Here is a 72,089-nt window from a genome sequence, read left to right on the forward strand (position 1 = left end):
GATATTCAAATTTTTTGACATGTACCTGTAGCTTCCATTGTTTTGATGCTTGTAATTCAGGAAAATAAACGACTCACATTGGGTACAACACAATCAGCTAGAAAGGTTTACGATTTGACTTAAATGCCTTATTTGTGGGTTTCTGCACTTTTACTGGATAATGTCAAGTACTGCAGGCATAACTTCTCTCAGCTGTATTAGTCAGAGTGCAATGGTTGAAAAATGAGGAGGAAACACATCAGCAGTTGAAGAAGACCTTTGGAAAAGTACATTAAAGTTTAAACAGTGTGTCAGTGAGTGTATAATAAAAATACTGATGTGGTGATGAGGGACTTGTAGAAGAAACGATCCGGGCTTGTTCAGACAAATCAGACACGACTGGTGTTTCACATTTTTCTTCTCTCAGTTTTCATTGTGCAGGTAGTTGAGAATGACTTGTGCTTGGAGGTCTGAGTTATGTAATGTTTTTATTGGTATTTCTTGGAGAAGACCATTTTACAACAGATTTAATAATAATTCAGAGCTCTAAAGAGAGAGGGAAAGAGCCAGAGTATCATTCTACCATTTACTGTTGCCATCAGCTGCTTATATTGTCAACAGACAAACTCCTAATCACCATAGGAAAACAAAAAGAAAACAAGAAAGAAAATCCAACATTTTTGATTTTTTAGTAAATAACATCCAGGGTTGCATCATTCAATTATTTCAGAAACAAAAAGGGAGAACAGTTTTCAGGTTTACATGTTTTAACATTTTCTTGGTAAAAGGAGGGAGTGAAATAATTCAGGAGTGAAGAGGGGAAAAGATGCGTTGAGATGTTTCCACTGGGAGAGAAAAATAAAGGTCAGCTGACTATCTTCTGAACTTCAGTTTCCGAGGAAGCTTTACAAAAAGTCAACACTGAAAGGAGGGCAGAGACAGGGATGGACTGGGGAGGGGTGTGTGTTGGGGTGGAGAGAGGGGGCAGGGAGGCTACAGCCTCCACAACCCCCTCCCCCCAAAAAAACAAAAAACAAAAAAAACCCTGCTTTTTCATTCTTCCTTTCTTTCGGAGTGCAGAGTTTTATTATATATACATATGAATATATAGATAACACAGCTGACAAAGGCATGTGTAAATCTATACATTTCCATTACATAGATAGTTATTATGGAAGGAGAGACACAGACTTTCTGTTTGTCGCTTGTCCAGGAAGTGAAACTTGTTGGTCCTGGTCGCCAACGCTTCTGCAGCTCTGCACTTGGCAGAGAACACTCAGAAACCTACAAACACACAGACAGAAACACAGGCAGCATCATTACCAGAGTGTTCACAAGTGGTGGAGATACAGAGAAGCTGAGTCAACAGCTACAGCAGCAGGAGAGTGTCTAAAGGCAGGTGGTAAGCAGTACGGAGGAAACATGGTTACATTGTAGAAAAGGAATGGCTGCTTGAAAAGGTGCAGTCTGTTAGAAACGAATATTCAGCAAACTTAATGAAGTGTACTTTGGTGTGATGATTTTCTCTCACCAGCCTCCATTTTCACTGAGGCCAAGTTCTTGAACACACAAGGAACAATGGTCCCTAGTAGGGCTGGGTGATATATATCGATAAAAAAGATATATCGATATATTTTTAAATGCAATATGGAATTAGACCATATCGCATATATCGATATAGTTCAATTATTTTCTCTTGTAATATATTAATGCTGCCCTTACTAGGGTTTGTCATATTTAGTTCTTTACTAATGTTCGTTGTACTTCTTTCATATAAATATATTTACTTCAGAAAAAGATTGGCCTATTTTATTTCATCGGCTATTTTTATTCAAGATATTTTTTTTATTTAAATTGGCACTTTATGGAGCTTTGATTTTTTTTTTTTTTTTTTAAAAAGGTGCTCCTATTATACAGTATTTATGTTCACGTAAAAAAAGGTTTCAATAAAACTACTTGTGACATGTCATATTTGACTTTGACTGAACTTTTGCCCTCACTTGCGATAAAAAATATTGGGATATATACCGTATATTAATATTCAGCCTAAATATACCAGGATAACGCTTTTGCTCCATATCGCCCAGCCCTAGATCAGAGCTTTCCATGAGCCAATCAGTCAACTACTCACTCAAGTGAAACCAGCTACTGTAGTAGGCCGTTTTCATTTCAATTCTAATAAAATAGTTTGATTAACAAGTTGTGATTCACTCCAGAATGAAGATTTCACCCCTCACCTTCACTTCAAAACAATGGCAGCATGACAGAAAAACGTGCCTATCCGTCTGTGTTTGCATGTGGCAGTCAGCGATGGATTTTCGAAACAGGCCGCTTAGAATTGATCCTACCACACTGTTGCATATACCGTTTGGTAGCAACGATTAAAACTATGTGTTAATCCCAGAAAGCCAAAACTTTGTACACGGCTAGTATCAATACACACTTGGGTTGCTAGGTTGTTTTGTTTTTTTTGTTTAACACTGTCTGTGCATCTGCAGCCTCAACCGGAGAATAAAACTGAAAAAAAAATACATCACAGGCACACGACAAGTTCATGAACATCACTGTAAACAAGAAGCGAGTCAGTATGAATTACTTCCTGTTGCTAAACACATGTACATTTTTAAAAAAGAGCACATTGAAGTTTTAACAAAATCCACCACAGAATGTACAAGACTGTAAAAATATGAAGCCTTCATTAAAACCTACAAGAAGCCTTCATTTTCCTTTACAATAATTCCCTAAATGTTTACAATCAGGTAGACAAACTCATTATTTTAAGACGAGCGATTAAGATCAGTGTATATGATGAAATAGAGGCATTAGAATGTATGAGGCGCCACCAAATTTGGGCTTTTTTATTTTTATTTTTTAAATGGTAAAAGTTTTCTCCTGGGCCCCTAGCTGGCAGGCTTCTCCATGTTCGAGTGTTAAGCTCTGATTATAGGAGTGCGACACATCAAAGGAAGGAAAATTAAACATTCACAGAGTGATAATACGCGCTATAAAGGCCATTTGCATGAATACAGGTGTGTCTTGATATTTTGGCCTTCACTTGGGTGTGCCTTGGGCACAAAGGTGAAAACCACTGGTGTATACCACTAGGGCTGGACGATAAATCGAAATAAAATATATTTTGATACATTTTTAAATGCGATATGGAATTAAACCATATATATATATACACATATATATATATATCTTTGGTTTAATTAATATATATATTTTTCTTTTATATATAAAATGCTGCCCTTACTAGGGTTCGTCATATTTAGTGATTTTGTAATGGTCGTTATTTTTTTCTCATATAAATATATTTATTTCAGAAAAAGATTGGCCTATTTTATTTCAGTCTATTTTTTTTTCTATTTTATGGAGCTTTGATTTAAAAAAAAAAAGAAAGAAAAGGTACTCCTGTTTTAGAGTATTTATGTTGACTTAAATAAACGGTTTCAATAAAACTACTTATGACACATCATATTTTTCTTTGACTGAACATTTGTTCTCACTTTGCAATAAAAATATTGGGATATATATCGTATATCAATATTCAGCATAAATATATCGGGATATGACTTTTGCTCCATATCACCAAGCCCTATATACCACTTGTATGTGGCATCTATTGTTGACCTGCTCCCCATGAAAATCCATTGACCATTGAAAATGATCTCTATAAAATGGGGTAATAGACTAAGAGATTAAAAGAGATTGATGCCATTTTGCCATTATTGTTCTCTATGAAGTTTGCTGGAGTAACTTAAAATATACCCTTTTAAATGCTGCTCTGCTCTTCAGCAACCAATGATATAGTAACTAAGATGAAAACACTGTAGTGGTTACAATATTTAAAAAATGCCACGCGTGATGATGGCACACAGCACGCAAGCCAACCTTGTTCAACCCTAGTTGGGAAGAGGGTTGTTAGACGAGGGTGAAGAACACAATCCATTTTGGTTGATGGCAAATTATTTTATTCACCAAAAAGTGTTCTACACATCCCTGCATACATTAAGCCTCTGAATAAAACACTCCTATATTGGCCTATGGTTTCAAACCTATTATTTTGTCTTTATATAAATAAAAATAGATTTGTTAAATTGGTAGGACTCATGCCAATCATTCCCCTCTAGAGTGTTGGAACAGAGTCTGCCTGCTTTACAACCTGATGACCCTGAAATTCCTATAAGCCTCGGGGATTTCCAATAAGTATGCAACACCTGGCATTGCAAATGTTAACTGACTGAGTAGTCAGGAGCTAAAAACACACAAGAGCAAAGGCTTGCTTATATACAAAGTTACAAGTGTGTATTCAACCTCAAAATGAGCTCTCTTAAGGATCTGGCCCAGTGAGCCGGCTCTAATCTGCCTTTAAAAAGGTGAATTCACTTTATCTGTGAAATAAATAAATAACATTTTAGTTTTAATCAAGCTTTTGAAAGATTTCTAAAATATGTATGTTTTCTTGTTTTTATGACAGGTGGTCTAATAAATTTGTTAAGCACTGTATGTACCAACAACTCAAGTCAACTTTGTGAGCGTAATGCACCTCAAAGGTTAACCCAACCAGCAAAGTCAACCAGAAACAGGACAACTGACTGTTGACGTCTTTGAGACCAACCATGACCTGTTCCCCCTCAAGTAAACATCAACCTGAATGTGATCACCTCTGCACTCAAATATGCATGGCCTGTTATGTCTGTTATAAGCAATCATAAGATTATGTTAATCATGTTGTCATATTACTTATTACTCTTGCAATTCAAGTTGAATTTAGTGTGCTACCTGTACGTGGGGCTGGGGGATATATCAAAAGATATATCGATATATTTTACAATTTGATATGGAATTAGACCATATCGCATATATCAATACAGTTAAAAATAAAAAAATGTTATATATAAATGCTGCCCTTACTAGGGTTTGTCATATTTAGTTCTTTTGGAATGGTCGTTATTCTTTTCTAACATAAATATTTATTTCAGAAAATTTTAATTTTTTTCTATTTTATTTCAAAGGCTATTTTTATTCAAGATATATATTTTATTTAAATGTGCACTTTATGGAGCTCTGATTTAAAAAAAAAAAAAAAAAGGTTCTCCTGTTACAGTCTTTATGTTCACTTAAATAAACCGTTTCAATAAAGCTATTTGTGACATGTCATATTTCACTTTGACTGAACATTTGCTCTCACTTGAGATAAAATATCGGGATATATATCGTATAGCAATATTCAGCCTAAATATATCGGGATATGACTTTTGCTCCATATTGCCCAGCCCTACCTGTACGTAGCGTTCTGTGCGTGTCATTATGTTTTTGTTCTGAGGTTGCATGGATGAGGAGACACTGTACCTGACCATCTTTAGCTAGAGCTGTCCCCTGTCCCCCTCAACTCTCAGCCCCAGCCTCACAGTCACCATATTATGTTCAAGTCCCAAACATGTTCACTGTTATGGTAAGTTGCTAACCACAGATGTAGTTCATCTAAAAAATAACATATTAGCATATAATTAGGCCTGTTTAAAGTTCTCAAACTTTTGGGCGTTGGTAACATTTAGTCCTGGTGATTTGCAGCAAATGTAATATTTGCTAATATTTGAGTAATGCTACCATAATGTGGCTCATGTGTCTTCGGCAAACATTAATTCATTTGGCCAAGTAATTACCACTACAATAACATATCTCAGCTGAAATTAGCTCTGCAGGTAGTTTTTTTTAGCTGTTGTGTGTAATGACACACCTGCAGTCTGGAGAAATTGAAAATAAATGTTTATAACCATTTGAAATTTTTGTAGATGCTAAATGATACTCAACTTTGAATTAATTAAATGCTGTAGTTTGTACAGTAAAAATGCATTCATGATATCAAATACAATGCAAGTCTAAAAGCTGGTGGAGGCAGAAATATTGGATATCATTAGGCAGAAATTCCATAATACGTTTTCATTTCACTATAATTGAAGTGGTGTAAACTGTGCTGTACATTTTCTTAAAAAGGGTCCTGGTAAAGGAAAAAAAAAGGCTATGCCTTCTAAAGCAGGAGATATAGCTGGGTACAATGAAAGACCATTTATTTAACCTCCTTCTTGACAACAAATCACAACATAGTTTGTACCAATAGATTTCTGATCTTCAAGTTTCATATGATACCAGTCTGTTTTCCTGAAGCTCCAAAGCTGAGCCCATTATAGCATCTGAAAGAAAAAGCTGGAAAAAAGCTTGTAACGATTGGGTTAGGCTAGCATTCTGCTAAACCTAACTCATTCCTGAGTAATTACATTTGGTTTCAGAAGAGGTTATAAGAATGGGGAATAATATGTCTAATTTTAACATCAATTTTTAAGTCAAAGATCAGTTTTATGACTTTAACGATGTATGTGAGGAATAGCAGTGTTTGGGTTACCTTTAAGGAAAAAAAATGTTTGCCACAAATGCCATATTTGCTCTGTTACTGTATCCTGACAGTACTGCCCTACAAAGCCAAAAGGCAGTTACTTCATTTTTGTTTTTGTTTTTTCATTTAAAAAAATTCTTTTGTTACATTTAAGACAGAAAACAAGGGTTGTTTTAACAGTAACTGTGGTATTCTTTTCGTTTTGCTGAGCCGGAGTTAATGCGTTCAGGTTACTGCGTTTCACCTCTGTATTATAGTCTAGCAAGTGACACTAACACAAGGGGAAAAAGGATGGTGGAGATGGCTTTGAAACACCAATACGCTGACACAGTTAATAACCATTAGATAATGTAAGTAAGATCGCCAAAGTTAGCCCATAGAGCTAGCTCGGCATATCTAATTAGCAAGTGAATTAACAACAAACGATGACAGAGCTTCTCCCTGGGGCAAACAGAATTGGACAGCAAATATTGAAGGTAGCCATAGTTAGCCATAGTTGGCTAGCCAATGTAGTGAAAGTCATGATGCCAATGACAGCACGTGTGTGACAGGCTAGCCAGTCAGCGGCACCCTGATCTAAACACGGAAACCCAGCGGTGACGGACAGACACGCACTCAAAGCATCAAAGTAATAAGCACAAAGCACAGTAAACATGGAATTTAACGCCTACGTTCTTTTCAAAACCGAATCCTGTTAAATCCATTTCATTTTGGATAAGCAGATGCGCTTTCCAGGCTGTTTTGCAAGTTGAATGAATCCAAAATGTGCGGGTTTCCACATGAATTCCTAGGTCCCAGCAGAGTTGGTCTTTTGCCTATATCCACAGTAGGTGCACTCAAGTAGACGGCTACCCTCACATTCCCAAATGCCTCTGCAACATGTCAAAACTTTTGCTTTGCATTAGGTGATAGGCCTATGTGTCTATGTTTTACCAATCACATCAAATACTCCATCCAGTTGTGTTACAGCATTCAGTTTCTGAACCCAAACTGGCCACAACTTTATTTGGGAGGAGTAACTTATTGAAATTAAATTATTCAACTGTTTACTCATTTGCAATACATTGTTCATTTTTATTTACTTAATTCAGGGTCACTTTACTGCATTTAAGTACGTATTTAGCTCTTTACTCTGAAACATCCATAAACATGGAATAATTAAATTTTTAAAAAGGACTTCACAAGAACATCATAATATTAATAATGTCACAGTAAAAAGGGAATTGTTATATCATTATCAGAACAAGGAATTTTATAATCTTCGCCATTATACTGCTTTTTAATGGTAACCAAAAATTAAAATATAAGTTACTGCCTTTTGCTTTGGTATGACACTACAATTCATTTTTCTCAGTTACTGAGTTTTGACTTTGTAGCACAGAGTAGTAGAAAAAGACAGATCATTTGTGAAAAAACTTATGTTCCTCTTCCTTCTCCCAGTGCTCCTAGAGAAACAACAAATCCACTAGTAAACAAACATTTGGTTGGTTATAAACATGAGAAACTGAACATGATAATGGAATTTGCAGTCTCCCATCCATGCAAAACCAAGGGTCAATTACTTAGTATTTTGTTTTAAAAGTCGCCTGGTAGCTTGTTATTTTATTATTAAATCAAATTATTAATAAAATAAACAAGATTTTTTTGTTCCCTGGACAAACATCCAGTCAGTTAATTCATTATCCTCAGGCACATACGTCCACTTCTGCAGGCTGGACAGTTACTTTACACAAACAATGAAATAAAGATTGTTAATCTAAAAGAGTATATCAGAGTGTACTGTCATACTGTAATATTATATTACATTACTTCAACAAAAAGGTTGAAAGATTGATTGGAAGATAAGACATTTTTGGTCAACCACAATAACAAAACCAACATTTTTTTTAGAAAACATAGCAAAATCTCACAAAACAGAAAATACAGCTGGAATTGTGAAATATTAAAAGTATGCTGTGTATATCAGTGGAGAACAGTCCCTCTGCTGCAATTTTAAGTTATTTAAAATAACAGGCTTTCTATGGTACTGAGTTTAGTTAGTTGGTCAGCTGGTCTTGTTTGTCAGTGACTCTCTAAACTGATCTGGTACCAAGTATCCACATTAACAACAATAGGGGTTGGCACATTACGTTATTTTCATGGCTGATACCAATATCAATAACTAATAATCAAAGAGACTGACAACCAACATATGGAACCGATATTCATCAAGTAACTTGGTTTAAATGTCTTTTAGCATATGTTCAATGAAATGCCGCAAAAGAACTTCTCAACATTTACACAAGACAAAAAGCCATTGGTCTTTCCATGCTGACGCCTTCTTCTCATGTCTGTCTGGTGTTGGTTGAGTGTTAAACTCATAAACTTTACTTTTAGGTCTAATTCACAATGCCCTAAAAAGGACATCCCTGTTCAGCGTTTCCCCCAGCGAGACTGCTTTTTAATCCGTTATTTATTTAAATACTTTTAATTTGTCACACATTTCAAAATGGGTTCTTAAATTTAACACTTACAGGAGTCTTTAAAGTTTCTTTAGATGTCTATCATTAGTTTCACATGACTCCAAGAACAGGAGCAAATGCCAGGAATTGATTCAACAACATAACTGGTGTGTCAACTACATAACAAATTAATCAGAGCACACCAGCAACATTTTAAAATGTCCAGCGCATCTCACTTCATATAATACACGGGGAGCAATTAAACACCAGTTTTAACCAAAATTATCTTGTCTAGCTTGGCTAAAAACAGATAAACACAGAATGTTGTTTACTACAAAGCCTTTTTTCTGACAACATTATCTTCGTTTCACCTGACCCTCCTCCACTCGGTCCCTGTACCAGTGAGCACTACTATAGTGGTCAGCTGATTAGAATGGGCGTGTCCTTCTGCAGGCATGTTGTCTCAGATGTGTTGTAGTCACGCCAGGACCACGGCCTATGTATTCTGGCTGTTGACAAGATCTGATCACTTTAATGATCCTGATCATAAATTTAGTAGCAGCGATATACAGCTGTTTAACAAATATAGGGGAAAAACAGACTGTTTATTTCTGAAGTTGTTTTAGCATTGTTTAGTTGTTTCCCATGTAAAAGCATTGTGACAGACCTGGCTTAATGTTTGCCACCCAAGATAGTGACATCGCAAGTATGTCCTTGATTTTAGAACTGAGGGACCAATATTCCTCAGGGTGTTGTCTCCAATCAGCCACAGTTGGTCTCCATCTGCTTGACACCATGTGTGGATCATTAATCGGAAGTAAGGGTCAAAGGACAGCTGTACAGATTGTAAAGCCCTCTGAGGCACATTTGTGATTTTTGGCTAGACAAATAAAGCTGAACTGAAAGCATATCACAGTCAAATAGCATGGGAAAATAAATGTTAAGTAAAGGGGGTGGGGGGGAAAGATATATTCAAAATTATCCAGTTTGGAGAGGGAATGTTAATCATGACAGACTGCAGAAGAGGCAGAGGTGTGTAATGATAGCAAGTTGGTCAGCATTAAAATCGTAAGAAAGAGAGCCTGTTGTCCAGCTCTAACAAAGGAACAGAATAGCATGGCAGCAAAGTTAGTAGTCAAATTCCCCAAGGACGTCTTTGCTTCTGCAAGACAGACCAATTGTATCAAATTCTTTTGTCTGAGATTTTCTGTTTTCTGTTCTTTTAGAGTGCCTCCTGAAAAACGTGTAATGCTGTTTGGCTTCATTATTCCAACAGGAATAAAAAGTTGTATTTGCTTTTGATTTCCAATTTTGTGTTTTATTCTTTTTTTTCCCCCCAAAAAGGGGCACTGGGGTGTGGGTTAGGAAATAAAACAATATCTATTAGTCCTAAAGACAATACTGAATGAATATATGAGCAATTGGTGTCTGTAAAAAACGTCGCTTGGCTGTTTGCTACTAACCTTTCATGTTAGGCTTGGGTTTGTCAGTTTGCTTGCCTGTGGGGGTTTGTGCCTGCTGGCCCTGGCCCCCGGAGGAGGCCCCCTGCTGAGCTGCTTTCTGTTTCAGCATGGTCCAGTCAAATGTGTAGTCATACTGGTGGTTCAGAGTCCTAAAATACATAGAAACACATGATCAGCCTTACATTCCCATCAACCAGCTGTTTGCAATAGTTATGGAAGGACAGCAGCATAAGGAAGAAGGAACAAAGTAAAGAAAAGAGTGGTAGGGGGAAAGAAGTGAGAGATTATGGGGCAAGTCAGAAAGGAAGTTCGGATGTTGTGGGAACTGTTAATAAAAACAGAATGCCAAAATTGTGCTACTATTTTTTTGACATTCAGTTGGAAACTATTATATACTATATCCATGAAGCTATATATTATGACATATATCTCAGTGGACAATTGGATTGAATTTGGGGATTTCACCATCTACGGCATCATTAAAAGATTCAGGGAGTCCGGAGAAATCTCTGTAAATTAGAGGCAAGGCCAAAACCTGACAATGGATGCCCATGACCTTCGATCCCTCAGTTGGCACTGCATTAAAAACGGACATGATTGTATCTAGGACATTACCTCATGGGCTAGGGAACACTACAGAAAATGGTTGACAGTAAACAGTTTGCCACTGCATCTACACATGCAAATTAACCTCTTTAAATCTTTGAGGGCGAGTCTTTCACAGGCTGTGGCAGGCTCATCTTCAATGCCACAGTGAAGGTCCTGATACCATATGAAACTATTGGATGTTAATATTTCTGCACACTGCAGTCCATAAACAGTCTTGGAATTGCACAAATTGGACCACTGTAAAGCAGAGACTCTTGTTAATTTAACCAGCCCAATTATATTCATGTTTGATGATGTTAGTCCCATTATTGCCATATCATTGTAGTGGGAGTGTATTTTTAATTTGCCCTCAGTGTATAAAATGAGCTGCTGTGACCTCTAGAAAAACCACAGCCTCATGAAACTTTACAACCACAAACTAGAGACCTGCTCACCTCAACTAGTTTTATTACACATTTATGACTAGGAAAGTTTGACAGACCATATGAGCTGCATCTCTAATTAAGCTTAATGAATATAAATACATAAATTATTATCAGCTTTCAGAAGCTACACACCATTTCTATGTGGCATCTACGGTTGACCTGCTATCTCCACCCAAACATCTAAAGCCCCCCACTAAAGGAATGGTAGGGTGGGAGAGGTTATAAGTAGAGCTATGTGAAGTTTATAGTTATTTCAAAATTCGGTTTACTTTTCTAAAGTTCCGTTCGAATTTTGTCAGTTCTGTCTTCTATGATATAAGCATTGTCATCAGAAAATGTTTCTTATCTTTGGGTGGATAAATACAATTTCAAATATTTAATGAATATCAATTAATTCTTGGTTGTTAAAAGAATAGGTGGTTTAACAGTTGTAAAAAAGCTTCCGTCTCAATTTTTTGGGGAAAAGGTTGCAGGCGTTACATTTACTAGAAACAAAGTTTTAGTTTGAACACAAAAGTATATTGTATTTTACAGTTTTAAATTGAAAATATATAAAAAATTATTTCGCAAATGATAGTGTCACAATTTTTTGGGAAACAGCATTGTAAGAGGGGAAAGGAAAACTGAAAGAAAAGCAGAAGGAAGACCTTATTTCTATAAATCTGTCTCCACTTGATGTAGCTTCATTTTTTCATGTATTCATACAGTAGTGGTAACACGCAATGGCAAAACATGAATTAATTAATATTTCTTATTGATGATGGCAGTCATTATCTAATCCAGCACAAGTAGCATATACAGCCAATACTGACTACATGTCACTTTTGTCACAAGTTGCACAATACACAACCTGAATCAGCAGTGGTGTCAAGACTGGCTGGAATGAACACTGTCTCGTTCTTTTTCATGTGTGGTTACCTGAAAAGGATGCGGAACAGCTGGCGCAGGTACATGTAGTCTGGAGCCTCCTCAAAGCGCAAGCCACGACAGTAGTTCAGGTACATAGCAAACTCTGCTGGGAAACCCTAGAAGCAGAAAGTTGTGTTAATGTGGATTAAAACAACATGGTAACACTATATACGAAGGGATGCACGTAAGAGTGACATAACAGCAGTCATGAACAGAAAGGAGTCTTTTTCAATGTATAAATATGTGGTTATCAAATGTCATTCAGATTAGGCCTGGGACGATAACAAATTTTGCTGGACGATATATTGTCCCACAAATTATTGCCGATAAACGATATTATTGTCAACATGATAATATATCATAATAATGCACACCCTTTCAAATACAATACACTTTTATTTCTCAGTTTTTTACCATTGTAATTGTAATTTTAAGAACGTTTAAATATCCTAAATAAATAAAACAAACATTTTTATTTTTTTTTAAAGGGCAGCATTTATTTTGCGATGTAGCAAACTCCACTTTCTGTGAGCGCACAGCGTTTATATTTACTTTGTCGACCAGTGTTGACTGTCGGGACGAAGGCTCTGCATCTCCAGGTGCAGTTTTTTTCCCCAGCTGGGAAAACTGGGTCGGGTGGTTCTGCTTTAGATGGGCATGCAAGTTTGTTGTGGTGGCTTTTTTTGTTGCCACCACTTTTGAACAAATTCGGCATACAGGCTCGTCCGTGTGTTGATGGGCTCACCTTTTTCATTCAGTTTGAAACCGACATATTCCCACACCGGGGCTGTGGCATTTGGCTTTGCAATCATCTTTTTTCCTCGCGTTGCTCCGCACGAGGCTCACCTGCTGCACTCTGTGTGTAGCCAATGCTAGCGGCCCAGCCTTCCCCACAGAGACAAAGAGACTGGATGACTGACAGGAGGGTTCACTCCGCTCATTCTGCTATGGAACAAAAGCGCCCAGGTGCTGAGATCGAGCACAGAGTGAACCCTCTTGTCACCCAGCCTGCTTGGAGGCAACAGATGAGGGAAACAAACACGCATGCGCATGGCGATATATCGAGGCCGGCAAAATTATTGAGTTCATTTAATTTATCGTGCGATTAATTGATTTATTGATTATCGGCCCAGGCCTAATTCAGATAATGTAATTTTTAATGCAACTTGACAACATTTACAATATTTAAAATATATGTAAAACAAACTGTCATGAACATGCCTCAGCAGAACATATTATCAAATTTAAAGCGGTTCAATGCCACGCCTCCTTTAGTTTTGGGGAAGTGGATTTTTAAAAAAAGAAAGCAGTTCAACAGATGATGCCACATAGAAGTGGTGTATATAATATAAAAGCTGGGAACCTGAAGATTCATTTGAGAAGCAGCTCGGCACTGTGTCAAGTTTCCCTAGTGATAAATCTGCAATATGAATGAATAAATGTATGTATTAATCCATTCATTTAAATGAAAATGTTAAGTGTATATGGGCTTAGATCATGGCGATATGAATATATGAAGACCATTACATCACATATTATATCACATAAAGACACCAAGACCTTGAGAAACACTGATGCAGTTAATCTGCGTCAATAACTTTTGATATTTTGGAGATTTCTGTATTTTTGTCAGTTGGATGGCACGCACTTCAGTTCTGGAAACTGCTGAGGAACAGCCTAATGTCAATTTACCTAGCAACCTTGGGGGGGTTTACACTTCATCAAAATATATCTGTATCCATTAAAATAGCTGGCCACAAATGATTTACTTTGCAAGTTGTGTTAAGGCTTTTTTTTTTTGATTTTATAATCTGCACTACAGTAGGTTTTACAACTTTTTTGCCCATTGTGATAATAATTGGGTTAGGACTCTCATCACCATCAGAAATTCATGGACCTAAATCTTCCACAAAACAAGTAACAACACAATAATGTTAACGCATTTAACTAAATTGTTTCTTTAGAAACGATAATTAGGCCTGCAATGGCATGTTTATGCTTACGTTGTTTTTGTTAATGTCAAATTGTTATACTGACATTTCTAACAATGTCGACAACAGTCAAACATCTGTAAAGAAGAATATCATGGTTAACAGTGTCGGGTCATACTAATGTACCCCCCATCAAAAAAAAGTGTCACTGGTAACTTTTACCAGAGCCCAGGTTTAACATTTTCTAACCTTACAGAGGACCTCAACAGGGGTGGACATCTTCTTCTCCGAGATCTTCTCATACTTCTGCTTCTTTGTGGCCGCCTGACAAACAGAGATTTTTTTTATTAGTGCTTCTTATTAGTACTACATGCTGCCACAGAAAAATCTTTTCATACCCAACATGCATGCCACATCTGAGTTACTATTTCTGCAATATTACATTTATGGTAGCACCACAGCTCATAGGCTGCTGTTGTAGTAGCCTCACATGTCATGAAGACGTCATTTACATCGGGAATAGTGTGTCAACCAAAATGGATCCGCTACAGTTTGCATATCAGCCAAACATAACTGTCGATGATGCCCCCATTTACATGCTGCAGAGGGCATAAACACATTTGGACTCCCCTGATGCATCTGTAAGGATTATATTCTTTGACTTCCCAAGCGCCTTCAATACCATTCAGCCTCAACTGTTAAGGGAAATGATGGAGAAGATGAAGGTGGATCCATCTCTGGTCCTGTGGTACTTGAATTACCTTCCCTCAGACCTCAGTATGTGCGCCTATAGAGCCCTGCCTCAAACACCATACTAAGCAGCACAGAGGCTCCACAAGGAACAGTACTGACTCCTTTCCTGTTCACCATCTACACAGCGGACTCCCAACACAACACCGACAGCTGCTTTTTGCAGAAGTTCTCTGATGAAACCGATGTTGTTGGCCTAATCAAAGGGGCATATAACCACCTCCATCTCAACACAATAAAAAACAAGGAAATAGTTGTGGACTTCAGGAGGGGGAGAAAGAGGACCCAACCAACTCCAAACATCATCAGGTGGACTGAAGTAGAGGTGGAGGACAACCACAGGTACCTTGGTGTGCAGCTTGATAGCAGGCTGGACTGGACGAGCCATACGGAGGCAGTTTACAAAAAGGGACAAAGCAGGCTGCATTTCCTAAGGAGTCTAAGGTCTTTCAACATCTGCCAACCCTTGCTGTGCAGTGTCTGACACAATGGTGGCCAGTGCTCGGTTTTTTGCTGTGGCCTGCTGGGTTGAGGCTGCCGCACAGCAGACAAAAACATCCTGGACAAGCTGATCAGGAAGGCTGGCTCTGTGATCAGGAATGAACAACAGAAGGTCCAGCAGGTGGCAGATGCCAGAACCTTCAACAAACTGGGTACAATCATGACCAACCCCTCACACCCACTCCACGCCCTGAAGGTGATCAATGGCAGCACCTGCATCGGAGACTAATTGAACCAATGTGCAAATCAGAGAGATACAGAAGGTCTTTTATACCAACTGCTATAAGGTTTTATAATGCACAAAAATAACTTTGCACTTATGTCTGTCTTGAAGCTGCTGTGACACTGTAATTTCCTGCAAAGAATTAATAAAGGATCTATCTATCTATCTATCTATCTATCTATCTATCTATCTATCTATCTATCTATCTATCTATCTATGTTACTAATGCATTAAACGGCATTATGTCAAGTGCACATTTTCAGTATCCACGCGCTGGGGTTCACCTTTAGCAAAACTATCTGCTTCTGACCTAGACATTACTATGGCTTACTATATTACTATTTAACTTAACAAGGTTCATTAAGCTCTAAAAACCATGCCAACCTCAACTCCCTGAACCTGAAAAACTAGCAGAATACACCACATACTTTAAAAACACATAAAAAAGGAGAGATTGTAATATGCAAGTGTTCAATAAAATGAACAAAAAAACAAAACAGCAACACAAACAGTAAACAATGTGACAATAGTGATGGATAAAGTAATTTTGTCATACCTTTAATCCCTGCCATGGCAGACTGGTTCTGTTGAAGTACATCAGCACATAGCCTAGTGACTCCATATCATCACGGCGACTGTGAATGACAATGTTGATTGTTGAGTAAACAAGCAACGCATCATAACCTCTGAAATCTTTCTCTGAAAGTCAACTCTTAGAAACCAGTTCCCATGTTTTAAATGCCAAGAGCAAACATTTTAAAGCAGAACTGTTTGGCATGATAAGTCAAAAATGCCCTAATTATTTATTGGTCAACTGGAGTAAGTGTGGACGTGTCATCGTACACATCCTCCATTATCACATGGTTTGTATTAGAGCAGTAGGCAATGCTGGGGGTGTGACCTCGTTCTCCAAATAGGCTATGGCAACTTGAAGCAAATCTTATAGCCTGTATTCATAATATTCAGACATCCATAACTATCTACAGTGTCATCACCTTTCTTATACAGTCCCCTGCAAAATATTGTAACAGCATGGTCAATTCCTTTATTTTTGCTGTACACTGAAAACATTTGGGTTTGACATCAACGGAGAATATGAAACAAGAGATTCAGCTTTTATTTCCAGGTTTTTACATTTAGATCTGTTACACAACTTAGAATATACAGTTAAGCCTGAAATTATTCATACCCCTATCAATTTTAAGGAGTTTTTGACTTCTAATTTATACAGCGACTCTTCACCCAACAAATGGGATAGGTAGATAATATAGGAAGGTCTACAGCCACACACCATTTAATTTTGAATTACTACACAACCAAACACCTTTCAGAGTGTGGTAAAAAGAATCACTATGTCCAAATGTATTCATACCCTCTTGTAATTATGACAAAAAGCCATGAAATGTTACAACAAACTATGTTTACTGAGGCATACATGTGTTAAATAGCTTTGTTAATGTTCCTTGAAAGTTCAAGACCAGTTCTCTGCTCTATGTAAATTGAGTAGCTTTTTAAACGTCAGTAATTTAGGAATAAACACAGCAGCTGTCCTGCCAAAGACCTAAGAGCACAGTGAGGATTTGTAAGTAAGGATAATTGATGCCCAAAATGAAGGAAAAGGATACAGACATAATTGCCAAGCAATTTAAAGTATTGTCAAGAAATTTAACAAAGTTTAACACTGGGTCGGAAGGCAACAGTGTCAACTCGGCTCACCAGAAAGATTCAGCGACAAGTCCAGATTAATCCTAGAATTACTACAGAGGCTCTTCTGGCAGAACTGAACTCAACTGGTGTTGAGCAGACATTTCATCAAGGTGGCCTGACCGGCCAAACTACAAACCAAAGTAATACTAGTAAATGAGGTCTAATTTTGTAGATTTGACTAAAATTGACCAATAATAAAATTGACCAAAAATATGAAAATTATTTATCATTTTTTTGGTCATGAGTTGCCTTAAAAAAAAGTTGGTAATACTTTTTTTTCTACATGTCCTAAAACCAGTCTAACGTCATGGGGTCCTTTTTGACCCCTGAGGAGCATGGGTGTTATACTTTTTTTCAGGAGTAAACAAGGGTTAAGTAGGTAAAATGTATGCTCAGGTTAGGTCTAGAGATCGACTTGGCCCGTCTATAATCTTCCACTTCTTTCCACTGATGAACTCCTTGGTTGTTTTGGCAGTGTGTTTTTGGTTGCTGTCTTGGTGCATGATGACAGATCTCCCCATCCATTTGGTTGCATGGCCATTTAAATCTGCTAACAGAATGTTTCTATGGACATCTCAGTTAATTTTGCTGCTGCCATCATGCGTTACATCATCAATGAAGATCAATGAGCCAGTCCAAAAAGAAGCCATGCAAGCCCAAGCCATGATATTACCTCTACTGGTTTCACAGATGAGCTTGTGTGTTTGGGATCATGACACGATCCTTTCTTTCTCCACACATTAGCCTTTCTATCACTTGGGTAAAGGTTAGTCTGGTCTCATCAGTCCATTAAACTTTGTCTCAGAACTTTTGAGCCTCGTCTCTATACTTCTTTGGGGGAAATTCCAATCTGGCCTTCCTATTCATATTGCTAATGAATGGTTTCCATCTCCTGGTGTATCCTCTGTACTTTTGTTCATGAAGTCTTCTGCCAACGATGGATTGTGATATCTTTACTCGTGCTCTCTGCAGGTTGTTTGTGATGTCACAGACAGTTGTTTCCGGGGGGTTTTCTTCTCAGCTCTCACAATGTTTGTCATCAACTGCTGGTGTTTTTCTTGATCTACTGGTTTGACGTCTGTTGCTAAGTACACCAGTGGTTTCTTTTTTCTTCAGGACATTCCAAAAATGGTTGTACTGGCTATGGCCAATGTTTCTGCAATGGCTCTGATTGATTTTCCATCTTCACTCAGCTTCAAAATTGCTTGCTTTTGTCCTATAGACAGCTCTCTGGTCTTCATGTTGGTTACACCTTTTTCAACTTTAAATGCAGTCTGCACAGACAAAGCCCAAAGCTGAAACTGAGATCGTTATTATTATTGTTTCAATAATCAATGTAATAGGACACACCTGGGCAACAAAAAAAAACTGTCAGTCACATATTACAATAATTTTGCTCGCCTGAAAAATGGGTGAGTTCAAACAAAAGGTGCCATCATTTTAAGGTTTTTTTTTAGCCTTTTTTTTTAAGAAGATCTACATGTTAATACCTGGAAAAAGAAAATTAAATATTGATCTTTTGTCTCGTTCATCTTTTGATGTCAATTCCATATGTTCTCAGTGATTATCAAAAATAAAGGAAATTGCTATGTTATTCCAATAGTTTTGGAGAGGACTGTATAACAACCCTAAAACAGCTCGATAAAAAGCTACCCAAGCAGCCACTGTTCAGACCTTCAATTTGAATGAGCTAAAAACACATGTCTGTTGTCAGCCTATAAACTGGAATATCTTTGAACACAATTTTGTTCCCCCATGTACTGTACAGAACTATATGAAGATGAATGACAATAAAGTCCCTTAACCAAAGGTTCAGCCATGAATTAGTTGCAGCCATCAGCCTTTGGTTTAAAAAGGCAAAAGAATCATGTTTTTACCAAAGGGACGTGCATGTGCATCTGTATTTGAAAACCGCCAATTCTCCCATCAGAGGCCAGATTTTCTGAGGCCTGAGAACAGGGCACGGAGGAGAAGTCTGGTTTTCTCTCAGACCACATGAATTAGAATTAGGCCAGTCATGATATATTTTCCCAGAAAATACCACAATGTCGTTTTAAGATTATTTTGTGCCACTGATATAATCAGGGTTCATAAACTTTAAGTGGTCAAATTCAAGCACTTTTCAAGGACTTTCAAGGTCCGTTTTCAAGCTTTTCCAGTACCTTACAACGGTTGTAAAATGTACTTACATACTAAAATGGGTAATTTCACTTACCAACGGCGATAGTATTGCACTTTTAACAACTAAAATTATTGCTGGAAAGCATAGTCTATTCTCATAAAACATCATACTGGTATGGGAATCTAGGGGTTAGGACCAAAAATAAGCTCACAAAAATCAATCAGCAGCTTTTGGAACCATACATTAAAACAAACTAGGAGGAAAGCCCCACAAAAACTTATGGACACCTCACATCCACTATGAATTAAAAAAAAGTCCTTTAAGTATGAGGATTATGGTGGCATTACTCGAACTGGCAGATCAGTCACACAAGCGCATGCAAGACCCAGGTGGAACTCTTTTAGATAGGCTATTCAATTTATTATCTTTTCCACCAATTATCTATGGTCAGGTGGCTGGTTGTTGGAGGAATACAGTAAGAATTTTTATGCATTTACACGCATTTTTATCCAAAATGGAAGCACTTTTCAAAACTTGAAAATACAACATCAAAATGTAGGCATTTAAGGATTTAAAGCACCTATGCGAACCCTGTATCCTTTTCAAGAGCAATGAACTTTTAATTCAAGAATATTTAACATTGGAATTGAAATGTGGAATGTATTAAAATATCCTAGATAAACTAAGAAAATAAACCACAATCAAAACAATGAATAAAATACTTTGACTGTTAACAAAAATTGCACTGAGATACATTTTTACTATATTATAAATTATATATATATAATATATAAACAGCTGGAATTCGTACTGCCTGTGGAACATTTGCAGCATTACTTCAAATGCTGAAAACACAAAAAAAGCACTAAAAGTCTACTAATCTACCAGGTCCACTGTAAGTGTGGAGTGGCTCCTTTAAGAGGCAGGGCAGTCTGTGTGCCTGTGTATGTGCACGTCTGAGGTGTGTGGACAAGTAAGAAAGAGTGAGCGATAGGGATGTAAAGATACACTCAACTTGCCATTCGATACAAATTTCTCACATTTTCTTTCCTTGCAGACAAAGTTTTTTACTATTTGTGGGATCTTAAAAACAAAGTTCTGGTTCTGTAACTTATTGGTAGTGATTTTAACCACACAGCAGCTTTTAGACATTATTCTGTTGTTTGTCAATTGCAAAATGCTGAACGCTATTATGGACTTCTCCTTCCATGGTATAAAAAACATATATGAAACCCCAACTTTAATTATAGGCTTTCGAGACACATGTTAAAAAAGGAAAATTATTTCCTATAAAAATTGTACTTAAAAAGCAAATTTTAAATGCTTGCACATACCTCTGTTCAATGCCCAGGTGTGCATTGATGGAGGCATAGCGTGCTGTGCCAGTCAGGTTCTTGTCCTCTCTGTAGGGGATGTGCTGTCGTGTTCGGTTGTCTCGGTACTTCTTCGCCAAACCAAAGTCAATAAGGAACAACTGAGAGAGAGGGAGAGAACACGTGGTAGTTATCAATCAGTGAGACCCAACAGGGCAATGATAATCACAAAACTAAACACACAAAATGCTTCATTTAATAACACAGAAACAGTCCAGCTTTAAACAGCTTTAATGTGATAACAGTTGTCTTACACCATAGTAAAACTAGCCATCTTCCAGATGTGTTCTGTCACATCTAACATTGTAAAATAGAATAATGGTAGTACATTGTTGTGTTGTTTCTTTCCAATCATTAAAGAATCTTTGGAGACACGCACACACACGTTCGTGTTCAAATACAAAACAAATTGAAGTTGATATAATTGTTCACACGTTGTCATTGGGCTGTGTGAGCCCTCTCAATCACCATGTTTTATGACTGAAAATTTTAAATTTAAAAAGCGATCAATTGCAGAGGTTATCAAAGATGGTTATGGAATATCCAGTTAGCACTGTGGTGATTCTTTGTATAACTGACTTTGAGGTTACTCAGTTTCACACTCAAATCATCAAGCTGGACTGTTGGTTTTCTACAGTGTACTGGGTGGTTTACTTGTCCAGTTAAGCAGCTGTTAAAACTTTAATGTTGATCAAGTTGGCCCCTTTTTTGGACCTTCTGACAATTACGACACTTATGGGTACACTATATTCTAAATTTGAGAGGTAGTGTTCTGTGGGATACAGTGTTGCAGAGCCAGATTTCTTCCATCAAAATAACAGACTCCTCTGTGTTTCTTAGTGACTCATGTGCGAAAGCACTGTTAACATCCATGGTATACTCAGGGATTATCCACGTGGTTTAACACTTCATGAACAAGCAGCCCGAGACATACTAAACCCAAACCAGCCTCACCATGCATTTGTGCTGAATGCGGATCTAAACATCCAGACACAGTCTATATGTGGGTTTCCAGGTTTAAACACAGCAATCATATAGATTGAGTTACAGCATGTACAGAGGTTCAACAGGGCATCAGATGACAGGCTGATGGGTCTGCATTTGTGTTGTGCTGCGTCAACTTATCCATCCGAGTCAATCCTCAAATCAAACAAGCCTTGTTGTCTCGTGTTAATTCTGTTAACAAAAAAACAAACATAATATTGTGCTGAACGTGCCATATCAAGACTACGTAGACAGCACACAATAAGCACTAGTGTGGTGTGGGTCAACCAACATCCTGTGGCAGGTGTGTGCATACAGGCGAGTCAAAACTCTCAAAAACATTTCATACACCTTTACTCTCACGCATACCAAAACTGACCTGAACATCACTACTGAGCACAGAGAGGACTTTGTACAGCTCCCATTGTTTTATAATAGTTTGAAAGACAGTAGGTCAGTTGTTGACTTGTGTCGGTTCAAAATAAACATGCAAATCAGAACTGGGCTTGGTGCTGCAGTCAATGTTAGTGATTTCACACGGTGTTACATTACTTTACTTATGTTGCTTTTTGAAAAAAACGACAAGCTTTCAGGTACCAGCGCCCACAATAATTAAATAAAAACGAATTTGTAAAATGTCTTTTGGCTGTCTAAAACGGCTGCAATCAGCTCAGTTGGCCATGGTGCAGCAGCACCTGGTGGAATTTTAAAAAAAGCAAAGAATATTCTCCATACAGCAATTCAGTCAGAATTCACTTATAAGTGCAGGATTTAAGGATTTGGTGTCAAGGCACAAAGCAAAAGCGTCTATTTGCATATATTGGGGCATCTTGTTTTTTTTGTTTGTTTTTTTAAGTCTGGTGTAATCGCTAACACTGATGCTGTGGGAAAACTTTATCTCCAAAGTATCCCTGGATGCTTTGATGTATTCCTTAAAATTATACCACTAGACAAGACAGACCACTAGATCCTGCAGTTTCTTCAAGGTTGTATAGTTAATAATTGAACAGCTTCAGGCTGACAAAACATGATGCAAACTAACAAGGTAATTTGACACAGGACTAACACTAGGACTTAAACAAGCAGAGAACATTTACATAATCATAACCCATATCTCGTAATGTCTACCAGAGTCATCACTGTAAAAATCAATGGGTTTCCTGGTGTGAATACTGTCCAAAAACACTTCAGCAGTGCAAGTCTTCCTCCCACCTTCCAGGTTTTATGCTGTTCATGCTGTTGATATTTAAAAGAAACAGCAGTACTTGGTCAGTATAAATTCCATAAGATCTCAACAACTGATACATTTAGTGAATGCTCTTATTATATTACCCTAAATTCAACCAAGATGAAGGTCAGATCTAATATCTGTCATGAAACTGTCCTCATAACTTAAAAGGGGAACACCAACCTTTCTACAACCAATTCTCCATGGCCTAGTGAAGTTCAACCAATATTTGTGAACATGAGCTACTCTATTGAAGCCAGAAATCAGATAAGTAAGTTTTGTGATAAGTTAACTTGTGATGTCACTAAGTATGAGCTGCTCTATAGAGAGTTAAAGTTTTTGGATCTTGGAAAGAGATGTTAAAGTCAATGTTAGTCAATATTTGTTTTCTTACCATCTTAGATCGTAGGAATGACGTGAATTTTGAAGATGTACTAGTGGTTTGTGAATATAAGTGGGGCAGATGATCATGTGTGACATTAAGGTCTTTAACAGAAAGCAGTAAAACCCAATAAAAAGACGACAAAAAATGTACAGCCCTAACAGGTACGGTCAAAAGGAAAACAACCAGAGGTGAAACAGGAGATGCAAATTCCCCTTTACATTATTATAGAAAAACCCTATTGAAAAAGTATGGTGAATATGAAATGGATATTACCTGTCCATGATCACTTTAACTTTTTACGACCAAATGTAACCATACCAGACAATCTAGATTTGCATCTCACACACAATGGGTCTTGAAATTCTGGTTAATTCAGTCCAACTACATTTTTGAAATTTTACATGCACCTCCTCCGCAGTACACCTTAAGTATACCATCATACTGTTCAGTAAATTATCTCTATTTTTTTGGGGAATTTACTCATTCCATATTATGCGAGCTGCTTCAAGGAAATTTTTAGGCCTGTCACGATAATTACTATATCAACTTATTGTTTAATATATAAAATGGACAATATTTTCACCAGTTGCGCTGTTTTTCCATGTCAGTCAGCCTGCTCTCTGTAGGAGGCAGGGCTCACACACAGTGAGGACACTAGCCAGCTGAAGCATAGAGTGTGTTACTCGTAGAAAAGTTTCCCAGACGGCTGCACAATTCCTGAAAGTTTGGTGGAATAAATGGAATTCGTTCCAAAGTCAAGTGTGGTGTAGGAACATTTTGGATTTCAGCCAAATGAGTGAGGAGATCCCAGTAACATTTTCATGCATTGAAAAAATAACAATCCCACCCAGTGTTCTCAGCTGGGAACAAAAAACAGTAATGTAGATGGGAAAATATATCGGCCTAAAAAGTGTTATTGTGACAGGCCTACTTGTAGTTAGATTCAGGCCTTAAACAGAGTTAAGCTTTCAACTTTGGGCTAAGATGTATGTACAGTGATACCAATGGGTACTTAATTTGCACAATTTCAACAACTCATAATGTAACACAGAAAACTTGATAAAACAAGTTTCAGAATCCAGACTTTACAGGTTGAGAAAAATACATTAAAAAAAAAACATAAAGCATATGATATTTACATTAATCTGGAAATAGTCTTCGAATAGTAATTGGGGAAAATATTGGGTTTGTCACACACCTATCTAAAAAAAATAAAAATGTTCTTACTGCTAACCAACTGCCTGCTAAAAGCCATGTGGGGCGAATGGTTATTTAATGGGAGTCATGTCTCCTTATGATACCCATGGTGATATGGTAAATAAAGTCAAGGGAGCTGGTCAAAGATAATTTTTTTTTTTAAATTAAGTCCTAAAAAACTATGACAGTTACTCTGACTTTAATGAAGCAGCTTCATAGTAACTAAGCTTATTCTTGTATCTTAGTAAGTAAAATGACAGGACACACATTTTCCATAGAGGACTGTGTAGTTCGTATGTTAGAGATGCACCGATTGAGCGGCCACTGATCGAAAACAGACAATTTTCGGCTGCTCGGCCATGACTTGCGACCAGCAGATTGGTCACATGTCAGACTTCTATGCTGGTAAAATTTATTTATCCACCTTTGCCACAATAGTTATACATCACACACACAGCAACAGACAGTCATGTCACAGTCACACACACACAACATGTAGGTGGCAGCAAACAACGGCAAAGAGAGTGAAGTCACAGATGCAAAACATGCACATCGCAATACACAGCGGCACAGACAGTGTAGTTAGTTAGACTTAGACACACACACACACACACGTTGCCATACACAGCGACACAGTGAAGTTAGACACACGCATGCACGCACACAGGCACAGACACACATGAACACAACATGTATGTTGTACACTTGACTGTGACTATGAAGTTATAAGCAGGTATAACAATGACATAACAGCTGTGAAAATAGCAGTGAAGTTTGTGAATAGTTAGTATAGTATCTGGTGGTGAATAAATCCTACAACTCCTCAAGAAGCAAGCCAAGTTCCCTTGTCTTTCTGCCACCAGCTGACTTAAATGAAAGGGATTAGCAACGGCTCGAGTCCAGGCTTTCTCTCGGTGGACCAACCTTTATGGTGGACCAGCTATTCTCATTCTAGTGAGGGATAAAGTAGGATATACTTCAAGTCATTTTCAGTTTAATCTTGTTTTGTCCAGTAACCTGAAGCACCTTTATTTTGAGATTTGTTTGAGTGACAGTAAGACAAGGTCCTGTAACTTGGTGCTATTTTATAGAAAATGTAAGTTTTATAATTAATGTTTTATGATGAAAATGTTGGATACACTGTTCAAAGATGTTTGTATATACTTTCAATTACAATTCTTTGAAAGAAAATCATAAAAAGCAAAAAATAGAATTGGCAGGTCAGGCTTTTAAGTAGAAAAATCGCAATCGGTGCATCTCTATTGAGTATAATGTATGAACTTGATTCATTTTACCTGCTTGTAGAGCTTTAAATGACCTAGCACTTTGGGAAATCAAAGATTTACAGATGAATACAGATGAGGTTGCTTTCTGATTAATACACTGAAATACTCTGCCACCGGATATTAGAATGTGAGCAATACCCCTTCAAGACACATATGGCAGGCTAAATTAGGAGTATAAAGAGTGGTTTTAGTGCTCAACATTCTATTGCCGATTTTCTGTTACAATCTGCAGCTCAGCTGTTGCTGTCATGCACATAGTATAATATATACATTTTACATACAATAAAAAATGTGGCATTATATATTTGTCATTATAAAGTTATTACAGAGCTTTCCTGTCCTTTCTTTTAATATGATCTATACTGCTTTTGTATTTAAAAGTATGACTTCTAATTAAACATCAATTCTGGGAGCCACGCTCTGAGTTACCTAGCATGCCATCTAATATTATAAGGATCAAAGATTAAGATGATTCAGATTAAATCCAAATTCATTACTGCCTTAGCTCCGAGATTTCGCTTTAATATTAATTATTATAGTGGGAATCATTGCATTCCACTTAGATGCTTTCACTGCTATCAGGACAAACATGACAAAAAAAAAGAGACAGAAACTGGCTTTTAATGTAGGCAAGAAGACATTTGAGCTATGATAAGAGGAACTGGGACCCCTGATTTTAACTACTCCCCTAGGCAATGCTAATGGAAAGTTTGCTTTCCACTCCCACTGCAATTAAGTGCACACTGGGTGGGGGAGTACATTTATTTGGTATTATGAGTGCAAGATGGGTGCTGATAGTCTGATTCACTTTAAACCAGTGTAGTTAGGCATGATTGCAAAGCGACAACTGCTGTTGTGAGGCAGCTGGTGTTGTGGTAAAGGTCACACCTGGTTTAATCCTGAGAAAGATGGGTCCTGAGAAGAGCTAACAGCCAAGCTTCTTTTCCTCTTCCCCACTGACGAGTCTAAACACTAGGGCAGACAGTAGAGGGGCAGGGGTCAAAATCACACAGCCTCTATCCACCTTCAGTCACAATTAGCATGAGTACAACAGGCACTTCTGGTTGCACCCACATGGTTTTCTCCCTTTGATACAACTAACAGTGTCCTGTACAGCTAAGATGGGGACATCCAAGGCAAGCTCTACACAGGCAGAAAAATCCACTTTAGATCTTTGTGGTACAGATATGATCATTCTGGCCATCAGTCTAGAAGAAACCACGTGACTGTGAATTTCTTCTGTCAGGACAACCATAGTAAGATCAACCCTGTACAACAAGCCAAAATTGCTCTGGAAACGTGAAGATGTTAAAACTTCTAAATCATGTCTGACAGTGACAATAAAGGCCAGTGCAGACAGGCAACACCATGGCTCAGCAAAGACCTGGGGGAAGAGAGGAAATTTCAGCAGCAGATGGAAAAGAGCCATGGTTGTCCACCTCTAGCATTAAAATGGAGTATATAGAAAATATATGCTAACAAAGATCACTATAATGGGTCCCTGGAGAGTATAGTTGATATTATCGTGCTCAGGTTGTTCACATGACAACACTAACAATAGGTTGGTACCCCTCTTGTTTACATGAAAAACTGTAATCGTACGCAGCTAAACATACAAAGGAGGTTAAATATGTAAGAGTTGAGGTAGTATTGGAGAAAAATGGGTAATGAGCGAGCTATAAATTGTGTTAGACTATGCTACCACATGTATGACATGAAAATTACATCTGATGTATAGTAGGTAATACACAGACTATGGATATGTACCTCATAAAATGACTACGAAAATTTCCTTAAAAAATTCCTAACTGTCCCTTCAAGGCAAGACTTGCACAGTACCTGTGTTGGTGCCACATTGTCTCCCCTGTATCCAATATATTGCCAGAGTGGACATGCTATCATTTTTAGGCACCATTTCCTCCCTGGCATTTGCACTTATGATTGCCTCCTTCAACCATGCAGAAGTAGTGATGGTACAGCAGCACTAGTCCAATAAATCCTCACTCCAATGCATGCAGACTGTCTGCCGAACAGTGAGGGCTTTGTCTAAATGGCAAATAGTATGGCACTACTGGAGTTTAGACCAAGGATCGATACGACAAACCAACTAAAAACAACTTGCACACAGCAGGAGCTGTATTTATAATTAATAGCAGTAATACTGACACTTCTTAAATCCCAGTGGGGAGTCAATGCAACATTCTACAGTTTAGCTAAACACAAGAACATCTTACAATTATGGCTGTCCAACCATTTCTTTTTAATCGATTCAATCATTCTGATTGATCCATCAATTAATCCTTTGGTAACTGACCCAAAACAACCATCTACCATTAATTTTTCAAACTGTCATTCCAGTAATATAATATTTTTGTATATAATAATACAAGATTTCAATAATTAGCAGTAGACTACGTCCCCTATAAGCCTCTTTCTCACGCTGGAACTGAACGCTCTGCCACCAGGTCGGGGGAGTGAAAGCTCGACTGCACAAAGCAGGTTCTTATGTGTTGGGCCGCACCTATGAAGGTAATAAAATAATAACACAGGGCCTCCATAGTTTGAACCAGCTTCATGACTTCCTTTCGGTTCTTTCACAATAAAATCTAAGCAGAGCACATTTTGCTAAGAAGCAAAAAAAAATTTGTTCACAACTCAAAGTAGATTACAGTGGATATGCAGAGGTAAAAAAAAAATCAAACAATGGAATCAGAGTTCTGACACTGGGGTTCAAATTGGGATTCTTAAGATTGTTTCTACCTTAGGACAGCAGCCAGACTGTTAGTAATAGCCATGTGGCTAATGCTAAAATTAACTAGCTAAAAAGACTTACTACTCCAACTACATGCAGATCAACTTGCATCAGTCTGCAGACTTATTTTGTGAAGTTCTATAAAAACCAGTCCTTCTGTCTCTAAACCTTTGTCATGATTTCCATAGATGCTGCTAAACTGTTTCAGCAGACATACTTTCTCAGTACAGTAACTCAGATTGCTGGTTCTTGGTGACTTCAAACTAAATTGATTGACAAGCGATTCAGATGGTCTAAGTGAGGTGTGATGTCCTTAATCTGTCACAGGTGATTGATGAGTCAAAGAAGACCTAATTTGAATGAAACTTCAAGGCAGATTTAATTATGTACAACAGAAGGGACAAAATTAGTGCTTCTGGAGTTTTTGCACTCTGCATTAGTGACCAGTGTCCTGTTATCTGTGTTAGAAGGGCTGACAATATTTTAACAAACAGGCTTTTATTAGTGACCTTGTTCACAATAGTTCACATCACACCTCTGAAACATCTGTTGTAGAATCGGCTTTGGAATATTTCTTGCTATGGCCTACACTGCGCTGTAGTGGTAAGCACTCTCGCCTCACAGCAAGAGGGTTGCTGTTTGATTCTGGCCTGTGCATCTTCTGTGTGAAGTTAACATTTTGGTGACTCTAAATTGGAGTGAATGAGAGCATGAGCATGGTTGTCTGCCTTTATGTGTCAGCCCTGCGATTGTCCAGCGACATGTCCAGGGTGTACCCCTCCTCTTTCCCAAGGTCAGCTGGGATCGACTCCAGCAAATCCTCTCATCCATTTCGTCTCAGGTAACATTTAATGACAGCTTAATAACCACGCCATCAGAGATTTGCCATGCTTGGAATACAGATTTTATCTGAAGCAGCACTTCAGCTATCAATTGCAGGAAAGCAACTGAGGGGGATAAACTCTCATTTTTTTTTTTAGCCCTGTGCCTCTTTTATTGCAGACCTGATTATATATATTTTTAATATCTCTATTTCTACTGGAGCTATCCCTCAGGTCTGAAAATCTGCATGTTGCCCCACTACAATTTCCAAGTCTTGTTGTTTCACAACAATCTGGGTTTTAAATATCTCTGCTCTGACGGTGGGAAATATCGTGCAGCTCTTTTTGTTGATTTAACAAAGGCATTTGATTCTGTTGATCATGCTTTGCTTAAAATAATACATGATATTCTCGAGAGCCAGAAATACTGCGAACAATAATTTGGACATTATCACTCTGAATAGACACTGTATTTGAAGGGTCTAAATATCTTGTTATTTGGGAGGATCAGAAAATTACATTTAAGTGTCACATTGACACACTTGCCTGTAACCTATGACATACAATTTTATATTTGTACTGGCAGAGCAAATTTTCCTATCAGTTGGAAGCGGAAAATTGAGACCGTCTTTCTGTCTGTTTTGGACTATGGTAATATTATCTACAGACACGCATCTGCCTTCACTCTTAAACCACACTATTGCATATGCCGTTCGATAGCTAACATTAGCTAACAATTGAAGTTAGAGTTAAAGTTTTAATCACACTAAACTATGACCAACTGTTTTGAATAACTTCCTGACGCTAAACGTATGCAGCTTTCAAAATAAGCGCACAGTGTGTTAACAGAATCGACCACAGAATTTACAAGAAGACTGTGTTAAATAAGGTGCCTTAAATAAAATATACAAGAACCCTTATTCTCCTTTAAAATAATTCTTAAAATATGCAACCATTCAGATTAGTGTATATGGTGGAATAGTGGCATTAGAATCTGTGAAAGGGCCACCACATTTGGGCTTTTATGGAGAAAAAATTATCCGGGGGGCATGACCCAGGATGCCCCTAGCCAGCTATTTTTCCACACTGGCCGGCTGCTCCTTGTCCGAGTGGAAAGCATGTTGACAGAAATTAAAAATGACACAGTAGGATAACAAGGATTCTATACGGTACCTCCTGACTGTGAAAAATGTTATGTGATGTGTTTGCTCTCATAGTGCACTAGATTGATGCATTATACTTAGAAATGTACAAAAATTTTTGATGGATGCTGAGCTGAATTAGGCCACTTCCTCTTTTAAATTAGGATACAAAATAGAGAATTCAACAAACACCTTATACCCCTTTCCGACCAGAGCCGGTTCCCGGACAGTGCCCAGTTGCGAACAGTTCTTTGGTTTTCCAATGCCAAAGAACCGGCTCCCGGCCAGGAAAACTGGTTCCACAGCGGCACCAACTCCTTGCTGGTCTTGAACCGCGAACCGCTATGTCAGGAACTGGGGGCGGGGCTATCTGGCCAACAAGACCAACTATGTGGCATTGAGAGAGACCAACTAAAAAGTGCATCATTCATTTATTTGATTTGTTAAACTGCAATGTGATTGATACAGACAAGCTAGCGTGCTAGCATTAGTCCAACGCTGGTTCGCAAGTTGAACCAACTGCGAACCAGTACAGGAACCGGCTCTGGTCAAAACAAAAAGGGTATAAGTAACCCCACCTTCTATCAATACAAAGCTATCCATTGCCAGGAGGAGAACATACAGAATAATCCCCTCAGCCAGCTCGTCCTGAGACTCACCTCCTCAAACAGCACAAGGCCTCAGAATAGCCCTGACACTATCTGGCCATACCAAATTATAGCTAAAGAAAAGCATCTACCACCAAAACTAAAAACACATTTTAATGCCGAGTCTAAACAGACCGTAAACAATGGCAAAATATCTGAGTACTGTGACTAAGGAAGACATTAAGCAGGTTAAGACAGTGATAACAGCCTGGCCATAGAGACAGGCAGTCCTGGCCCAGAGGCTTAGAGATGGCAGCCTGTGTGTAAGTGGAGACATTGTGTTCTAATGTGCTACATTTTAACAGGAAAAGGTGTCCGAAGTTCTTTATAAAATCAAATTTAAACTTCAACACTTTGATACACTGTCTGACCAAACAAAAATGCAACATATCCTACTTGGCTGCTTCCATGTTCTTCAAGTATATGATCGGAGTACATGTCACAGCCTCAGTGACAACCAGACCAACAACACCTAATGGCTCACTTTGCCTTTTCATTTATCCCGCTACTGCAACCGTTTTTCTTTTTCTTTCATACTTGGCATCTGTATTATACATATTTACCAATTGTGTATTTACTGTCGACATATATGCATTTGACACACACACCACCAACACACACAGATTGGATTGGTTTTACTAATCCCCACACAACAGGCATACATGCAAAACATGTTTGTTTTTGTTGACTTATATTATCCTTGAGATTTGGCACTTATTTTGGCCAATAAAGCATAATGAAATTGAAATTGCAAACTACAATTCTGTGGTTTCTAATAAAGTATGTGAATTTACTGCATATTTTATTTTTACCTACAGATATAAACAGGTTAATGGGTGAATGGGTTCAGCCCAGATTCAGTAGGTATTGGCAGTCTGCGTTAAACGTTTATATGAAATGTGTCATCCTCACTGGGCGGCATGTATCTTCCAGGCGCAGTATTACTCCCTCTTACTTACCAAACTGAAGTTAAGGATACATCCAGAAACTTTCCATTGTCGCAGTCACTACAACAGAACATTACCAGCAGAAATACATTTACAGGTTTACCTCTTGTGTTAACAAAATAGACAGGCCTGCATTAATGATTAAAAATGCATGAGTGTGTGTTAGAGAGCAGAAATGGTTTATATCAAACTATTTTGATATAAATGATATTGTGTCATTTTAAAAATATATCAATGCAACTTACAAAGTTGATGTAATTTTTCATGTCAGGGAACTGACTGCAAATGGAATGCAAATGGAATGCAAACAGCGCTCATTCACCCATTCACACACACATTCATGCTCCCCAATATGGTGACACCTGCCACAATCATGAAATCAGGAGCAATATTTGGGGTTCAGTATTTTGCCCAAGGATACTTCAACATGTAGACTGCCATGGTCAGGGAACCATGGCCTTCCGATCAGTGGACAAACGCTCTATTAAAACCACAGCCGCTCCCTAAATGTTTTTTAAGGCTGGCAGTAGCAAGGCTGTCATATAAGCAGTAAATATCAGTGGAGAGTAGGCTGTGATTGCACACCTGCTGTGCAGACTACACATTCTTTTAAAGTTCGTCAAATATACATCCCATGCTTAAACTAAACCAGACGTTGCCTGTCTGCAAGGGCTTAAAATAATTTGCGCAGAATATTCTATTTTAATTTCAGGCAACTTGATCATACACACATCTGACCAGACGATAAAGTATATCAAAAAGAGAAAAGAAAAGAATGCTTGAATATTTGGTTTATGTGGGTAGAAAATCAGCATCATTGTCAAATATCACATAATCAGGTCTTCAGCAAGAATCTAGTACACAGAAACTGGACGACACCACCTGCAACATTTGCATTGCTTTTTAATGAAGAGGGAATAACAATTTAAGAAAAAAAATGTAATATAACTGGTGTTCATTTTATCATTCCTATTTCCTACAAAGGAATACCTTCGTACCAGGTGACCTGCTTTATTTAGAAACCAAATCCATGAGCACAAAACCGCTTGAGAATTATTCAGTACTTTGAATATATTTTATCTTTTTGTTTTGGCATATTAGTCTAGATAGCAATATATGCGATATCCATCTAGATTCTTTTTTGGTGCAAGCTGCCCAGTGCTGAAGATATCGGTCGTAGAGAGGTCTGCTTCTCCAATATAATGGGGCTGCATTTAGATTGCATTCAAAGCACCATAAAGGTGCATTTAAAAAAATACTCAACAACAATGTGCCTTTCAAGAAATCGTGACCCAGTTAGTAGAGATAATCCACAGACGTTATTGTGAGTAGTTTCATCTCGAGACTGGATTTTTCTAATGTAGTTCCTACATGAAATTGTTCACAACAAAGTCTGAATTATCTTGAGTTGGGTCATATTATCTGGAAAAAGACCTTGCTGTTGAGCTTTCCAAATGCATTTTGTGATACAGCGTATGCCTGTCAGTATAACCACATGTTCTTAGATGATATATTGTTCCAGAATAGCCGCAACAAACAATATTATTGTCATAGCTACGGTTAACTTGGGTACTGTTCACATTTCATTTGATACAGGTAACAATCAGTAGTCGCGTTAACCAAATATTTTCTGTCATTGACAGATTAAAAAACTGGGGTGACACACCCCTGTCCAGCAGGTGGCATGTGTATATTAATTATCTGTTGTACTGGGTGCCAAAGCACTGTTGGAATTCACAATTCTGACAATCAGAGCTCCACACTGTTGGAGCTGCAGCGTGCAACGTGACTGAGTGCTCTGCGCAGCATCACTGATTAACAACTGAAACTGTGGCTAATTGCTGTTAGCTAGTGTCATACAATAGCAAAATGCCATGGCTGAGTGTCCAAAGTTTCTTTGAAAAGCACATTTGAAGCAATTGTGATGGCGTTGATTAATGAGGTGAAACAAGATGGATTGGTGCGGAGGACGATTAAGGGCAAGTTTCACCTCTGTTCTATTATTTTTCAGCATTTTGGTTTTACACTAAAAAAGGGATCGCACAGTTATTTTTTCGGTTTCTTTTATCTCCATGGCCTGGCCTGAAAGATTTCTTTATATTCATTGTAAAAAAAAACTAAATTATATATTAAATAGGTCTCATAATTAATCTCAATTATTGCATCATACAGCATTTAATAATGAAGAAACTTGCAATAAAGGCTCTGTGTCATTAATAGACTGTGGCCAATTATGGAATTGCCTATTGTGACCATATAATAAATACATTGTCGTTTCTATTCTATGCAAGTTTATTACAAATTTAATTTATTATTGGAATTCTTATTTTAAAACCACCAACCAAAGCAGTGATAAGTGTTCAGCAGTGCAGCAGGACAAACTAAGTTCTTCATGTCATTGTTTTGTGGCTGAGGTACCCTTTACAGTGTTGACAGGTTGTCAGTGGGCCCTGCTGACTTGTCTTATAAAGTATGTAGTGCAGGCTACAGAGAAGATACTGGTATCATATGCATTTAGAAGACCTAAGACATCTCTCCAAAGTGAGGCTATTTTTTGGCAAGGGAAACCCTAAAAAATGGCCAGTTCCTCTGACTTCAAGATATCTGGATGATGATGGGTTCTATGGGTACCTGATTTTTATGGTAATCTCATGAGGTTTTGAGCACAAACTATGCATTTTTTTCTCATGCAGTAAAAATTTTCACCTATTGTATTTGAATATTTCTCCATACTGGGGTCCATAAACAGTCTTGGAATTGTATTAATAATTAATAATTGGGCTTCCCAGTCTTATGCCATGCTGGGGTTTGTATACTTGTATAACTTGTATACTTCAGCAGACATTAACTGATGAGATTACATGCAGCATAAAATACAGAGAGATTCATTCATTGGAACGTTTTAATTGCATTGTGTTAAGGGTTAGGTACTGAACTACTATACTTTTAAGGGGACTGACCAAATTACGTCGTTACTACCAAGTACCGATTCACAGTAATCAATTGGCACCTGATGTCTGGACCTGAGACGATCTGATTTAAAGTGTAATTGCTTTTAACAGCAGGTTAACCAAATGTTTGCAAACAATAGCTATGCTGGGGGGGGGGGGGGTATTTTTTGTGGTGTGTAGAATGTTTTATGTAAACAACAAAATGTTCTAAACATAGAACAACAATGTTGAAATTGAGACGTTTGGACTCATTTTTACAACTGAAATTACATTTATGTTGTCACAGAGGGCTACAGAGAGAGAATTCCAGCTACCGCTATAAAACAAAAACTAGTCGAGAAACTAAATTTCATTCATTCATTTATTGAAATATATTGCATGCAGATTTTAAGTAAATAAGTGTAACCATTGCCCTGGCTCTGACTTGAACAAGCAGCAGGGGCAACGTATTCTCACCCTCTCTCTCTCTCGTTCTCTTTACTCTAAATTGTCTCCCAACGCATTCTCTATGCTGTTCACTATAGTATGTGTTTGTGTGTGTTGAGGAGAGGACAGAGACATAAGCGTGACCAAAAATGAGAGTAAACATAATGGAACATTTTATAAGAATGTGTTATTTTCATTCGGCTAGCGCCATGTCAAAACGCAATAACAAACCCACAATTACTAACCCAGAAGGTCATGGGGACCTGGAAGATATCTACAGCGCTGCACATTCTGCACCAATTGATTTAACCTGGATAACTAAGTAGTACTGAAGTATTTTGGTCGGTATCTTTAAAAGTACTGAGTTCAGTACCCTACTCTCCTCCCTCTACAACTAGCTATGTTTGTAGCTTAGCTAATCTCAAAATTTATTTTTTGGGACAATGCGACTGACTCAGTGAAAGTACTCTGGGTTTGGTGAATGTAGCAGTGCAGGGTGTGTATAGATTTGACTATTTGTCAGTGAATGCATGCTACAGCTCCTCAAGTCCTCGGCCCAAGCTCTTTTTAAGTGGACCAGCTACCATAAAGGTGGACCAGCTTTTCTCATTTTGGTCAATTGTCTGTTGTACCTAGGGATGGGTACCTTTCACATTTGAATCGATACGGCACCGATACCCGGTACCTGGGAATCGGTACCGGTACTCAACGGTACCAATTTTCGGTACTTTTGCGTAACATATTTATTTCTCAAAATATAAACTTTAAAAAATATATCAAAACAATATAAAATCCAGGATGAGCTGTGCTTTATTGTTGAGTGAACGTGCATTTTGTAACATGAAGGTTGCAGTGTTATCAAAGAATGCAGAGGAGCGCTCTCAGGTGGCAAGTGCACGGAGGAGAAAAAAAAAAAAGTTGCAAGTGCACGTGTGATTTGTTGTGATGACGTCGTAGCTATGCGGCGCAGCACCGGCCAGACAGTATTGTGGGCATAGCATGATGGAATAAACAAAGTTGAGTCGGGCTGCTCTGTGCACATATCGGGGATGACGCAGGAGTCCGAGGGATTTAATTTCAGCGGGGCAGTTTGGAGTAAAGTGGCAGGTAATATTCCTGAGTTGAAGAGCTGAGTATTAGCGGAGGACCAGAGATGCAGCAGCTAGCTGCTAGCTGCTAATGACTAGTCTACGGATGAATGGAGAGAGCAAACGGAGTAAGGAAGGTCTAATCTGGAGGCAGACGAAGGCCAAGCCCGGGTAGAGACATTGGAGAGATAGTAGCTGGCGGCTAGAAGACCTAGAGCCGGCTGTTGGTCTCTGCTCCGCGGTGGAAGAGGGCAGCAGTTAGCGGCCGCGGTGAGCAGACAGGACCAGACGAGGAGGTAAATAAATTTTAAAAAATAGTGCGATCGTCAGCACGCTTGTTAATCAAAGACGTCAAATGAAAACGGGTTGAAATCAATGATTAGTTTAAAGTCAACGCCGTTTAGGTACCGAAACATGGTACCGTTTGATTTTACATGAATCGGTACTCGGTAGTACCGACGGAATTCGGTCGGTACCTATAAAAGTACCGAATTCGGTACCCATCCCTAGTTGTACCAACACTCTTACTTTCACTCAAAGTTAGAAAGATGTTTGTGAATACTGTCAATTAAAAATTTAGGAAAAAAAAGATAATCAGAATCAGGATCTTCTCATAATGTTTTAATTCAACTAAAAAGCAGAGTAGTAATTGGAACATAACATGAAGACGCACAGATTTTTTCAGTTTGTTTTTTACTTTAAACATGTCCCATGGGACAAGCAAATTTCTCCTTCCACTAGTCAGCTGGAAATGTCAATCCAGCTGACAGTCAACACTTATGGAAAACACTGTTGAAGGTAGTAAGTATATATGGAGAGATCACCATGACTAAAGATATATTTGGAAATGAGCTTGGGACCAGGACTGAGAGTTAACATGATTACTATGACATACAGCAGTTTGTCACCAGGTCTATAAAGAGATTCCATAATCGATACTTGCAGTGTGTACAGGACCTGGATAGATCTTACCTTGTTACAGTGACGGCCAATGCCCATGAGAAAGTTGTCTGGTTTGATATCTCTGTGGATGAAGTTCTTTGTGTGTACATATTCAATTCTGCTGATCATCTAAAGATGAAAACAAAGAAAAGTTTAAATATCTCAGAATTATTTATAACCCTTCTGTTTCTTTGTATCAGTTTCTGAAATGGAAACACTTTCTTTAAAATCGAAATCAGTTGAACATGAAAATAATTATCTAGGGATGTAGAAGGGACATTCACAGATGTGAGCCATTTAAAGTCAGAGAGACGTTTTTTCAATTGGACAATTTCATGTTATAGCACGGACACAGGTTTAACTAACAATATTATAATTCAGTATTCCAGTAAGCCCAGCCCATGAAGCAGCCTGGACAACACCATGAGTGACAGAGCCTTAAATTATGCAAGTAGTTATTAAAATATGTATTGTGAAAAAGGCTATTATTCAGACGTGTATGTCTTTTGACTGTGGGGTATGCAAAGTGAATAATCCCTCTTCTTAAGTTGATACCAGAAATTTTTTGCCCTTCTACTTTAATTTAATGTTCTTCAGGCATATTCCCTGCTTCAGAAGATTGCATAGAAGTGCTTGTTTTTAATTGTCAGCTACCTGGTCTGCCAGCATAAGGACCGTCTTCATGGTGAAGCGGCGAGAGCAGAAGTTGAAGAGGTCCTCCAGACTGGGTCCAAGCAGGTCCATGACTAGGACATTGTAGTCCTTCTCTTGACCATACCACCTGGGAACACATTAGTAATATTATGAGAGTGTGTCTGTGGTCGTGGTGAATCAATTACAGCACATTGTCTGAACCAACTTCACAGGTTTAATGCAGATCTGACACACTTTTTTATGAAAGGGATAATGCACATTTATGAGGGATTAGAGTTGTCAAAAGTAAATATATATATATATATATATATATATATATATATATATATATATATATATATATATATATATTTTACGGTTTATCGATACACGGATAGACAGACAACTGAATGGTTGTTTAATTTCAGTGCAAACTGATGCCGATCCCATCTCCTGTAAAAAAACAACAAAAAAACAGCCTAGTCCTGTCCAGGGTGTACTCTGCCTCTCGCCCCAATGCCAGCTGGGACCCAAGTTCAGATAAGTGGCCAAGGATACTGAATGAATGAATGAATGAATGAAAGAAAAAACGCCTATTTTCCATACAAATAAAAGAAAGTTCCAGGTTCAGATAACTAGCTAAGCCTACAATCCGCCAGTTCAGGGTAATATCGAGGTATTACGGTACACCAGAGTATTTGGAAATCCAAATGGCCTGATTTTCAATGCCGACTAAAATACAAACACTCGAAAATTATACATCTTAGTGCGTAAACAATAATTTTTTTCTTCTTTGTGCTTTCAACAGGTTCTAATTTGGAACTGGTTATCAGCGCCAAACCCTCCATGAACGCTTTCCAACGGTATGTCAAGAACAATGGTGTCATTGTATCGACAAGGCTTGGTTGGATCCTGGAGTGCAAGCCTTTCCTATTCTCTGTGCCAATCTGTCAGAGCAGATGACTCCAACGTGAAAAAAAGGAGGCGGTGTCCTGATATGGAACATCACCACTCAAATGTTGTTTTAAGACCATTTTATGCCGCTGATATAACGACAATAGAGCATAGTAACTATAACAAGTACGTCCTTTTCAATAGCAATGACATAATTCAAACATTGGAATTGAAATGTGGAAAAAGATTAAAATATCCTAGTTAAATAAAACTTGGATGAAATAACACACAACCAAAACAAAATTAAATATTCCGGTTCCGTTTAAAAAAAATACACCGAGATAAATTTTACAATATATATTATAAAAAATACATATAATATAAATAATGTATAAAGAGATAGAATAGCTGTTTGCGAAAGGTAGGTTTTTTTCAGCAATAAGTACTGCCTGTCAAACATCTGCAGCATTACGTGAAAGAGCACAAAAACGTCTGCGTTTCGACTAGGGATGAACGATTTGGGAAAATAATCTAATTGCGATATTTTTTCACCAATATTGCGATTTAATCTGCAATTATTTTTTAAAAATTCCTCATCTTCTGTTCTGTTCACAAGCAAAAAATCCTTCTATAGTCTAACCAACACAATGCTATAGAATCAGCAAATAACATGGCAATTCCTGTTGGCAATGTCTACAGGTTATAATGAAATGAAATAAACATGCATGAATTTATATGCCATCTTTATTTCACTACTTTAAAGTACTGTAATAATAATGTACCAATTACATGACAACCGCTCCAGAATAGGCCTATTAGATGTAAACAATATGGGAATCTTACTGATCTTTAATTGGCAATAAATCACACAAAATAAAGTGCAAAAATATACACAGTATTATTATTATTTGTGTGTGTAATATATATATATATATATATATATATATATATATATATATATATATATATATATATATATATATATAAAAATCATAATAAAACCATTGTTTTCTTCATTTTAATGCCTGGTACAACTAAAGTCAAATTTTTTGGACAAATAATGATAAAGAAAAATGACTGGAGTTTAATTTAAGAGCTGATATCTAGACATTTTCGATGGTTTTCTCGATAAAATCCAAAATTATCGTCAGTGATTCTGATGATTGTTTTTAAATTCAGGAGCGATTTAATTGTATACAATTTGTTTGACAACTCCTGCAAAACCTCACATCTGCATTTCCCTTGTTTAACTTTAATCTAGGCTATTATTTGGTGTTGTCAATGTAATATGGTTAGCGGTGGACATTCTTTTTCAGTTAAAAGTATGCATTTGATGCCGATTACTGATTGATGATGTGCGCTGTGGGTTAGGTTCTGTTAGTTTACCGATTATGTTCTATGTAGCCCGGGTTGTCTCCCATGCTGCTGGCGCACTTTGCTTTTATATTAAATACAAAAAACTGCTGTTTTTTTTTATAAATCATTAAAAGGCACTGATAAGACATATCCAAACTTAACTTTTGATTACCACGCATCTGGCCTTTGCACAAGTAAAGGTTATCATACAGTACATCCATCAGCCCCATCACTTAATGCCACGGCATAGCAACAGCAAGAACCAGGGTTGACATTAATTCAACTAGTACATCATGCAGCAGGCAGACATGCCACTGCACGTGTTAATGGCTGCGAATCAGAAGACAGAATAGAGGCAATCAGTTAATCACATCTCCTCCCCCACACATTCCTGGTACAGGAGGCCTCTTTATTATAGTTCATATGTATCAGACAGTACTAGGCTATTGGTTAATAGTTAACTCAACTTTTAAAATGTCAGAAGATGAATCGTCTTTATAAGTCCCATCAAAAAACAGGAAAAACATTTAGCCAACAGCCTTCAGATGATATTGGAATACATTTAGAAAGTATGTGGGCCCATTTTACTCATTTTACTTTCTAAAAGCATATTTAAGAGATGTGTGTCCTCCGCTGGCTCTACCATCTGAATAAAAAAAACTTTACATAAACTCTGCCACTAACGTTGTGTGTAAATACTTAGTCTATTTAACAGTTAGGAATGATGATTTTCTAATGTTTTTTTTAAAATGTTGTGAAAAACATCTACAAACAGATGTGTTAGCATCTGTTTGACCGACTGACATGCAAGATGTGGCTCAGAACTTCATATAATTTGCTCCATTAAATTTGGTTCACAAGTAAGAAAGACTCAGATAGTTAGGGCCAAAGCACTGACCTAAGGGCTTAAATTAGTTAAGAAAGCCTCAAGATGTTCAGGATACATTGTTAAGAAGATTATGCGTTTTCATTAAAAAAGTGTGACCGTCAGTGCAGCAAATTCCGAGTACTCGTTATGACCAGGAAGCGGCTCTTACTTTCCCTAAGCATTGTCAAATCTGCCCGAATATTTCATGCATGATGAGACTCCAGACTTGAACACATTATCATGACAATGCCAAGTGCAAGTTATTACTGAATGGAACTTAGTTCAATAAACAAATTAACAAAACATCTACAGCGTGGGCTTTCCAACAACAGCAAATCAGTTTAATCATTTAAAGAAGTACCACCTCAAGTGATTATGCGGAAAGCAGGAAAATGCAAGCAGAGTCTGCTACTACTAGCGGTGCAGCCACCAGACATAAGCAGCAATCAATCGCTTCATCTTTTGTGGCCATTGTGCCACACAAGCAACATTCCAAGAGGAGAAATTGGGCTCAGTTTATTTATTTTGGGTCTTGCATTCCTGCAAAAACACTCAGGATTATAAACTAGTTCACTGTGTTATTTCATATTTTTCTACATTTGTTGTACTGTTGAGTAAAATTTTATTTTATTTTATTTATATATATATATATATATATATATAAACTGAATATGAAATAAGTTTTTTTACATACGAAGTTAGCAAAGCAAATTAAATATGAATATAGAAAAATAGAAAAACAATTTTTACTCAACATTACAACAAATGTAAAAAAAAACAGTTCTTAATATTTTTGTAGCTTTTAACTGAAACTCTGGTTTTAAGTTTAATTTCTCCACTGCTTGTACATTCAGATATCGGCTTTATTTTATTGTTTCAAGATGGCTTTCAGCTTTATCAGAGTTGTGTTGTTACTACTAACGAAAACCCAACTTTGATTATACTGCCTCATAATAAAATCTTTTCAATCCAATTTTTTAAAAAAAATTGTGGGGTACATTTATTCTATTCTATATATATGTATATATGAAGTCAAATGTGTTTAGAACCAAATTACAAGAACTTTGTTAAAACAAGACTATTAATAATGCAGAAGCCCTACATTATTAATAGAAGTAGAAAACAGCCACGGTGAGATATTACATGAAGAATTGCAGGCATCAAATTCTTACTGCAACTGCACCTTTGTAAAGACTTTACCTTCAAACAAGGAGGTAACGTTGGATCAAGATAAGCACGTCATCAGTTAAAGACACACCTTCGGGCAGGATGCCCTGTTGTAATGCAAACAAATCCTTGCCGTGCAGGACTGACAAGCAGAGTCAAACCAAGTCGAGCCAAGCAAGCACATGTGCATGGAAAGGGGGCTTAAGTGAGAGAAGGCGGTGCTATGTGGGCTCTGCAGCAGTGTGCTAGATGACAGAGAGAAGGGATCATAAAGCACAGCTACTTCCCATGTAGGATACTGCAGAAAGGAGAAATTATTTCTAAATTTCAATATAATTTTTTTGACAACACTTCTGCTGTCCATATTTTTTTTACATGTAAAAGAGGTTGCCAATTATGGCAATCAAAGACTCAGAGTTAGTTGCCAATTTCTTACAATGCATGAATGCAGCACAAGGGTGGGAGCAACACCGGGTTCACAGATTGCTTCACATGGAAGTTGGAAAATCAAATATAGTCCGGAAAATCTAGTTTGAGCATCAGATCTGCAAGTTTGTGTTTAAAACCAAAATACAGTTTGAGACTTTATACTCCCATAAGGCTGTGTCAAAGCAGGGCCAGGGCAAAAACCTTTGTCTGGTTACATAGCTTCCTACTTATTTTCAAACTCAAGTTTGTTCCTTATGTAAAATATGGCCCTTTGCGAAATGGTTCAATTAGGAGCAATGGATAAAGCCTTTAAGTGGTGTCCTTGCCTAAGTGTTCAGACCATAGACTGTATAGTGAGAATGAGCAACGTGTCTTAGGATCTTAGGCTTGTGACGTCCTTCAGAGCCAGTGCAGTAGTGACAAAGGGTGAGACCACAGTATCAAGTTCCCAACCAAACACTGACCGGACCAATCTTCCCTTCATTTGCAGCTTTCAACCATTACATTACAGCCCTTCTTATAGAATCAAATAACTCATTAAAACCAAACCTATAAGAAAAGTGACACTTGAAAAAACATCACTGTGAAAAGATCTACCTATAATGGCAGAAACTCTTTGGTTGAAAAGTGTCCTAAATCCACTTTACAGATTAAAAAAAGCACTGTACCTTTGTTTGTTGTTTACATTTTATTAAAGAAAGAAAGCATGGTAAACATATGAGCCACAAGTAATGATGTGGACAGGTGTTAATGTATTTAGCCAACACCTTGACTAACGTTAGTGGAAAAATGCTTTTTCGACAACTGAGTTGAAAAAAATGCAACGCTATTGTACAGTCTTGTCTTGATTTCATATGCAAACCTTGTTATCTGGCTCGCTTCAATGAACACATTGGTCAGCTCTGTGTGCTTACAAATATTCACTCTGAGCGCTGGAGAACTGGTGGAATATACGGTTCTTAAATTCAGAAGTGTATTTCAACACAGTTGGAGTGGAGTGGGAGTGGAGGAGGGGCAGCAGGACTAGCAGGTTGGACAAGCTCTAACAAGACTTTGCTGCAACATTAAGCAAGCATTACCAGTGCAAAGTTTCAATGAACAGTCCCTGTTTGCATTACAATAAGAGGTGGAAAAGCTTTCAACCCTACAGAATTCATGATACTGATACAACCTGTTAATACAACTCATTTCCTGTAGCTTAAAATAAGTATTTTAGTTGCCAGCATGAGGATTCTACAATGGAATAGAGGTGCACCCAAAAATGCACAGCTGGCACCCAACTCCAGTGTGCTCATATCTACAACAGGGGTTACCATATAAACCATACCATATAAAATAGTTCTGATTTGTAAAGATGGTGTGTGTTTGTGTGTGTGTGTGTGTTTAGTTTTTAACCAAGTCACTGTGTGGCTCCTCAGTGATTGTCTCTACGCCATGCGTCAGCTGTACTGTATAAGGCTGTTAGCCAGATATAGAACAGGGGGGAAGCAAAACAGCTAAATGTTGGGATTTTCTGAATAGTACACGGGCAAAAATTCAACTGTAGCTATTCTCAATGACAATGTGACTTTCCAACAACAGTGCATAAAATAAAAAATAACTAGGTTGTCAAAAATGTAAAATTTCCTGATTTTCAAAAACACTTCACATTAGCTTTACATTTACCCATACTTTCCTCTGGAAAACATCAGCTAAAGATGAAGAACATAACAGGTTGGTACCTCAAACACACCAGCTGTAACTAACAGCTACTGAATTCTCTTACAGCTTTGGTCAACAAGTGTGAAAATAATTTAGATGCAAGCACACACAGCCAATCAAGCTCTTAACATATTTCACTCACACAACCAGTATACCAAACAATCCTGCTGCCATGGTCACACATTAAATAATATAAATGTATATATATATGCATTTTATACCGTATGAACAAAAGGCTTCCATCACATGTGGAACTTGGTATACCATTTATGTTACAATATGCACAGGTCCATAATTATATATTTATAAAACAAAACACTTGTCTACAGCAAATGGATAATAACACTTTAATCTTCAATAGCGACACATACACAAGAATAACCTAATAAGCAATAAATACATACACATAATGTTTAAAGATGTCAGCAACTGTTCTGCAGTAGCAAGTCAATGCCAAGTGCTTATTCATAATATCACAATAAAGGTGAAACAGCATACTATTAATAGCAGGGCAGTGCATAGTATGTTTTCTACGGTTATTGTGACTGGAAAAGAGAATGTATATTTTTGATGCCAGCGACATAAGCAAACACACTAGATAATTGCAAAGTTAAAACATGATTTCGTTATGCAGCCATGTCTGGTGGATTTAGGCATCCTTGTGTTTTGTCTTGTGCAACTTCTGTGCGTCGTTTTGCTAAACATTAATGCCAAACATTAACGAAGCGACCAACAAAGAGACCCTGGAGACCCTGTTATATTAAGTATGTATCATTTTTGGTACTGTTCAGTAGCAAGTCAATGCCAAGTGCTTATTCATAATATCACCATAAAGGCAAAACAGCATACTATTAATAGCAGGGCAGTGCATAGTATGTTTTCTACGGTTATTGTATACAGTGTGAAACTGCAGAGCAACAACATGTGTCTCTCAAACGTTATCATTTGCTCTCTTGGGCTACACCCCACTCTTAATAGTTACTTTAACACAACAAAACATTCTGTGTGAGCGGTTACATGGTAAGACACGGCCACGTAAAGGCTGAAATCACGCGGTGAAACACACTTCTACCGTGAGGCTTGGCTTGTTGTTTTCTCTTCTGTGCTCCGCCGCCATTTTCTAACAGAGTAAGGGAAGACATGTTGGGAGCTAACACAACAAAAGAGGAGCGGCCATTTCCGACCACAGTTGGTTTTCCTCACCCCTAGCAGCTGTTATTTACAATAAAAGTGCACAGCTGGGGCTTCGAAAAGACCGATACGAAGGACCATCGGACTGGATTATTATGCGATCGTGGAAAAATAACCTTCCTTGAATAGTAATGGACCGATATAAGTAATGTTCAGCAGATTACCAAACCTAATGCCAAAAAGGCTGCTGCTGCCTCTTTAACATTAATTGTCCCCATTCCAACGCATGTTTTACCACACCAATATAGTTAAACAATGATATACAACACATGTTGTCATTTCATTGTCAAAGTACGATGTAAAAACAAGTCAAAATACCTGATGTGTGGGATCCCGACACCACCTTGAAGGATTTTGTACAGCTTGCTTTCGTATAAAAGCTGTGGATGTCTGGCTTTCTGTGACTCCAATTTTACAGCTACCTCCTAAAGATGAAACACACAAAAATCAACATTTATATTTGAAACCCTGTTGCCACCACGCCAGTCACAGAAACGACAAATATATCGATTGCCACACTGTAAAACGAATAAGGTTAATGCCATTACATGCTTCGTGTATCATCTTTACTTCTATCAATGTTACTGTTTTCGATTGCTAATAAATCAGATAATTTACCAAGCTTTGCAGCAATGTTGCTTATGGGTCAATGACGTGATCTAGGGCAGTGTCAGTTGGTGTAACCAGTATTTTTTTTCTCATAAAAATCTGATTATATACAGGAAAATAAATGTGGACTCAAATGAAAAAAAATAAAAATACAATCCAGGTTTACATTGCAACATTATGGTTTGTAACACATTTTTACATAATTTGTCAAAACTTTTGAAAAAAAATATTGTTTTAAGAATATGTTCTGCTCAATACTTACGAGATGTGTAAATGTAGAAATAATAAAAAAATCATTTGTTTTTTAAAATGAAGTAATTATATGTATAAGTCCACTTAAATACAATGTAGGTGGATAAAGTATTTAATATTTATCATGTTTTGTGGTTAAACCATTTGACATGTAGCAGCTTTACTTCTATCGAGCTTGATAGCTAATAATTCAGATAATTTACCAAGCTTTGTAGCTTATATGTGGCTTTATATATTTACCAGGGTTGTGTTGTGAAAGTGGCAACCAAATTTCCTACAAGATGAAAGACGAATGAAGACGCTGATCAAACAAACTTACCTCTCCATTTGTGATGTTGATGGCCAGATATATGTCACCAAAAGATCCTGATCCGATTTTTCTGACCAGCTTGTATTTTCCACCGACTATGAATTCGGCTTTGGAGCCGCTGCTGCTCGCCATAATATCCTCCAAATGACAATCTCCACCTGATTCACTTTAGGAAACTCTTTGTGGCAGATTGTCAGCAGAACATACAGCCTTGTATGTCCAGTTAGTTGATGAGGACAAGTGTGGACTAGCTGTTACTCCAAACAATTTGGTCGACAATTAACGTATCAAGCAAGTTGGAAAGTTGATTTCTCCTGTTCGCTTTATTCATAAGCTACTGTGGATCTTCGTTCAAATAAAACCTCCACGAAGAAACACGGAGTGCCGTGTCAGTAGCGAAGTATATACATCCGAAACTAAATCCGAAAAAGCTTACGGCCTTCAACAAGCACCAAGCTACCTCGAAGTAGCAGCTAGTGAAATTTAGCTCACGTTAGCATCAAGCTAACGCTGTCGCAAGGACCGCAGCGGAAAAAGCCCGGACCTCCTCCGTGCTGAGTCTCAAAAACAGCCCCTTTAAGTAATCTTTCGATGGAAATGTTGCTAATCCAATATTTTCAGTCCTTTAAGGGCGTTTTCAGCTAACTCCAAGGGTCGCAGCCGTCTGTAGAAAGAGCAACCCACTCACTCCGCCATCTTGTCTTCTCTACCCTTTCTCTCAGCTGAGCTAAGGTTAGCTACGTGACCCCTTCAAGTGCTGTCGGAAAAAATACAATCAACACCCATGACATACATTGTATGTAAGACGTAAATCAATTTACAATTGTGACTGGAAAAAGAAAGTGTATATTTTTGATGCCAGTGATATAAGCAAACACACTAGATAATTGCAAAGTTAAAAAATGATTTTGTTATGCAGCCATGTCTGGTGGATTTAGGCATCCTTGTGTTTTGTCTTGTGCAACTTCTGTGCGTCGTTTTGTAAAACATTAATGCCAAGCATTAACGAAGCGACCAACAAAGCTGCTAGAGAACCTGTTATATTAAGTATGTGTAATTTTTTGGTACAGTTCGACCCGTGGCCCCGTGAATACATCCACAGGTGCTATATCGCCACACTGTTAAAATAATCGCCTATGTCATTTTTTGTCAAAACTGTTTTTTTCCCTAAATCATTTCCTCATGACGCCGGTCACCTATGGTAAAATCGCCTAGTTGATCTCAGTTGATCAGATCATGTGATTTTACCCCTTTAAGATAATGGCCTATGTCAAGTGTGTGATTTAAGCGGATTTATTATGCCTAAGTCAAAATAAAATGTGACTCAGGCAATTTTTGAACATGCCTTTGTGACCTAAGCAAGATATGGTAACACTTTATTTCGAAGGTGTCTACATAAGAGTGACATGAGCGTGTCATAAACATGACATGGGATGTGTCATGAACATTAATGACACTTTGAAGTAACATTAATGCTCATGATACTTGGCATGTCATGTTTCCGACAAAGTAATTTATTTCTAAGTTATATAATTTACACACAGTGTTATAACTATGCCAACAGCCATCCTTTGTTACATCCTTTTTGAGTGAAATGATCAATAAAAGTCATATGTTAAACTTTTGGTGAAGTTTTTTGTGTTTCCTGCAAAACTTGAAAAAATGAGTTAGGCGATTATTTTAACAGGGTGACGGTATGTAAGACATAAATTAATTTACAATTGTGATTGGAAAAGAAAATGTATCTTTTTGATGCCAGCGATATAAGGAAACACACTAGATCATTGCATGTTGTTTTTTTTAAACAATATTTTTATAAATTTTTCCCTTTCACAAGTAAAGGATGGTTACATAATATGGTTCACAGAAATAAAAAGCAAAACAAATAAAAAAAAATAAATAAAAAAAACTCAGATCCGTAGAAATAATACTTGGGGTTACAATAATAATGTGTAGTATGAGCAGTCGAGAAAATCCCTGCAGCATGATATTAGAGACATCAGGCTCTACATAGTTCAAATAGGGTTCCCACACTTTATAGAATTGGTCTGTTTTTGAATGCAATATACATGTACGGTACTCTAATGGCACTAGATCAAATACCACTCTTTGCCAGCCTTTAACACTTGGTACTTTTTCATTAATCTAGTGCAATAAAATATCCTTCCTCGCTGCATAGGTAAGAATACAATACAACCTCTTATTATGTTTGGATGTTAGATAATTGCAAAGTTAAAACATGTTTTTGTTATGCAGCCATGTCTGGTGGATTAAGGCATCCTTGTGTTTTGTCTTGTGCAACTTCTGTGCGTCGTTTTGCAAAACATTAATGCCAAACATTAACGAAGCGACCAACAAAGCCGCTAGAGACCCTGTTATATTAAGTATGTGTCATTTTTTGGTACAGTTCGACCCCATGCCCTGTGAATACATCCACAGGTGCTATATGGCGTCAAGTCTCTGAGTTTTAAAAGTATCAATTTTAACCGTTGCAACCAAATGTTGTGGCTATTTTGTTGATCCTCCTGAACTTTTATGTTTTTTTGCTTATGTTTTGCATTCTCTCAAACTCTAAAATAATTTCCCTTGTGACATCAATGCTATTTTACGTTTGTCATTTTTTGTATCTCATATGAAAATCATGATTAATATGCCTTTTATAACCAGAGAGAAATCTAATCTTACTTACTAGTTACTTTCACTTAATTTCCAACTAGAGTTTATACTAATGCCGTTTGCTGTCTCCACCTGGTCTTTACAGGCTTTGATAGGGCACCTCTGGCTTATATCAGTGAGCCTGGCCAGCAGTTTAAGAAAGAAGAAGAAGATTACTTTATTGATCCCACAATGGGGAAATTCAACCTCTGCATTTAACCCATCCTTTTTTACACACAAGTGAACACACCATGTAAGGAGCAGTGGGCAGCACATTACTGCACCCAGGGAGCTGTGCAGGGGGGTTAGGTGCCTTGCTCAAGGGCACGCCTGTCCTTGACCTGTCAGTCCTGGGATTCGAACCGGCGACTCTCCAGTTACAAGCCCGATTCCTAACCTCTAGCCACGGACTTATATACTTTCACACTCACTATACAACTTCCTCTTGCTTTTTCAGCCATATCCATCATCAAGCTAGCTAGTTACTTTAGCTGTAACAAAAGTTTTCCTTGTCATGGAAGAATTTAAGCAGTGTTTTGACTGCTGTCAGGCCCCTTCCTCTGCATTGACTGCATGAAACTCCCACTCTGAGCGATTAGACACAAGGACGAATTATTTAGCCCGGTTACTTGACCCTGTTGTACTGCTAGGAAGCCCACAAGTGGTGCCGGAGCTGGGTTACAATGCCTATAAAAAGTATTCACCCCCTTGGATTTTTCACCCTTTTGTTGCTTTTACATTTGAAATCATGGTCAATATAATTAGCCTTTTTTGACAAGAATTTGTCCAGTCACTCTTTGTGAGGAAGGCCAGCTCTAGGCAGTTTCAAAGTGCCATACTCCTTCCATTTCTTAATGATGGATTTAACTGAACTCTGTGGGATGTTCAGTGATTTGAATTTCTTTGTAGTCATCTCCTGACTTATAATTTTCAATGATCTTTTCTCTGAGTTGCTTGGAGTGTTGTTTTGTCTTCATGTTGCAACTGTATCAAGGATAGTGATGAACCAGAGACTGGACCTCCCAGACACATGTTTTTTAGACTATAATCACTAGACACACATTCACTGCACCCAAGTGATCTCCATTTCACTAACTGTGATACTGTTGGCATTAACTTGCTGGAACTCTGTTGAATAAGGTCAGTTACTTTTTAAGGGGGTGAATATTTATGCAATCATTTATTTTACCTCATATATGTTTAATTAATTGACATTATTTTTGAAAAAATCTGTTTTCACTTTGATATTAAACAAGGTTTTTTGTTGTTGTTGTTGTTGTGTTTTTACAAATTCCTGTCAAAAAAGCCAAATTATATTGACCATGATTTCATGTGTAAAAGCAACAAAAGAGTGAAACATCCGAGGGGGGTGAATCCTTTTTATATGCATTTTAGGTTTCTATGCACCAACTGCGGGAGTCCATAGCTGCTGGCCTGTTCTACTTCCTCACCACAGAAAAGCCCCAGCTTCCATTGAAGCCTTGCAGGCTAACATCTAGCTAACTGAAAAATCTTACAAAGCTGCGGGCCAGACTGCTGCACTGCTGAATTATTATTATTATTACCCTATTTTTGGACTGCCACATTGGCCTCTAAAAATATTAATTGTGTTTTTTATTGCAGCTATTTTCTTCTTACAGCTTTTCTCTGTGTGAGATATTGGATCTGATAACAGTAAACAAAACAATACAAAAAGTCCACCGTTAAATCACAAGTCCCCAAACAGTCTGTAGAATTACCCTGTAATCATGAGTTGGACACTCCTCCCAAGGTTATATACACTATATGGACAAAAGAATTTGGCCACACCTGTTAAGTACTTAATCCAGTACACAACTCAGAGAAAAGATCATTGAAAAATTTAATCGTATGCTCCAAATACTGGAGCTCCAAATACTGGAGCATACGATTAATTCCCTGCAGAAAACTATTTGCAATGGCAGATACACAATGAAGATGTGTAAAAGGAAGACTTGAATAGGGAGCTGCTGCAGTATATGGAGAGGGCAGACGAAAGGTTTCTTAACCACTGCAAGGAGATGAACGACGCCTTGCTCAATAAAATTTAAGCAGACACATCTGCTATGTTGGGACTAATGGGATGCATGGTGGCAGTAATGGAGGCTCAGTTCAACAGATGACTTCACATCAGCCCAATGCATCACTGTTATTGCACGATTACACTCTCAACTTTAAGAGAATTTTGTGTATTTGTCTGTATCTAATTGTCTATTTAAAAAAAAACATGTTTTTCAAAATAAATACATTTTTGAAAGAACCATGTTTGCTTCAGTATCCTTAATCAACAGAGAAACTCAATGCAAGTTATGACAGTTTTGTTTTGGGATACAAAGCAGAACAGGGTGGGTTACATTACATTACATTATCTTTGACATTGGTGCTGTAATAAAATAGATCATTCGTCCCCTCTGGTAAAATAATTGATTAACGCTGCTCTGATGTCAGCTCCTTGATTACCATAGGAGGTTCAAATATTCACATGTCTGTCGGGTACTCTTCATGAAATTGTCACAATGTTCCTCACGAATGTTATGAAGCACACAGCAGGCCAGCGTCACTTTCTTGCTCAGCTCCAGCTTGCAGTCATTTCTTTTTAGGAGGCACTTCCATCGTCCTTTTAATCTGCCAAAACTAGAAGGGTGGGTAGTGTATTTCCACAGTGGCACAATTAAAATGTTGTGGTTATGATTATTTTCATTTATTGATATATTGATTGTATCCTCTCATTATGTTCAAATAACATTATCCAGATTTACAATATGTACACTCACCATCACTCTAGGGAACCATTTAATGCCACTGGTGTTGTCAATTGTGATAAAATTGTTTAGCCTATTTCAAAAAGGAGAAAGAGATGATGGAAATATGACTAGGCCAAGCTGCTGAAATGCAAGAATTCAGTTGGCTAGCTAGACTAGACCACAAACTCTGGACTCTGAACTGTTAGCTAACATTACTGAATACTAGTAGGAAACAGTATTCCCCAACTAGCTCTTATATTATTTAAGTTCTTGTATATATGTTGTATTTTATTTCTTTACCTTAACACTTTCGACTGCCCTCTTTTGTAAAACAAGTAGTAATTTCGTAGCCTATGAAATCAAATGATGAGATGACTCTTCTTTGGAATGTAATGTTGTTGCAGAGGGATCACCTAAATCTTACCCAGATACAACAATGCTATTTTTTGATAGGCTGTTGGTTAGCTATATTCCTTTTTTCTTTTCTTTTTTTTGAATAGCTGGTGCATGGCAAGCTCATTCTGAACTCTACAGGAAACCCAATTGATTCCTACCAGTTCCACAATAAAAACACCCACTAAGTTGCGCTTGCAACTTTTTACTTGTTGTCCTAGTAATTTCTCTGCATGAGAAAGTGTGGCATGTGAGCCTGTGGAAAGGTTGAAATGTGTGTGTGATCATATACAATCTGGAAAAATGTAGTCCCCCTTACCCCAGAAAATACCAAAATACACCATGATAGTATAAAAATCATGTTGTATTCATTGTTATTTCAAATTTTTATTTCACAAAGTCTAAACAATGCTCTTTGAAAGCCTTCTCCTCACTGTTAGGACTAAAATTCTGGTGGGGAATTATTTGAGTGGTATATTTAATATGCCCAAAAACACCCCAAAAATACCATAAAATATTAATTATGTTTTCCATTGTAAACCTTAACTCCCCACAGTTTCCTTAAACCTCCCAAGTTCACAAAAAATATACTGTGGAGGTCCCAGGTTTGCATCATGGCAGCAATGTGAAATTATAATACTTGGCAAATCAAAAACATGCAAGGGCACATAAGCGATGGAATTGCTTGTCTTTTAAAATGTTAATTCATTTCTATTGGTATGACATAATGCTGATTTGTGTTTGCCGCTGTTGCCCACTGGTACCTACAACATTGCTGTATTCTTTCTGATGCTGATTTTAATTGACATTTTTTAATGTCAATTTTCTTTAAAATTGTGTGAATTGTTTTTCCACAAATAAAAAAACACACAATCTATTACATTTTATGAAGTGAATTGAATGCTTTTATATAGCACTTTTTCACATTCACTTATGTCAGAGGTTACTATGCAAGGTGCCACCTGCTAATCATGAGTGATAAACATTCAAACACACACTCCCAGTTGTTCGGTATCTATCTAGTGTGGGCAGGGCTACAGGGCTCTGCAGGCTGAGCAAAGAGCCGTGTTAGATTCTAACATTACCACCAAACTCCTCTTCACTTCTTGGAGTCAACAGTATCCTCGAGGAACGGTGCCACTCTGCTATCGCAACTCAAATTGTGTTTGCCATATTTAATTATAACACTAATAACGTGTCACTGGCTAAATACTTCTGCTCAAGAGCTCAAGATACCTATTTAGAAATGAATCATCCACAAAGTATATTTCCCCAAAAAACTATTACCACTCAGTGAAAGTCTTGCATTCCAATTTTGTGTGTTAAATAAGGGATTATGATGGGCATTATCAGCTTCATGACCTTAAATTCACTTCTGTTTAAGGTGGAGCTTTCAGTTCAAATCAAATCAAATCAAATCAATTTTATTTATATAGCCCAAAATCACAAATCACAGATTTACCTCAAAGGGCTTCACAGACTGTACATGGTACGACATCCTCTGTCCTTAGACCCTCACATCGCCCAGGGAAAAACTCCTTAAAAAAACCCTTTTAGCAGGGGAAAAAAGAAGATAAATATAAAGATAACAATGTATCATATATAAAGTTTTATGTTTTGTGAGTGATATCTAAATCTTGTTTGATTTGTGAATTGGGCTATATATTACCAAATAAATGGGCATACAATTAGAATTAGCTTCATTTTGTTCCATGAGGCTTCTCAATGTAAGTTACTCTGGACTGTACTATACAGTTCTGTGAAGGTATGATCCAGTCCACTGACATCACCTACTGCTGATCCACTTTTCTCAACACAATACAGCCAACCCTTCCTATGACGAGATTGTTACTTTGACTTTTTCCTGTTCAAACACAGTTACATATCAGTCTTTTATTCCATTAAACTATTAGATATAATTATATTGTTGGGCTTTTGTTTTACAAAACCAGGGGTGGCTAACCAGTTCAGCATTAGGAGCCAGAATGAAATCCAATAGCATTGCAAAGAGCCGCACAACAAAATGTTGACACAAGTAACTCATGGGTTAAGTGGGTCTGCTTCTCTGATTGACGTTTTAACATGTTTATCTTCTGCTTGTAAAGTTCAATGGCTTTTGGAAACTCCTTAGCAATGTCAGCATGAAGTGAAGAGAAATGGTGCTCCTGGTTTGAAGATTTAAAGGTCCCCTAATGTGGAAAAAACATGTTTTTTTCTGGCATAAACATATATTCTTTAGTCATCCTTCAGCCAACCAAACCTGAGTGTGGAAAGCTGAAGCCTCTACATTGTCTAGAATAGCTGGGCCATGGGTTAGGGGGCTCCTACAGGCCGTTTGGATTTGCCTCCTGTTTGTGCGCACATACAGGAGCTGTTAGCATAATCCCACCTCCACGGTGATAACCACTCTCAGCCATAGCTCCCAGCTCCCTCTGCTCTCAGTACGTATCAGCCACCATTGCTTACACCACTCAGCTACTCCAGCTCCAGAGATGTGGAAGGACAGAGCGAGAGAAGCCAGCTGTCTATTGTCAGCTGCAGAAACCAACAAGTGTCTATCAGCTGCAGAAACCAACTGTATGTGTGTCTGTATGCTCTTCCTGTGTCAGAATAAAAAGAAACGATGATTAGGTTTTTTTTGGCCATAACAATGTTCAGGCAGTAACTGCTGCAACTGGCTGTATCTCAAAGTCAAGGAAGGATTCTCAAACAGCTGAATTTGAAGGATACTTCATCATCAACATCTGCCGAAGGACTGTCCCAATGTCCAGGATCCTCCGGAGGACAGAGTCCTTCTTTTGACCAAATTCCAAGGATGTGTGTGTGTGTATCCTCCATGCACCGTGTACCCATAAGGCCTTGTACACACCAGTCTACTGGGAGATTTGAAAATGGCGAGCAAAGAGACAGTGACGCAGGTGGTGCAACATGAATTTAAATATATAAGTCTTTTCAGTTTACACTGAATGTTATCACATAACATACAAAACTTGTGTTCAAAGTCAAGCAAAACACTTGCACAAACAAATGCCAGTGTATTTAACCTAAAAGATAATTGATTCATCTCAGTTGGCTTAAGTTATTCATTGTTAATTCATATATAGGCGTAGTATATGTAGTTATGCCATTCAGAAAGTTATACATTTGTTTGTTGTGTTGAGGGACTGACAGTCGGCTATTATCCGTTATTGTTATTTATAAATAACTGTTATTGTACTGTACTGTAAAATTAAACATCACAGAACACATCTCCATGGTGAGTTATGCGCCACTGCTTTTATGAAACTGAGTAGTGGTCAAATTCAGCCAGGATGAGTGGAATATTCAGGCTCAATCCACTTTGTGGCTTTTACTTGCTAAATCTTGGAGATTCAACTTTTTTTTGTAATTTTTTGTTTTGTTTGGAAAAGGCATTTACAAACAGACATCAGCACAAAAATACAAAATGAATGTTTTCCATAGACCCACACTTCTACCCACATGTTTACAACCTGCATACCTGGGGTTATCATTCAGTAAACATCAGACTAAGTCTTTAAATGACAACTATATACAATAAAGTGAGGGTGCTTACTTATTTTAATTTCCATCAATGACAAGGTGAAAAATAAATTAATAAATATGTCAAAGGGATCATACAAAGTCTGCAGGAGTTGGGGTTACAAATTCAATCCATTTTTCCCAAATTTGGTAAAATTTGAATATTTCCAGAATTGTTCCACACCAATCATTAATTGTAGGTGGTGTTGGATTTAACCACTTTCTGGTGATGGATTTTTTACTTGCAGCCAAAAGGGCCTGAAGCAGCTTTAAGTCCCTAGTTTCACACACACAACACAACCCAAATACAGATTTTCAAAATTAAGTGGAATTTGACACTTCAGAACTGTATTTAATGTGTTGTGAATGCCGCTCCAGTATTGGTTCAATTTGGGGTATCCCCAGAATACATGAAAATGGTTTGCCTCTGGAGAGCCACATTGTCTCCAACAGTTTGAGTTTATATTCTTGTATTTTTCTTGACATGGGTCTTAAAATATCTTATAACATTTTTCCAACAGTGCTCCCGCCAGTCCATTGAGTTGGTTGAAGACCACTGAAAAGTGCAAATTTACCCCCAATCCTCCCCAGACAGCCTCATTCCTGCCTCTTTTTCCCATTTTTCTTTAATATGGAGTGTATTTTCATTAGTAGCATGAAACAGTGAATCATATAATCTAGAAATGCTTTTTTCAGAGTTGAGATTCAACTTTAATAATAATAATATAATAATACATTTTATTTCTAATGCACTTTTTATCAGCATATCTCAAAGTGCTTAACAAGTAAAACAATTTTAAAAACAACTCAATAGAGGTAGGTTAAAAAGTCGGTTTCAAGTTTGTCATTTGTAGGCCTTTCTGAATAAAAACGTTTTCAGGCCTGTCTTGAAAGAGTCTAGGCTCTGAGTGGCCCTCAGCTGGGTGGGGAGGCTGTTCCACAGGCGTGGTGCGGCCGAGCAGAAGGCTCGGTCTCCCATGGTGGAGAGTCTGGTACTGGGGACTTGGAGGAGCAGGGTGTTTGTCGATCTGAGGGTGCGGGTGGTAGACTGTAGGGGGATGAGTTCCTTGAGTTAAGTAGGTGCATGGCCATGGATGCATTTATGGGTGAGAAGCAGAATTTTGTAGTTGATCCGGGATGAGACAGGGAGCCAGTGAAGTGATTGAAGGATGGGGGTGATGTGCTCGTGTTTACGGGCTCTCATCAGGACCCTGGCAGCGCTGTTTTGGATGTATTGAAGCTTCTGGATGGTTTTGCCAGGTATCCCGATGAAGAGCCCGTTACAGTAGTCCAGTCTTGACGAAATGAAAGCGTGGACCAGTTGTTCTGCTGCTGGGAGGGGTAGAGTGGGACGGAGTCTTGAAATGTTGCGGAGATGATAGAATGAGATTTTGCAGACATGTTTTATGTGGTCGTTGAAGGTCAGGTGGGGGTCAAACCGAACTCCTAGGTTAGTTGCTGAGGTGGAGAGAGGAATGATCTGTCCGTCGAAGGTAAGTTGGGATATGGGTGAGGAGTGAACCTGATGAGGGGTACCGATGAGGAGTGCTTCCGTTTTATTGCTGTTCAGTTGGAGGTAGTTATTGTTCATCCATGCCTTGATTTCCTCAAGGCAGGAGGTAAGGGATGACAGGGCTGTGGCAGGGTTTGGGGCGGTTTTGATGTAAAGTTGTGTGTCATCAGCATAACAGTGGAAGGAGAGTCCGTGATTGCTGATGACTTGACCGAGGGGAAGCATGTAGATGGTGAAGAGGATGGGGGCGAGGACTGACCCCTGGGGAACGCCACAGGTGACACGAAGCGGCCAGGACTCAGATCCTCCGAGCAAGACATGTTCGGCCCTATCTGAAAGATAGGACTTAAACCACTGCAGTGAGTGGTCTGTCAGCTTGATGGTTTTGTGGAGATGATCGAGGAGGATGGTGTGGTCAACGGTGTCGAACGCTGCTGTTAGGTCCAGAAGGATGAGTAGTGTTGGTGATCCTGAGTCAGCGGTCATCAGAAGGTCGTTTGTTACCCTGAGCAGAGCTGTCTCGGTACTGTGGGCTGAACGAAAGCCTGACTGAAATTTTTCGAACAGGTTGTTATGTGTGAGGTGGTCCTGGAGCTGTATGGCAACTGTTTTTTGGACTGGACTATCCAAAGTACTTTGGATAGAAAGGGGAGGTTTGAAATAGGCCTGTAGTTTGCGAGGTTGTCCGGGTCCAGGGAGGGTTTCTTCAGGAGGGGGGGGATGACAGCAGCTTTGAGGGCAGGTGGAACATGGGCGGTTCGAAGTGACAGGTTGACAGCCTGAGTGATGATTGGGCTGAGGGTGGAGATGTGTGATTTAAGCAGAGTAGTTGGGAAGGGGTCTAAGCAGCAGGTGGATGGCTTCATTCCTCTGATGGTTTTCTCGATCTGACTCTGCTGGACCTCATAGAAGCAAGGGAGGGATAGCAGACTCCCCGCAAGGAGGGTCGGAGCAGGGGGAGAGGGAGAGGAAGAGCCAGGCAACATAGAGCGGATGTTGTTGACTTTGGATCTAAAAAAGTCGATGAAGATATTGCATCGCTCAACTGTGGCTTCAGTCAGTGGGGGTGTTTGTGGCTTCAGGAGGTGATTTATTGTGGAGAAGAGCTTCTTGGAGTTTCCAGTGTTCCTATTGATGAGGTTGGAGTAGAATGTCGACCGTGCATCTTTTAGGGCCTGGCAGTAGACTTTTTGATCTTCACGGAAGGCCAGTTTGTGAACAGTGAGCCCAGTGTGTCTGAGTTTACGTTCCAGTGCACGGCCAGCAGTTTTAATTTTCCGTAGTTCCAGTGTGTACCAGGGAGCGGAGTGTTCAAACGCGACTTCACGTGTCCTAACAGGAGCGTGAGAGTCGAGAACACTGCTCAGAGAAGTGTTGTAGTGCTCCACTAGCTCATCCACAGTTTCAAGGGCTGGGCAGGTGATATGCTGGAGGTCTACAGCCAGGTCCACTGAAACAATCTGTTTTGAATTCCTAAAAGTTATCTGACGCTTGGGTCTGGAGGGAGGCAGCAGAGATGTCAGAGTCATTGAGATTACCTTGTGGTCAGGCACCCCGAGATCGTAGACCTCGAGATTCTTGATAGAGGCTAAGTTGGTGATGGCCAGATCCAACGTGTGACCTTTATTGTGGGTGGGAGCCTCGACATGTTGCTGCAGACCAAGACAATCCAGCAGGCTCAGAAACTCTACTGCCAGTGGACAGGAGGGGTTGTCAACATGAATGTTGATGTCACCAATAATTATAATATTATTTGACATGGTGCAGAGTGATGTGAGGAGATCATGTATTTCAGGGAGAAAAGAAGAATTTGGTTTTGGGGGACGGTAAATTAGAAGCACTGCCATGGAGTATGGAGGTTTGCATTTGAAAGCTAGACACTCCATGGAGTTGAGGTCAGGCAACGGAAGAGGTGAGAGTTCCAGTTCAGTCCGGTGGATAATGAGTAAGCCTTTAAACTTTAACTTTCAAAATACTTTAAAAAGTGTTGATTTAAGACCTGGAAAGGGATATCTACTTGGTTGATGATTTAAGAAGACATTTTCAAAGCTAACCACCACGGTTTATGGTGAGTTTTGAATTGGTTTATTGAAAAACTTACTGTAATATGAGCACATGGGGATGCTAGCAAAGAACTAATGTTGAACTGAGTAGAGAAACCATTAACACTGTTTAACAGTAAATATCTTTCTGTTTATTCAGGAAACCAAATTTGAATGAATGTATATTGTGTTAGTGTAAAAATTGTCTAATTAAACGTCATTAAAGGATGGAATTTTGTGGTTAAAAATGCCGCTATTACCAGGTCGAACAATTTAGCAGTAATGTTAAAATGTAGACTTACTGATTTCAATTGTATAGTTAGAATAATTTTCTTTTTTGACCTGTCGTACAGGTCAGGTTTTTGTTCCTGTCTGAGTTTGTTGGAGATGTTGTTTTCTGTGGTGTGCCGGGAGACGACACACACACACAACATACAAGATGGCGAGCCAAATCCATGGACCACGTTTCTAAAACAGGAGCTCATCTTCATTGCAGCAGTGAGGGAATCCGCTGCTGCATCCAAGCTGTTGGTAAACTGGCTGCCAGAGCGGTAGGAGTTTTGGATCCTTTTCATTCTTTGAACTGAATTTAGTTGGAGAATCTAATTCTGAACTGAACTGAATTTACTGGAATTGAACTTATATTGTTATACTGTTAATAATTGTGTTACATTTATTTATATTTTGATTTATGAATTTATTTCTTTACTTATGTAAGGAGGGAAATGAGTTAACTCAGAGAAAAACTGAATTCAAAGTAGTTAGAACCCTTATTAACCTAGACAAGAGCGGTCTAAAATAGGCTAACCCAAACAAACTGCTTGTTCTAGGTGGTATTCTGAAGCAAACAGATTCTAATGTTAAAGAAAGAGTCTAAATAAGGGAAAGGGGTGTAAACTTACCTTTATTTTCTATCTTTATTTTACCTGCAGGTTAGTGAATAATTATTATCATTGCATATTGCCTTTGTCTTGTTTTCTGTCCATTACTAAAGTGTCGGCTTTTGTATTTAAAGTACATGGTCTTTGGTCTAATTTTTTGTTGTGTCCCCACTCCTTCAGAACCTAGAACTGGTCCATTAGCTTTAATGAGGTTGTATCAGTGATACAAGTGCTACAAATATGTGCAAAACCTGCTCGACAATGGGTGTATCAGAAAAAAAGACATGAGTTTACGTCTATGCATTGATTTCTGTGCGAAACGTGAACAGCAGAACAGTCCCTGACCGCCACCCACTCCCACGCATCCAGGATCTGCTGGAGGCTACATATGGTTTTCCACACTCGACCAAGGCAGAGCGTACCACCAGGGATTTGTCGATGAGGTTTCCAGACATCTGACAGCTTTCACCATGCCTTGTGGGCTGTACGAGTGGCTTTGCCTACCCTTTGGCCTTACCAATGTCTCGCCAGCATTCCAAAGGTGTATGTTCATGACGGCTTGAGAGACGAGTGCTGCTCTACGTACTTAGATGACTTGCTCCGCTTCTACAAAACCTTTCATGACCACGAGGATCTGAGAAGAGTGCTAGGTTGCTTACAGGAGCATGGAGTTAAATTGCATTCAAAGAAGATATGTTGGTGCAAGGTGATGAGTGAAGGTGTTTAGGTGGACCCTAAGGAGTGGAAGCTGTGTTTCAGTTGAAGGAGAGGGAACTGAAAAGCATGGGAGAAGTCCATGCTCTCCTGGGGTTCTTGGGCTACTACCGAGCCTTAATTCAAGACTTTTCCAGAATAGCACGGCCACTTTTTAAGCTTCAAGAGGGCCCGGACAAGTCCAGTAAGTGACAGATGACCTCTACAAGGGGAGGCTACATTTAAGGGCAGAAAGAGTGGCCAACTGCCATCCAAGACACCCATACAGTGGACCCCCAAGCACAGTTCTATTGTCTCACTTGTGGACATGTTGACCAACCCACCCATCTTGGCCTACCCAGACTTTAATTTGTCATTTGTCTTAAATACATTGTGCATCCAATGAAGGCCTGGGAAAGGTGCTCTATTGGGAACAGGGAAATAAACTTTGTGTCATTGCATATGGATCCAGGACTCTCACGTCTGCTGAGTAAAATTACCACTTCCATTCCAGGAAGCTTGAGTTCCTTGCCTTAAAGTGGGCGATCTATGACAAATTTAGGGACTACCTGTATTATGCACCCACACTTACGGTGTAAACAGTAACAATCCCCTTACTTATGTTTTAAGCACAGCCTGGTGAGGCAGAGGTTTTATTGGCCATTCATGCAGCGAGAAATCGAAGACTACATTATTTGCCTGTGCCCCTGTATCAAACAAAAGCGACCCACCGTTCGAGAGAAAGCACCAATGGGCTCAATTACAACCAGCCCCCCATTCGAGCTTATCTGTGTTGATTACTTCCATCTTGAACAAAGCAGAGTCTACGAATACATTTTAGTCCTGGTAGATCACTTTAGGCGATTCGCACAAGCCTACCCGACTAAGAACAAGTCAGGCACAACTGCAGCAGAGAAGATTTCCTATGATTTTATTTCATGCTTCCGGTACCTTCTTAAGCTCCATGATGACCAAGGCCTGGAGTTTGAGGACAACCTATTCCAACGACTCCGGCAGCTGGCAGGTATTGTCCATTCTCGAATTACCCCCTATCACGCGCAGGGTAACCCCGTTTACAACTAAATAGGCTGCTTCTTTAGATGCTCCACACTCTGCAGGAGGAAAAAAAGGTTGAGTGGAAAGATCATCTGCCTTCCATAGTTCACACTTACAATTGCACGACGCATGAAGCAACAGGCTATTCACCCTTCTTTCTTTTGTTTGGAAGAGCACCACGGTTACCCATTGACCTGCTCTTTGATCACAATCCTGAACAGTAGGCACAGACCCAGCAGGAATATGCACAGAACTGGGGTTCTCAGATGCAGGAGGAATATAAGACTGCTTCATAAAACACCAAAAAGTGTTTGGCGAAAGGAAAAAAATACCACGATCATTGTATCAAAGGAATCATGCTTCAACCTGGTGATCATGTGCTCGTCAGAAACCTGTCCGAGGGAGGTGGTCCTTGCAAACTCCATGCTTATTGGGAGGAAAATATCCACCATGTAGTTGAAAGGTTTGGTGATGGACTGGTATACCGAGTTCAAGCAGAGATGGAGACTGGACTCTCTGTGTGCTTCACCGTAACCTCCTCCTACAAGTAAACGACTGGCCACTCGAGCATGAACAGGACTATCATGTAGGCAGAAAACCACAAAGACAGAGAAAACAACACACACAAACAATAGAGAGACAGCTGAGGGCAATTCCAACGAGTCGGCGGATGATGAAAAATTCTCATACAGCTTTCGACATTTGCCTATGAAAGAAGGACAGTCAGAGTCCACTTACCTCAACCCATGCCACACCGGCACCAGCTGAGACAGTACAAGTACCAACACCTGCTGATAGGCCTTTGGCTGTGAGAGTACAGGAACAACCCGAGGGGGATGATAGCCTGGACCTTGGGACTCAAGAGGAATCCAGAACACATGTTGACCCTGTCACAGACTCAATGGTTGAAGAAGATCCGTCCTTTTGAAAGTCTGCCCGAGGGTTAATACCCAGGAGTATATTTACATACGACCAGTTAGGACGGCCCACATACCATCCATGGAGAACAGAAGCATATGTAATGTTGATCTGTATGCTCTACTCTATTCCTACCTATCCAGTAATTCCTGAAACATACTACTACCCTACACTAGGCATTATGGAAGACTGAAAAGGACAAAAGACATGACATGAGACACTGATATTGACAATCACTTCATGACATGACAGCCAGAAAGTTGACTTTTTCAGACAACTCAAACCCTTTGGTTTGTTTAGTTCTAGATATCAAGAGACATCTCTTGAAGCAGGGGAGAGTGTAAGGGATGGAGAAATGGCCTTTAATAAAAGTTTTTTTTCTTCTGTAAAACACACCCTGCCCCCTACTTTTTAAAATGATAACTAACTAATACAATTGACTTAAGTACATGTGGTGTTACACTTACACCAAGCCAGTAGGTGTTGCTGTAGCACTGCTGTGGGTTGAGGGCACAGGTTACTTCAGGTTCAAGCTGGGTCAGAAATAAACAGGCATTAGCCTGAGCAAGCAATTCAGGTACTGTAAATCTACCTTATAAACTCTCTAGTTTATCCTGATATAAAAGTGAATGATAAATATAGTGTTTCAAAGTGTTGTAGTGCCACTGTAATGAAGCATGGTGTGTTTTGTTTGACATTAAATTGTCTTTACTTTACTTCACTAATGTCAGGCAATAGTAATTGGTTCCAATATAATGGATGGAATCACAAACAGAAACTTTTCATAGTAATATTTCCTGACACAGAGATGTGGGTTCATCTTTTTAGAGATGTGTTACTACTTTGCTTGTCTATTATTAAACTGTCAACTGTGGTTTCTTATATGTGTTTAGTTGTAACTTTTCTAGTAGTTATGTGTCGCCATTTTGTGCCTTGTGCCAATACAGTATCTCAGTTAGTGTGCACACCTGTGAGACCACGCAAAGCGTACAGAAGTCCGTGAACGTGACAGAAGAGTTGTGTAGGTGATAATTCAGGGACCAAGAGTTAATATGAATGTGTATTGTAAATAAGAAACAGTCCAGATGCTACAATAGGATAATTTTTTCTTTCATCATGAAATTGACACTTTGTTTGCATTATATTTCTGTTTGATTAATATAATTAGACAATCTAATTGATTTAACCAATTGTAATAATATTCATTTTGCATGTATTTTACTTTTTGAACGAATGTAGTTTACATATTGGAATTAGATATGTATGAAGTCTCTTCTTGATTCACAGATTCACAGTGCTGGCTGGCCTGTGGATCACTTACTGCCACTCCAGATATCCACTAAGTCTGGTGCCAGTAACACTGGCAATATACAACACATGCATGCACATGATCAGGCACGAAGTTAAGTACTGAGGCCCGGTCAAGCCAAACATATAAAGTAAAAAAACACAATACAATACAACACAGTGAAATATAAAATCTAGTTTAAGAGAAGTGTGCGATATTTACAAGTATCTGTATAAATATTAATATATAAATATAAATACAGTTTAGTATAGCATCAGTCAAGCTAATCTAATATATCAATATCAATATATCAATATTGCACCTGTCCATGAGGGGGGGGGGGGGGAGGGCAGGGGTGAAGAGTCTGTGCCTCTGAAGCGTGGGGGGTGGCCGCAAGGGGGGCTGACAGAGTTCAGCAACCTAACAGCCTGTGTGTAAAAGCTGTTGCTCAGCCTCCCCCCTGAAGGGAGGAGGGCAAACAGTGAGTGTGCGGGGTGGGTGAGGTCTTTTATGATGTTGGCTGCCCTTTTCCTGCATCTGGTGGTACAGATTGTCATGGTGGTGGGTAGGCTGACACCCAAAATCCTCTCTGCTGCTTTCACCACCCTGTGCAGAGCCATTTTCTCTACAGCAGAGCACTCTCCACTGCACATCTGTAGAATGGTGTCAGGACTGAGCTCCCAAGTCCAGCATGCCTCAGCCTCCTGAGGAAGTAGAGTCGCTGGTGGGCCTTCCTCAATAGGGTAAGAGGTGTTGGTACCCCACTTGAGGTCGTTGGTGAGGTGTACGTCCAGATACCTGACGCTTGAGACCATCTCGACAGCTGTCCCTTCGATGTGCAGGGGGGAGGGGATGTGTCTGGCCCTCCTGAAATCCACAACCATCTCCTGTGTTTTCTTTACGTTGATGCAGAGGTTGTTTACTCTGCACCAATCCTCCAGGTGTTCCACCTCCTGTCTGTATGCAGACTCATCGTTGTGGGTAATGCAGCCCACCACTGCTGTGTCATCTGCAAATTTTACAATATGACAGAATGGGTGATTTGTAGTGCAGTCATATGTCAGCAGGGTGGACAGGAGGGGACTCAACACACAGCCCTGAGGGGAGCCTGTGCTGAGGGAGATGGTGGAGGATGAGGTGTTGTGGATTTTGACTGACTGTGGTCTGCTTTGAGTGCCTCTGTGTCACCAGACCTGTATACCGCGTCCCTTGTTTTAACCAGAGACCTGACCTCCGCATTCAGCAAAGGCTCCTGGTTTGGGTAGATGGTGACAGTCTTTGTGATGGTTACATCATTGACACACTTTGAGATGAAGCTGAGGACTGCAAAAGTGTCTTCCTCCAAATCCACCTCTCCCTCCTTTTCAGCTGCTTGTCTGAAGACCTGCCAGTCTGTGCATTGGAAGCAGTCCTGTCGCACCGAGTCTGCATCACTGGTCCACACGGAGACAGCTTTCTGTGTTGGTTTTCCACGTTTCAGCAGGAGACAATCCAGATTGTTATTTCCCTGTGTTGATATAGACACATGCTGGTAAAACTTAGGCAGAATGTCCTTCAGTTCGACATGGTTGAAGTCCCCCACAACCACGAAGAGAGCCTTCAGGTGCTTATTTTAGAGCGAGCTGATGGCATCATGAAGCTCCTTCTTAGCCTCGCTAGCATTAGCATCTGGAGCGATGTAATCAGCCATGAGAAACACTGCCGTGAACTTGCGGGGCAAATAGTGTTGCCAGCATTTAACAGTCAGATGTTCGATAGCCTCAGAGCAGTGGGTACTCACCAGGCTTGGAATTTCGTCATTTTAGGGGCAAGGCCATTTGGCCTTCCTGTTCACACTTATTTTAAGGGCACAAAGGCCACATGACAGGGCATAAAGGCCGTTTGGTTAAATTACGCTGGTTTTACCTTTCAGATTAATACCTTAACATTCTCATTCACCAAGAAACATTAATGCACAATATATTAAATATATTAGAAAGGACCTTTTTGGAAAATGACAAATGAACCTGTTTTGAAAAGACGGCAAATGCATATATTTTGAAAAGATGGCAAAATGAATCTCCTGCCTGAGTTCATCTAAGAGTAAGGAAAGAGAAATGCCTCCTCCTGCCATAAAAAAGGAACCTGCTGAGGTGAAATTTACATCAGCTAAACGCCGCACATGGGCCCCAAAGGCTCTCTGTTGATGCCCAAAGACATTCTGAAAACAGCTAAATAAGATAAAATATAAAGACAGGGCAAGTTCTCTGCAGATACAGACAATACAGATACAGTAAGGCCAAGCCCAATACCATCTTCTGCGACCCTTCAACATTGCATGGCATTGTACCCCGTTGTGTTGTACCCCTTTGAAATATATGAGGCCATTTAACCCTGTGACTTCTGTTCTTTTTACTGCTCTTGAATACAAGGTCTTTTGGTTTCCCTTTATACAGAACACAGACTGCAACCACCTGTTGGTATGAAGAGTTATTTACTCTTATGCAGATAAAGCATGGGTAGAGCGGTCACCCATTGAACGGAAGTTTGATCCCTGACGTGGCAGCCTACATGTCGAAGTATCCTTGATACTGAACCCCAAGTTACTCCTGGTCCTCTGTCATTGGTGTGTGAATGAATTCCCAATGGTGGCAGGTGGCACCATTAGGGTAGCCTCTGCCACCATGAATGTGAGTGGGAATGAGTGAATGAGAGCAGTCTGTAGTGTAAAGCGCTTTGAGTGGTCCTGAAGTGACTAGAAAAGTGCTATATAAGTGCAGGTCCATTCATTTATATGCTGGTGGGCCTTTACTGTGTGTTGAACGTCGGTTTGGTGTATCTGGGCCTTAATGCATATAAGAAAAAATGCTTCCCCCTTATAAGTTGACTTGTACTACTATGTACAAACAGAGTAACAAAGTACATAAGTCAATTTACGAGCGGTGAATCACTTGACTTTTCAGGCTTCAATATACACTGTTGCCCATAAAGTTGGAATAACTTTGTTTTCCGACATAATCCTCTTATTCCTATATAAATGCATCAGTATTCACTAAGGAAGAGATTAATTAATACGGTTTTGAGAAGATATACACTTTATCTGTCAAGAGTATATCACATTGTTAAATAATTAATAATTTCATGGAAAAGAGGTAAAAAATATTGTATTACAACTTTATGAGCAACAGTGTATATTCTCAGGCTTCAATATATATTCTTGAGGTTCAATATATATTCTCAGGTTTTCGGCATGCCATATATTTGTTTTGATCCAGTTGTGGTATCTTGTGGCCCAAATGATCTGTTGAGGATCACATTGTAAGGGATAGGGCAGGAAGCTGGACCCACAATGCAAACACGGGAGGCAGGTAGCAGTTTAAGTTCTTTAATGACAAGGGGTGAGAGGCAGGTGTGGAGCTGGAGAGCAAGGCTGGGTTTGGCTGGGCGAGGCAACGGCAAACTGGAAACAAAGAAGAAAAAAATGAGGCAGGCAAAAATCTCAGAAAGCAGTGGACAAAAATCTAAACTAGATTTTCAGAAGCCAGGGTGTTACCACGGGATGGTCAATGACGAACTGGCGAGGAGTGGTTGTGTGAGCCGACCTCTTGAAGAGTGCTGATTGCTGAATGAGCTGCAGGTGAGTGGAGGTGGCAGCAGAAACCAGAAGCAGGTCAGACCCGTCCAGCATGGGACCAGCAGGGAGGGAACACAAAACTGCCAAAGCAGAGAGGACAACAAGAACACAAACACAAGCAGAGCAAATCCCAACACACATACCTTTACAATTCAGCCAATCAGAGGACAGCTAACGGTGGAGGAAGGAAAACATTGTTTCACAACGTGTGAAACACACACCTGCTGCACACAGAAACATCGACACACACTGGAAATCATGAAGCTGTCTATGCTGCTCTGTTTTGCTCTGCTAACTTCTGTCTTCGGTGAGTTCATTAATAACATCAAGTAATTATATTCACAAGTTATCAAGTCTTAGATTCAGCTCGAAGTACTTTTTTTTCTCAAAACAGAAAACATTTTCCAATGTATTTTTCTTGTAAAAAAGGATACTTTAGAAATGACACACAGAAAGACTATAACGATAAGATTATAACAAAAAATACAAAATTATAAAAAAAAAATGTAATTCCTTTCTTCCTGAAAAAAGTTGGTGATATTACTTCCTCTGTGTATTGTTCAGAGACTGTAATCTGATATGACATTACCTAACACCTTTACTGTGGGTAACTATGTTTCAATAGTTGTGTTTTTCTGAAGACCCTGTAATTCCGATGCCATATTCCCATGGCTTCTTTGAATTGCAGCCATTCAGTTTACTAATCAGATAACAAAAGTGTGTCACGTCCTTTGCCTGGGCAAAAAAAACCTGTGGTTTTATTCTGAAGGGGATTTTTTATGCAGACGTGTGCCTTCAATTCACTCTCCTTAACAGGTGGCCATAATGCCCTGTAATGCAAATAGACACCTGCCATTTCACAGCATAGAAGAACACCCACAAAGTTTGTTTGAATATGCAAATTGAGCATGCCGAAACAAAAATACGACCAACTACATTAAATATGGTGCAGTGTAGATTGTCATAGATTCAGTGAGTGAGTATTCTCAGCTAAAGGTGCATAATTGTCTTTTAAAAAAGTAAGTCAAGTACTGTATTTTGACGTACAATTTTGAGGTACTTTACTTGAGTATTTCCGCATTTGTAACTTTATATTTCTACTCCACTACATTTAGCTGACAGCTTTAGTTACTTTTCAGTTCAAGATTTAACATAAAAACATAATCAATTTAAAGTGATTACACAAACACTCTGAATGGCTCCATTCTGCATATCAAGTACTTTTACTTTTGATACTTTAAGTACTGATACTTTTGTACTTTTACTTCAGTAAGTTTCGAACGCAGGACTTTTACTTGTAGTGGAGTAATTTCTCAGTGTACATACATACATAGATACTGATTAACAGTAATGTCAATATGCTGTGTTTCCAACAAATATTTGCTCCACAGAGTTTTAGTGAAAGAGGTTAGCTGACAGAAGTTAATACTAATAAGACCATGGTCTATTAAGAATAAAGCTGTTTAAAAGAAGTTTATTGCGCTATAACATGAAATTTAGTTGACTTTTTTTTAGCCAACAGTAGCCTATTCTGTTTTGACAGCGCTTGACCAAACAAAAGAAGCAAAACACAAAGAGGAACAAGAGGAAGTTCAGAGGAAGAACTGGTTGAGTTACAATGTTCTGGACAAAAGCTGGTTACATTGCCACATACAGGATAGTAAGTAGAGGCAATGAGAAGAGGCTAGGAAATGTTATGTCAATGAGGGTTCTCACAAGTGTGTGTGTGTGTGTGTGTGTGTGTGTGCGTGCGCGTGTCTAGTCCTGTCTATGGGGGATGACACTGTGACTTTAGGCAGCAATGAGATGGTGATGTCTGGAGCACAAGAAGGAGAAGCCATGGCTGAACCCAGAGAGGTGAGACTGATCTGATCTGATCTGATCTGACTGATCTCTAAAGTATTTACTAAGGCCTTTGTTGTATTGGACTGCATTACTTTTAGCTGAGTCAATCAATAACTTGGGAAATTATGTCTGTGATTCGTTCTCAGGTTCCAATAGTAGATCCTGATCTCAATTAGAATTTCTGAATAAACAAGCCAGCAAACGTATGGCTAACTCCAAAATATCTATAAATCAGTCACATCATGAGTTCACAGATCACAGAACACTACTCTTAAGATTTGAACTGGAACTAAGGAAATATATCATATCACTCCTCGTTCTTTTCAGCCTGACTGTGAGAGGTATGTTGGGGGCACCTGCACCAAGGAGATGGATCCAGTCTGTGGCAGTGATGGGAAAACCTACAGCACTGAATGTGTTCTCTGCCAGCAAAACAGGTATGTGACATGTACCTAGACCAGTGGTGGAAAAAATGTAGATCCCTTACTTAAGTAAAAGTACTTATACCACACTGTGAAATTACTCCACTACAGTAAAAGTCCTGCATTCAAAACTTACTGAAGTAAAAGTACAAAAGTATCAGCATCAAAATGTATTTAAAGTATCAGAAGAAAAAGTACTCGTTATGCAGAATGGTCCCACTCAGATTATTTAATTAGCCTTTATATATTATTGGATTATTATTATTGGTGCATTTACAGCTGCATCTCAATAAATTAAAATCTGATTAAACAGCCCCAACCAAGTATTGAGTGCATATAGATGTGTGTGTGTGTGTGTGTGTGTGTGCGTGCATGTGTGTGTGTTTGTTTCAGAGGTTGTCATTTACATATTAAACATACTTTTTAACATTGGCCTTTTGTATTATTATTTTTTGAGACACTGAATTTTAGGTCTTCATTAAATGTAAGCCATAATCATTATAATTAGAAGAAATAAAATAAATGAAGACATGAAATATTTCATTATGTGTGTGATGGATCTATATGATGTCTTATTTCCACTTTTTGAATTGAATTACTGACATAAATAAACTTTTCTATCATCTTCTAATTTATTGAAATGCACCTGTATGTAAGCAGCATTTTACTGCTGTCAATGTAGGGCTCATTTTAACTATTTAATATACTTTACGTGGTTTACTTTATAAACATGTGTAATCACTTTAAATTGATCATGTTTTCATGTTAAATCTTGACCTGTAAAGTAACTAAAGCTGTCAGCTAAATGTAGTGGAGTCAAAAGTAAAAAAAAATTCCTCAAAATGTAGTGAAGTAGAAGTACAAAGTTACAAATGTAGAAATACAAGTAAAGTGCAGTACTTGAGTAAATGTACTTAGTTACATTCCACCACTGACCTAGACACACATATGAGAAATTAGGGGTATTATTGTAGCAATAACATTTACATTTTTGTGAAGGGTTCTAAAACTATCCTATCCAGTAATGTCCGTGAGAGTCTGCGTTCTGTTTTCTCCAGCTGTTTTGGCTGCTGACCACTTGAGTTTGCAGTGTTTGCTTGCCAACCAGTTTTGAGTTGCAGGTGGATACAGGATACACCCACAGGGTCTTTGAGTCAGGGTGTTTTTACAAAGGTATAGTCCGAACATGAAAAAAGTCAACAGTCTGTAAGGAGTAATAGCAGACTATGTGGCTATTTAGGACAACATGTAATTTAAGTACTTTATGTCTATATGCCTTATCATTAAGCATACATTTTCAATGATTATGGCATGTTGATCTGCACTGTACTGTACAGTCATCTAGTTGAAATTTGCACCTGGCCTATTTTGAAAATGCTGTTATTCTGAATGTATCCACAGTCCTTATTATTATTATTATTATTTTTATGTA

At 38.6% G+C, this 72,089-nt stretch overlaps 1 protein-coding gene across 4 annotated transcripts; it reads right to left on the minus strand.

The window, feature by feature from the left end:
* Positions 1–448: 448 nt before the first annotated feature.
* On the minus strand, positions 449–47,746 carry csnk1a1 (casein kinase 1, alpha 1). 4 transcript variants are annotated; one of them, XM_059347029.1, is made up of 11 exons: positions 47,046–47,746; positions 46,184–46,290; positions 38,281–38,407; positions 37,657–37,755; positions 26,799–26,882; positions 20,792–20,931; positions 16,185–16,263; positions 14,404–14,478; positions 12,233–12,339; positions 10,317–10,429; positions 449–1,263 (listed from the first exon to the last, which is right to left on the minus strand). In XM_059347029.1, the coding sequence occupies exons 1-11, from the start codon at positions 47,166–47,168 to the stop codon at positions 1,256–1,258; spliced, it is 1,062 nt and encodes a 353-aa protein (XP_059203012.1). In that variant the 5' UTR covers positions 47,169–47,746; the 3' UTR covers positions 449–1,255. The 4 variants fall into 4 exon arrangements, with proteins under 4 accessions (XP_059203012.1, XP_059203010.1, XP_059203013.1 ...); XM_059347027.1 differs by having other exon boundaries at positions 10,281–10,429; XM_059347030.1 differs by lacking the exon at positions 26,799–26,882 and having other exon boundaries at positions 10,281–10,429; positions 47,046–47,743.
* Positions 47,747–72,089: the final 24,343 nt, after the last annotated feature.

The sequence above is a fragment of the Centropristis striata genome, chromosome 12, assembly GCF_030273125.1.
Source record: "Centropristis striata isolate RG_2023a ecotype Rhode Island chromosome 12, C.striata_1.0, whole genome shotgun sequence".
NCBI classification, from domain to species: Eukaryota; Metazoa; Chordata; class Actinopteri; order Perciformes; family Serranidae; genus Centropristis; species Centropristis striata.

Bases quoted from the DNA above. Each gene is read 5' to 3' on its own strand.
- csnk1a1 (XM_059347027.1), bottom strand. From the start codon at position 47,168: ATGGCGAGCAGCAGCGGCTCCAAAGCCGAATTCATAGTCGGTGGAAAA. The intron at 38,408-46,183 runs GTATTTTGACTT...ATGTGTTCCCAG, and splicing joins GTCGGGATCCCACACATCAG to GTGGTATGGTCAAGAGAAGG. The intron at 26,883-37,656 runs GTAAGATCTATC...TGTCTGCCCTAG, and splicing joins TTGGCCGTCACTGTAACAAG to TGTTTAGACTCGTCAGTGGG.